The 72,089-nt window shown below is 40.3% G+C and overlaps 2 protein-coding genes and 1 long non-coding RNA gene across 6 annotated transcripts; 1 reads left to right on the top strand and 2 right to left on the bottom strand.

Annotated features, from left to right (window-relative positions):
* Positions 1 to 45,462: 45,462 nt before the first annotated feature.
* LOC147425203 (uncharacterized) lies at positions 45,463 to 46,352 on the bottom strand. The gene is made up of 2 exons (XR_015186474.1): positions 46,198 to 46,352; positions 45,463 to 45,746 (listed from the first exon to the last, which is right to left on the bottom strand). It is a non-coding gene; the product is annotated as an uncharacterized LOC147425203 (long non-coding RNA).
* A 711-nt stretch (positions 46,353 to 47,063) lies between these two features.
* LOC147425202 (uncharacterized) lies at positions 47,064 to 53,733 on the top strand. 3 transcript variants are annotated; one of them, XM_086499547.1, is made up of 3 exons: positions 47,064 to 47,313; positions 52,217 to 52,301; positions 52,674 to 53,733. In XM_086499547.1, the coding sequence occupies exons 1-3, from the start codon at positions 47,292 to 47,294 to the stop codon at positions 52,825 to 52,827; spliced, it is 261 nt and encodes an 86-aa protein (XP_086355673.1). In that variant the 5' UTR covers positions 47,064 to 47,291; the 3' UTR covers positions 52,828 to 53,733. The 3 variants fall into 3 exon arrangements, 1 of the variants encoding a protein (XP_086355673.1); XR_015186349.1 differs by having other exon boundaries at positions 47,064 to 47,665; positions 52,217 to 52,687; XR_015186350.1 differs by lacking the exons at positions 52,217 to 52,301; positions 52,674 to 53,733 and adding an exon at positions 50,168 to 52,210 and having other exon boundaries at positions 47,273 to 47,313.
* A 4,606-nt stretch (positions 53,734 to 58,339) lies between these two features.
* LOC147425201 (IAA-amino acid hydrolase ILR1-like 4) lies at positions 58,340 to 62,077 on the bottom strand. 2 transcript variants are annotated; one of them, XM_086499545.1, is made up of 7 exons: positions 61,019 to 62,077; positions 60,686 to 60,811; positions 60,293 to 60,607; positions 59,751 to 59,879; positions 58,932 to 59,189; positions 58,808 to 58,858; positions 58,340 to 58,712 (listed from the first exon to the last, which is right to left on the bottom strand). In XM_086499545.1, the coding sequence occupies exons 1-7, from the start codon at positions 61,475 to 61,477 to the stop codon at positions 58,650 to 58,652; spliced, it is 1,401 nt and encodes a 466-aa protein (XP_086355671.1). In that variant the 5' UTR covers positions 61,478 to 62,077; the 3' UTR covers positions 58,340 to 58,649. The 2 variants fall into 2 exon arrangements, with proteins under 2 accessions (XP_086355671.1, XP_086355670.1); XM_086499544.1 differs by having other exon boundaries at positions 58,808 to 59,189; positions 61,019 to 62,068.
* Between the last annotated feature and the right edge of the window lie 10,012 nt (positions 62,078 to 72,089).

Raw genomic sequence — 72,089 nt, 5'->3', positions numbered from 1 at the left:
GCTGGTGTGGGTTAGGGTGCATCTGGTATTTTGAATACATGGGCTAACTCACCAGGTGTGAGATCTAGTAATCTGCCATTGACCAGTGCTGGCTAGTGTTGTGCTCTTCTCTACCTAGTATGTGGAAAGTACGTGCTGGGTAATCCCTGCATCAAAGGGCAATGTTGTAGCCTCTACCACCACTTCTAGGTGCCATAACATTAACATATTTTTCTCTTTCTCTTAAAAAACATATTTGGCTATCTTGTTGTGGGCTACTACTCCTATGTCTTTTGTTATAAATGCTTTCAATCTCTCGGCTTTTGCTATCATGTTGTCTAGCATTTCTTGCATTTTCTTTGAGGTTGTGTTTTTGCCAATGCACAACTCAAACAAACAGGTTTGGGTAGAAGAAGACTTACTTTCTGTGGTGAAAGGTCCGTAGAGAGAGTATTGTGGGGTCTCAAATAACATAACTACAATTATTGAGGGTGTTTGCTACTATTATTGTGAGCTTGAAGAGGTTGCTTCAGCTCGTGACGCAAATGGAACAAGAGGGTGTGAATAAAGTGAAGATGGGCAAACCCTTCACATAGTCATATGCAGATGTACCATGAATGCACCACTCCTTGGCCTTCTCGAAATGATGCGCACTGTTTATGATGTGTCACACATGCATTGATCCATTATAATTGTTATTACTGACAAGATCCTTTTGATGATGGTGGCATTTATTTTTTGTTGGTGACCGTTAGGTGATGTGACAAGATTGCATGTCCCACTGGTCCTGAAGTGGCTTATCAATTCTGGGACTGGTCTAAGGTTGAGTTTTCATTGGCTCTTTAATTGTCCCCACTATCCTGATATGAAACAAATTCAAAGGTTCATCATTTGATTCACGTGATACCTCTGGTAATGGTTCTAATGGAATTTTCAATGTTCTCGCATAGTATAGCTTGATCTTGGCCCCATTGTATACTCTTGGTAGCAGTAGCCCTGGGAAATCTCTAAGTCTTACAGTACCATTGGAGAACATGCAATCCACCTCACAGGGTCTTGGCCAAGCTATTTTCAAATTTGATTTCTTAGGTTCCAACTTGGACTAATAAAGCAGTACTAGATCACCTTTCTTGAATCCTTTGAACTCAATCTTATTGTCATGCCAGTGCTTCCTCCTTTGCTGGACTACTTCTTGTTCTAACATGGCCCTCTATCTAATTTCATCCACTCATAAAAGCTTTTCTAGTCTCTGCTTTAGATTTTGATTAAAGTCCATTCCATATTCAACTGCAATTCTTAAATTGGGAATAGAAAATACCATTGGTACTATTGCCTTTGTGCCACACACCATCCTAAAAGCTTCCATGCCAGTAGTGACCTTGTAGGCAGTTCTATAGGCCCATAATGCTAAGTGAAACTTAGTGTCCCACTTATGCGATTCCTTCTAAACTATCTTGGCAAGGATACTCTTAATGGTTTTATTACTTCTTTTTGCTTGGCCATTGCACCTCGGATAATACGATGTGGATTTTTGGTGCTTTATTAAAAACATCTCAGTCAGTATCTAAATAGTTTCATTGATAAAGTGCGTTCCTTGATCTAAAATTATTTCTACTGGACATCCATATCTGCATATGATTTTTTCATACAAAAATGTAGCTGTTGATTTAGCATTGTTGTCCGCCAACAAGGCCTTTGCTTCGATCCACTTGCTGACATAACAGATGGCCATAACAATATATTTATTCTTTCTTGGGGTTACTTTCTTGAATGGCCCCATAAAATCCAGACCCCATTTCATGAAAATTCCTAGTGGATATATTGGAGTTAGTGGTGTCACATCGGTTGTCATTGGCCTTCCCAACCTTTGGTAAATATCACATGTTTTGCAGAAAGCTATGACATCAACCATCATAGTTTTCCACCATAAATCTACCTAAAGGATCTTCTTGTTTGTGATATCAATTAGAAAGTTCCCTCCAGCATCTCCATTATGAGCTTCATTGAGATCTCATATTCTTCCTTTCATTGGTACACATCTCCAAAGCACACCGTCAATGCATAGTTTGTAGAATGCTCCAACAATGATAGTGAATTTCAATCTTTTTATGATTAGTGCTTTCCTTTTATTCTAGGACGAGTCATCTGGAAACTTCCCCAGCTAAAGAAAACCATAAACTTCCTACCATTCTGGGTGTGGATCTTCTTCAGCTGTTGTTGTCTAGAATAATTCAACATCTACTAGCTCATCCCTTAATGAAATTTCTAAACAGCCTTTTGTGCTTCTGGAAAGGAAGTCTGCAACACAATGTGTTTTCCCTGGCTTATGGAAGATCTTAAATTTAAACTCCATTAGAGACATCAACCACCTGATTAGTTGTCCTTGTATAATAACCTTGTTGATTAGAAACAAAAGATTTGATGATCTACATAGAAGTGAAATAGCTTGCCTAGTAGATAATGTTTAAATTTGGTAGCATCGAATACCATCTTCAGTACTTCTCTTTAATAGCCAAGTACCCATGTTCAACTGTGTTGAATAGGGGTTGAATACCATCCCCAATACTTCTCTTCCAATAGCTGAGTACCCCTGTTCAGTTGTGTTGAACCTGCGACGACTGGCAAAGTAGACCGGGTAGTATGTCTTCTCATCAGGTTGGCCAGTTTGGCTCCCATAGCCATGCTAGAAGCATTCTACATGATCATATAATTTAAGTATTGGAAACTTTGTTCACATTCTTCAGTCCAAATGAATTTATTCTCTTTCTTGGGTAGTTCATATAAAGGTAATGCCTTGGCTACAAACATATGAACAAACCTCGTATAGAAGTTCATGTATCCCAAAAGCAAACTCAACTTAGCACCGTGGTTGGTGATCTACCATACATAATGCACTTCTCATTTGCCATTTCCATCCCATTCTTGGACACTATATGTCCCAGAAGTTGTCCCTTCCATTATTTGAATCTTTTTGGTCTCATACTTCTTACACAACTCCTCAAGCCTTAGAGCCTTCTTCCAACTTCTTGTATTATGAGCTTTGATTTGAATTATTTTGCTAGAGCCTTGAATGGTTAAAGTCTGGTTTGCATAATCATGGATGGGTCCAATAGTTCTGAGCCATGGTCTTCCTAAAAATATTCCATAAGCTCCTTGCACATCTAATACCAAAAAACTAGTTTTGAAATTCTCCTTTCCTACCCTAATCTGCATGTTCTCAATGAGTCCAATAGCTTGGACTACTCTATGGTCATTCACCTTACATTAAATGGGGCTAGTTTCATCTGAGTTATCCCTAGCTTCTGCCTCAGATTCTTACCAATGATGTACTCCATCTTCCCCATCCAGGATTACTCCAGACAATGGTACCCATTTCTTCTTGAGCTTGTAGTGTATCTAAATCACTAGAACCTTGTCATCCCAAATGGCTACCAAGTCCACTGTTCTGGATTCAACTTCAGCTTTTCTCTTTTGTTTGATGAATTTTGCAGCCACTGGTAATGTTTGTCTGATATCATTTAACTCGACTGTCAACATCTGTATTCTTTCGTAGTTGATAAATATGGTCTTGATCATTACCAAAAATGTTGTCTAAACTATAAGATTTGTCTTTAGAATCTTCACAATTCCATTATGCTTCTTTGCTAGTGGTTGGATGGTTGAACCTAAGACAAACCCTCTAATTGGCCCTCCTTCAGTTCAATTGACCCAGCTTTAGTCAAATTTGTTTTGACTTCATGTACCTCATTGTCCAGGCTTTGCATTGTAGCTATCATGGACTCGTTGGAGAGGGGGAATGGGAACACATCCAGAAACACAGCACAGATGCCTCTCTATAGCCCAAGGTACTCACGACACCCTTGTCCACTAGAAATTGCCATCAAAACCACACATATTGGCAAGAACACCATTGTTTGCATGCATATCAATGCATGCATGCTTCCCACCATCAGTAGACAAAATCCACACCAATTTTTCCCGTTTACAACAATCAAACAACACACACCTCTCTCTCTCTCTTTCTCTCTCACACACACAGATAGCCCGGAACGGACACACAATTCACACAATTGGTACCAAGCACTTAGAGCAGAGCAAAGACGAGAAAGAGGGAAAAGGGAAGGAATGGCACAAGATTTGTTGTTCCTGTTATGAGACGAATACACCATCTACAACAACCATGAAAACCTGCTACTATTGGCTCCATTGACACGACCTTGATGAGCACAAAAACACTTTGTAAGCCCTGAGCTTCACCTCTCATTTTTAGAGTGTGAGAAATCCTCTTCCTGTTGGTATCCTTGTTGGCCCCAAATTTGTCCAAGAGTTCCTCCCTAAGAGCTCCCTTTGAAAAGAACCCTAAAATTTCAAAAAATTGGCCCCTACATGGGTGTGTGAGCCACCGTTCTATTTTTGTCACCTTTTTTTTTTCTTTTACTTTTGCATGTGGAGCACCTCTTGCTAATCTCAGCTTTCCTTTCCCTCCATATTCACCATCTCTTAGTTGGATCCCTAATGGCGTTGTCAGTACTCCCAAGTTTCCCTTCAAAAACGTTTGGCCCTTAGGGCCTTTAACCAGTCCCTTGCGGGCATGCCACATCATCACTATCTCACGATGCTGCCAACGAAACACGATCACCCAAAATCATTGTCTACTACACTCGGAAGCACCCAAGTGCGCCAAACCACCGCCAACGCAACGCTTCAGGAGGCTACACCACGGCTCACCACTGGAGAGCTCCCAGGGATCCCTCTCTCTCCACTTCATTGCTTCAAGTGGCTCCAATGGTGCACCCCATTTACCCTTCCTTCTTTCTTTGCACCTGTGCATGTGGGATTGTTCGACCCCATGTGCTAGGCCGTGATGCACTGGCCCTCAAGGGCTCCCTTAAACCACCAAAAATACTCCCAAAAGAATCATAAAAATTTTGCTTTTCTCCTTTGTTTCAGTTCCGTGCCATTCTCTACCTGGTAATCCAATTGCCGAGCTACAAATTCCAACCTACGAACCAAGTCTTCAACTTCAAAATTTTAGAATCCCGGTGCATCCCAACTTTGGAAAGCCCTCCGACCAAGCTGGCCAAAATTGAGAAAATTCATCTGGCACTCCCGACTGGTGCCGTCAACTTTGAACTTCAGTATCTTGTTGATCTGGACTTCGATCTGGACTTCAGTATCTTGTTGATCTGGACTTCGATTGACATGTCGTCAACTCCTGTGGGCTTCATCTATTGCATACTTCACATACGAATCTTGGCAAGGCTATAAATACCTTAGATGGCACACCAGCCAAGGCAACAAAATTGGGCATAGAACTAGCCCCCTGAAAACTTGAACTGGCAATATCTTGGCAACCAGGACTCTGATTATAGATCTGTAAAGACCAACATGCACCACTCTTCAAGCACTTTGGCCATACACTTTAAAATATTCTTTGCTAAGCTTTCACTTCATACCTGCTTCATTTCCCATGCATGCACCTACTAGCCCATACATACTTGCTTGTGCCCTTTGCTATGGTCGAGACACTTTGGCTACACCATCGTCTACTCTAGTTTCTAGCTTCTCCTTCTAGACCTTTGAAGACTTGGGTGGTAGTTTTTGAATCATGTGCACTTCAAAACAGTCTGGCTATTCTGACAGCTTCTTAGCCAGGTTTTCAATGATTTTTGCTACGAGCTCCCTTTGCTCGTGCCATTCATCTACTACCTTCTCCTTGCCCTTAGCCTTCCAGACTACTCTCTGGCTCCCACTTCTTGGTCTTAGCAGTCTATTTGTTCTCCTCCTCTAGGATATATTCAATGATTACCCCTCTACTTCTGGTTATGACCCTGACTGACATTGGTTCTAGTGCTTCTCGTTAGTGGTTCTTGGCTTCGAACCTTTTGAGCATTGGGCAACCAAGTGTCCATACTTGTCGAAACCATAGCAATCTAGGTTTTTTTCCATAATTTATCCATCCCCTACCCCTACCACTGCCTCCCTGACATCTCCCTCTACCAGCACTAGTGCTTGTACTAGCTTCATTATCCTTGGACCCACTGGTACCATTTGCCTTGGGTGTTTTAGGGTTGGTGAACACAATCATCAATAAGGCTTTATCCTTCTTGAAGTGGTGAATTCTAGTTCCACAAATGTTCCAAACATGACCAAAGGATTTATAGCAAGTGCATTGAGAACATTCATTAGACATATGGTCCTTTGATCTACATTTGGAACACCAGATCTTTGTCTTCTTGATTGAGGGTCTCATCCTCGCAATTTGAACTATCTATTTGGACATCTCCTCTATCTTTTTGGTCCAGGACCCCTTTTTCTTCCCCTTACCCTTATAATCTGACTCACTTTTAGATGAATTGGAGCTAGAACTAGAACTGGAACTCTCTTCAGTGGAAGACCCACTCGATTGTTTCTTCTTATACCCCTTCTCCTTCTTTTCCAGTTGCTCTAATTTCAGAGCTCTTTCCACCAAATCATTGAACTTTTTTTGTCGATGTTGGAACCTCTTGTTCTCGTAGTTTCTTGCTTTTGAACCCATTCAAAAACCAGGCTCTCATCCTTTTTTTCAAATGAGGTTCTTACAATTGTTTGGTCAGTGCTTTGACTTTCTCAGCATAGCTTTTGATCGATAACTTCCCTTGCTTAACCTTGTCTAGTTCGCCCAAGATGTCGTCATCACACCTATTATATGAATGTTCCAGCTTGAAGGCCTTAATAAGCTTACTCTATGATTTGGATCGGCAAGCTGGGTACTGGTAGTACCATTTTCGTGCTGCCTCCCTCAATGTTTGTGGAAAATACTCCCCCCATTCATCTTCATCAATGTCTTTAATTTTTGCATATTGTTCAAAGGCCTAAATATGCACATTGAGATCATCTCTTTTCCCACCTTTGAACATTGGGAAAGAAATCTTCAAAAACAAGCTAACACACTTTGTGATTATTCAGAGATGCTAGCTAGCATATTGGGTATGCTTGTTAACATACCTGGTATTCTAATTAGCATTCTGGGTATGCTAGTTGGAACACTATCTATGCTAATTAGCATACTGAGTATGCTAGCTAGCATACCTACTATGCTAGTTAGCATATTGGGTATGCAAGCTAATACACTTTTTGTGCTAGTGATCATTCAAAGATGCTCACTAGCATATTGGATATGCTTGTTAACATATTGGGTATGCAAGCTAACACACTTTGAGTGCTAGTGATCATTCAAAAATGCTCACTAGCATACTGGGTATGCTTGTTAACATACTTGGTATGCTAGCTAGCATTCTGGGTATGCTGGTCAGAGCACTATCTATGTTAGTTAGCATACTGAGTATGCTAGTTAGCATACCCTGTATGCTACTTAGCATATTGGGTATGCAAGCTAACACACTTTGTATGCTAGTGATCATTCAAAGATGCTCACTAGCATACTGGGTATGCTTGTTAACATACCTTGTATGCTAGTTAGCATTTTGGGTATGGTGGTTAGCACACTATCTATGCTAGTTAGCATACTCAGTATGCTAGTTAGCATATTGGGTATGCAAGCTAACACATCTTGTATATTGCAGCTAGCATTCTGGGAGCATAAGTTGACCATTTATGGATATTGCAAGTTGAGTTGTTTTACAGGTTCAAAGAGAAGCATCCACATTGCAAGATTGGCACAAGAATGTTTGAGATGTTGAAGCCATTCTTTTGTAGGTGGCTGAAGGATTGATACACATGCTATTGCGAATACCACGTGCATATGTCCTTACTAAGGGACGTATTGAACCACAAACTCTCTCCTTCTTTTGGGATGCATGAAGTAGGTTGCAACCGTGTATGCAATTCATATGCAATTGGTGACAACATTAGCATGGGTTGCGAGGCATCACATCTCAATTCAAAGGTGTCACACAGCTGTGGGAGTCAATTCTATGTCCAAAGCAACCAGATACAGGTTTCCATAGAAGGGAATGTCTGATGCGAGATTGTAAGATATGTGGAGTGAAGAGGATGAAATTATGATCTTGGAGATAGCAAAGCTAGGTAAGAGTATTATTGTGAAAGTATTTTTATATATAGAAGCAAAAGACAAGCATGGAAACAATAAAAACAAGAAAAGATCTTTTGCATAAATAAATGTACTGCAGGGAGTTCCATCAACTCTTGAAGACCAAGTTGAAGACCTTTATCACTCATAACTATATAGCTTGATGGCAAGCACAAAAATTCAAGGATAGTCTACTCAGATTTTTCGAATGTTGTGGTTGTTTCAGTTGTTGACTCTTGCAGAGAATTATGCTTTCAAGGAGCAAAATGAGATTCGGTCAATGCATTGGCACTCTAGTCACGTAACCATTTTTGTACACATAACATACTACCGCAAGGAAAGGGAGGTAGTCAAAACAATCCACTTTTTCATATCGGATGACAAGGTGCATGACACATTGTTTGTGCAACATTGCTTTATGCTACACCGTTATTGGTTACAACAAGAGGGTGTGACTCCCAAACAGCACTGCGTGTGGTCTTATGGTGCGGCCTAGCAGATCAAGGGCGCCAGGTCTTTCTATTTTGTTGCAAGATATGGTGGACTGACAGGGATCGGGATGAGCTGGTTCTTCTTTGGATCAAGGAATGGCAAGGGAGAGAATGATTGTGCAAGAGCAGTTGTGAAAAGAACTCTGACCCATGAAGAGCTAAAGCCTAATGGAGCTATTCTAAAGTGTGCATGGTTTCTTATTGCCAAGTAAATCTATCAAAGGGAGCACCATCTGCATCATATCCTACAAAAGATAGGGAATGTGTCCGTGTGTTCTGGGAGGTCAAATTAGGGGATGTGAATAGGGAAGTCAAGTGGAATTGTGCCAATGTTAAAGAAACTCTCTCTTTGCATGCCTTCCATGGTCACAACTTGCAAGATCCAACTGCCCTTGCAACAAGACCATTGGCATGCTTCTGTGATGCATGCATGCACTCAAGTTGGAATTGCTGCATAAACATACCTCACGTGAAACCTTGAGAGTATCACCTTTTGACAGCATTACCTAATGAGGTTGAGGCTGATTCTGAGCCTACAGATGACATTCGAGTAGTTGAATTCATTGGCTATGATGACTTCACAAACAAAGGCCACCATGATTCGTTAAGTAGTGCTCTATGTGTTGGTGACACATTTGCGATAAATCTAGATTCTTCAACCAATGCTGAGGATGTGGATTTCTACTTAGTCCAGTGCATTAAATCAAGGGAGAAGGTGGAGAAGGGGTACAACGATGAATGGAGGAAAGTAATTGACAGAGGCTTGTATGTTGTGCAAGGATTGTATTACAAGCAATTGGATGCATACACATTCAATCTAGACCACAACAGCCCATCTCCACCTACTTTCACACCTAGTATGATGTATCAAAATACCTATGCAACACATCCCAAAAAGAAGGCAATTGTACACAATCACCCCAAAAATCCATGAAGAAAATCTATAATAGCATGCCCTTTAGTTTTTAAGTTGTAACGTAAGGATTTTCAATAAACTTTTTGCTATGGCAATGTAACGATATCTTTTTGAAATATAACGAGTCATGGCTTTTTCAAATATAACGAGTCGTGTATATTTGTGTTTTAATTGATATAAGTAAAACTAAGTAGAGAGAGAGAGAGAGAGAGAGAGAGAGAGAGAGAGAGAGAGAGAGAGAGAGAGAGAGAGAGAGAGAGAGAGAGAGAGAGAGATGTGGATAGAAGAGCTGTCAACCAAGTGTGGTTGATTGAATAACCAAAAAAGGCATAATATCATTGTATTCTTATAATTTAGCCTAAAGAAGGTTTAAAAAGGCTGTCTAGGGGCTTGCCGCAAAGGCGCGCGAGAAGGCAAAAGTAAATGTTACTTTTGCCTTCTCGCGCGGCAGGCCCCTAGACAGCCTTTTTAAACTTTCTTTAGGTTAAGTTTACAATAATATAATGATATTATGTTCTTTTTGGTGTTATTTATATGAAAAAAACTCTTTATTTTGATTCAGAGAATTGCACAATCGTATCACAAGATAGAACCAATCACGTACTATTTATCGTACCATAAACTCAATACAGAAGATGTAAAGTACCAGTTAAAATCAATTCCCATTTGAAATTTGAAATAACAAAGTACAAAGATGTGATATATCTCATCACAAATTTGAAGGAGTTAATTACAAGATTTATGCAGCTATTGAGTGCTTGAGCCATCTAAGATATGGCGAGCAATGTTTTCTCGGCGCTCTTGGGCGCATGGAAGCTGTTTGTGCAGCACATCCCAAGCAATTTGTTCCACATTGCTTAGACCTACAGCTTGGCTTAAGGCCACGTTACAAAGCACATGACCATGAATGTGTGTCGCAAATGCAGCACTAGCCAGAGATTTATTTACAAGATATATAACTTGGGAGGCTTGAGATATGGTTGACAGGCATAGGATGCGGCTCATTGCTTTCATCATTGACACCCAAAATTGACCACAAGGGGTGTACTCCTTGTGGATTATCGCAAAGCCGTCCTGGGGGAGCTTGCCAAGGTAATGCGCAAGAGACGACTGCCATCCAAAAGCTTGGCGCCTACCATCTCCTCCCCGACCTGCATGCTCATCCAGCTCCACAACATTCTACAAAGAAATCAATAGGTAAATAAGATTTCAGAATGCAACAATGAAAATTAACGTAATCACAAAACAAAATATAATTAATACCTCTTGTTTTTCATCATCCTCATCGTTTATGCCTTTGCTGTCAAGAGAAATAGATGAATTGGGAGCCATAGCGACACTCTCAAGTTCATCTATATGAACAGGCATAGGAGTGCGTTGGGCTTCAAGCAATGCGCGTGTAGCTACAAACTCATCCTCCGACACAGATGAGTGCGGTGCATCTGTCACCGCCACCATTGCCAACTCCACTGTATCTACCACACTCTCTCCAAGGGGAAGGAGGCTTCGATCCAAAGGATCGGAGGAGGGGTCAATGGCAGAGGACTCTACAGTGGCACAGAGGATGGGCAGACACTCATCCATGCGGATGTCAAAAGTCTTTTCAAGATCATGTAAAAACAAATATTCCCCCCCATTTATGACAATTGGGGAGAGGTGTTCAAAAAAAATCTCCGGAGTTAATGTCTTCTCCGGCGCATCTGTAGCGGGCTTAAAGGATGCTTCTGCACCCTCATCACCCATGGATTTGGCGGCATCCATGACACCTCCTGGGTAGGTTAGGGCAAGAATATTGCCCTCTTTGCTTGCATCCCAGGGCCCTGTAATGGGATCCTTTGTGTCCTTGACGACACCCCCAAGGCGCAAATGAGGCAAACTCACCTCAGATCTTTCAGGCTCCTCCGCAAAAAGAAACTCAAAAGTCGCCAAGCGACTTAGAAACTGGGTGCCGACCTTCTTCTTTCCAAACGTGAATCTTCAATGTACTGACCTGCCTCACCCGCAATTACACAAAATCGTTGAAGCCGCTGGGTGAAAGGCCGATCGCCTTTGTGTATGTAGCGAAGCAAATCGCATGGAATCCACAATTCCCCTTGTCCGACAATTGGTACAACATACTTGTCGATGTAGAATTCAAAAAATTCCAAGATTGGCTGTTTAGGTGAATAGTTGCGTTCACATCAGGGAATTGGGTGAAGAAATTGTGAAGATCATCACGATCTTGCCACTCGGTTTTTTGTAAAAACGCTTGGAAGCGTTGTAACGCCGTGACTTTTGGAGGGGTGGAGGAGGATGCCATAATGCTAGCTCTTAAGGTAGGAATGCAAAGAGTGCTAGAGCTCAAATGAGAGTGTGAACATGCTATGTAGGTGAATTGTGAAAATGGTAGGGTTTAGGAGGCTTTATATAGCCCCCCCCCCCCCCCCCCCCCCCCCCCAAAAAAAGAAATAAAATAAAATAATAACAATAATTAAAATATTAAACAATTTTCATAAAGTAACACAAATAACAAGAGGTTATAAAAAACTTTCAAATTAAATTACAATCATTTAACTCTAAAAACACATCACTACGACTTTAAGATAATGTGCATTGCCAAAATTTGATACAACCATCTGCTTGAACTTACAATTGTGATATTATAAGAAATTTAAGTACAAAACATAACTACTCTAATGATAAAATCAAACTCTCTTCCATCGTCCATGCCTTTTCAATTTGAATCGTGCTCTCCATGCGGCTACCAATCTAGCAAAAAAAAAAGAAATAGCATACCTACCTTAGAGCAGGGAATAATCCAAAGAACATAAATATAACATAATTAAGAGAGAAAAATCATTCACCTTACGTCGTCCGATGCAAAATTTTGTATCTTCTCCATGCTCTAAACCCATTATCACTAAGTGCTCCCGCACATTGGCCAATGTCCAATGCATGTTCACTTGGACGGTCTCAACGACACCACTCGACAATTTGATTGCAATATCAAATACCTCAATTGTAGCATCGGTGGATTGCAATGGAATCCATTCACCAAGCTTGCACATCCATCTTTCATAGAAGTACCGCATGTAAAGGGTGGAGCGCACCTTGATGAAACGGATAGCAATGCCAAAACTTCCAACCTGACACCGAAAGCAATCTATGTTGTGAAGTCCTTCAAGATACCACCACTTCTCGCCAAGGATGGCTTCCAATGTATCATACTGTAGATCTTTGCAAACATACATAGTATTTGTATGATGGAAAGGCAAAGATCCAAAGATGCTAGCGAAGACATGAGCAGGACAACACCATCCAAGCCCAATGGAACGCGAGGCTTTTTCAAATTTTAATGATGCTCTCACATCAGCTACAATCTTGGCTTTCAAAGACATTACAGTGAATGCATCTGGCTTTGGCCATTCCATGCTACGTAAGGTTGTAGCCTCCAAAGGTTGTAGCTCTTCGTAGCCTTCCTCATCTGTAGGTACAATGTACTTGTGGGTGTAGATGAACACCCTTTGTCGTGCAAGGTTTGATGAAGTTGTGTTGGAGAAGAGCATATCCCCAAGACTTGCATGCATGGCCGTAAATGTGCCTGAAAGGCACGAGAGTGGTTGCTCCTCCACAAGGCTAGAAGGGAAAACATCTACATAGAAACAAAACAGTCCGTGAGATGTAAAAAGTCCATTTTTTTGTTACCACCAAAACCATTGAAGTGCAAGGGACATACAATTACAAGGAAAATCCCTTGGGTTGGTGATCCCTCGTAGACGCATGTGTCCAAACATGAAGACATGTTGAACGATTGCCACCGTACCCTTGTGTCTTACTTTCTTGAAGCCTATTAGTCTTCCCTTCCAATGGAGATCAACGTTTGTTCTTTCACGAACACGATGGGGACCGATTGCGGAAGGTTGCATGTAGACCCATGCACCTTCTTGAAAAACCTGAGGTTCCCATTGCTGTTCCTCATTCTTCGAGTTGTGGAGAACCATACTTTGAATGATGGGTTTGGGGCGTCTATTTTGACCATTGCTTGCCATGGATGCTTAAGTGGGAGCTTGAAATTGCAATAGAGAGCTTGGGGAAGGAGGAGGAAGACAGAGTTTAGAGAGAAAGTGGGAGCTTAAAGTTGCAATGGAGAGCTTGAGGAAGGAGGAGGGAGACAGAGTTTAAAGAGAGAGTGGGAGCTTAAAGTTTCAATGGAGAGCTTGAGGAAGGAGGAGGGAGACAGAGTTTAGAGAGAGAGTGGGAGCTTAAAGTTGCAATGGAGAGCTTGAAGAAGGAGGAAGGTGTAAGAGTTTAGAGAGAGAGTGAGAGCTTTGTGTTATGGAAAGGGGCTATGGAGGAAGGGAGTCTTGGGAAAAATGTTCTAGAGTGAGAAAATGACTTTTTGATCATAGGGTAGGTTTGGGGGGAGTTTTGGATAGAATATTTTGATTTTTTTTTTGAAAATTTTAGGGTTTTTGCAAAAACGTATCTGTGGACCCACCACTCCCCCCCCCCCCCTTTTTCCCCCTCCCTCTTTTACCCATCCACCTCCCTCTAGGATACAAAGCAATAAATGAGTGGACAACCCTATTATTCTCTCTACTTTCTTAGGTTCTAAACTTATATACATTGCTCTCTTCCTATTGGCTGGAGCCTAATTAACCTTAATCCTATATGACCCAAGGAAAGTCCACATTTTTCCTAATGGGCAAGACCATTCTACTGGAATGCGACTATGCATATCACCATAATCATTCTAATGAGCTACTAACACTAAACAAGAGCCTACGAATGCAAATATACCTATAGATCTAGAAGTATTTAGAGGATGACTTAGTTTATTGAGATCAGGAGAGGTTTAAGATGTTGTATGTGGGGGCGAGATAGATTGGAAATTGGTTAGCTATCATAATTAGACTGTCTACCAGCTTCCACCACATCCGAGCTACATCCAAGTACTGGACAAGGTCTCGGAATGGTGCCTGGTGAATGATGACAAAACTATAACCCAACTGTAAAGGAATTAACACTATGGATCTCAAGTCTGTGGGATACATGTAGAGTTGTTATCGGGCACCAAACCGATCTACTATTGTATGAAAGATATTCATCTGCAGATCAAAGAAATGATGATACATATGCAAAGTGCCATGGGAGTTCTAGATATAAGGGTCAAAAGCTTACTAGAGAACAATGCGACTAGCAGTCAAGGACCCAAGGCCAGAATGACTCTCAGTGATCAGGAGAAGCACTTGAAAAGTTTATTTCATCTGGTTTGGATCTCCAAAAAGAGGTTGTAGCAGGAGAACCAGATGATCATGAATTTTTTAGAGTTTGTACATAATTCCTCGAAAATTCTCTATGCCATTCCAGCCAAAGAAGCAGAGTTACCTCGCTTCTTTTGAGAACTATATTTGCCTCACACTGAGCCTGTAGATCAACAACGATATAGTCAGATAGCAGATGGGCTCAGGGTCTGGTATGAGGAAGCTTCCACGGAGACGCTCTCATAGAATCAAGTGTTGCAAGGGGTGTTGAAGAAGACAATGTCTTTTGAGCTTATTGCCAATTTACAAAAGTTTCAACTCTCAATGAGTCAATGGAAAGTTCAAATCAGAAGGCTCATTAAGATCACAAACTAGCTTCTTCAGCTAACGATCAAAGATTCCTAAATTGCAAAAAAAGAATTAGCTAATAAGGCAAGCTTTGAATCCCAGTTCAAAGAAATGGCTGAGATTTTATTTGAGGCTCGTATCAAATGCAACTAGTCATTGCCTCAACGGTGGATGTACACTGCATCATATTGCCATATGCTATCAAGGGTCGAGCTAACAAGAGGAAACACAACATGTACAACCCCGATACCAAGACGTGGAATCCACAAATGCCATATGAACTGGAAATGAAGACAAAACGAAAAGAGAAGCTGGAGTAAGAGGCCCTATTCAGGCTGATTCAGAAGGACAACACGGCTCCAAGTGCTCCTAAACCCTTCAAAGTGCTTCACAAACCCCCGAAAAAGAAGGCACCTGACAAGAAGAAAGTTAGATGGATAGAAACTGGGTAAAATCAGAGTGCTACTAGAAATTTTGGTATTTATACCAAAATTCAAGAAAGGAGAGGAGAAATGTAAAAGGTGGGAACATCCCTTAGTAGATGGCTGGCGGGTGACAACACCAAAGGCTTCTAGAAGCACTAATCCACAGAGAATTACCATGGTAACCGACAATACATAGTCAGTCAGACGCCAATCGGAGGCTATATATGAGACCCACTATTTCATTTTGAGTCACTGAATCTTCCTTCCCGCTTACTCTGAGTTGTAATCCAAAGCCCAATACTTGTATCTTGAGTCTTAGGCTAATGTACTGTGTATTTTCATTCAGTACTAATCCTCAGTTGTACTCTTGTATCATCTGAATAATACAACTCCAATTCTAGTGTCATTTCCAACGTCTTTATAATTCCAGTTCCAGTTATCTTTTCCAGTATTTTGTCATTTTAGTTACAGTCTTGTCTTCCAGTGCACTAAAGTCTAATATAAAGTCTGAATTTGAATTGAACTCTAACTACCCACCTAGAATAGTTGTCTGAACACATTTAGCTCATCCCAGCGTTCTTAGGAAGAGATTTTCTACTTTTTTCTAATGGATGAAAACTCTTCAAATTGGGGGGAGTAATGCCAAGATAGGGGCCCTAGAGATTATGACTCTAAGACTAAGAGTCTTGATGGCATGCATGGGAGCCCTATGTATAGGAGGCCTATATGAAGGAGTTGATTGGGAGGAGTGTATGAGCCATCAATCTTCTTTTGGATCTCAAGGTTGTGGTTGTATGCATGCAAGGTGTATGCTCTCTTCTATGGATCCTACATATGAATGTACACACACACACACACACACACACACACACACACACACACACACACACACACACACACACACACACACACGAGAGAGAGAGAGAGAGAGAGAGAGAGAGAGAGAGAGAGAGAGAGAGAGAGAGAGAGAGAGAGAGAGAGAGAGAGAGAGAGAGAGAGATCCCATTATAATCCTCAAAGGTCAAATATGACCTATGGGACCAAAAGAAACATATCATGGGGTACATGTGGTGGATTGATAAGTGACTCTACATGTTCAACAATTATGGAACTGAGGGTGGAAATTGAGATTCCACAAGAGGACTGTGTGTCAGGAGAGATCATGGCTGAAAATGTGGGGTAAGAAGCTCTACAGTGATCAAAATGTGAGCACTCAAGTAGGGGGTGATATTGAGACTTGAAAACTTGCTAAAGGCAAAAAATGCATAGTCAATGAGACTCCTTGTGTGAAAATATATGAGGGAGAAGAGAGGGATCTTTGTGCCAAGATATATGTGAAAGAGGGAGGAGAAGAATACTAGTCAAATATGACAAAGACAATGATATAATGTAATGAAAAGATTTATTCATCAATGAGATACTATGAGATACAATATGAGTACTTAAACTACACAAACACGTTGTCGAGAAATCTGCGGTCTTGCCGGGAAAGAACCGGGCTTATGGCTGTGAGAGTTTGTGAGAGAACTAAAAAAAAAACTATATGAAGGAGTTAAACCATAGATGCCATGAAGACTAGGGTTTGGAAGGAAGTGCAATCAAAGAAGCCCCACTCTTTCTCTCTTGCACTCACACACACAAAGAAAGAACACAAAAGAGAGTGTCAAAACAACACAAAGATGAAAACATCAAGGCTATGGTCATATCGTATCATGGGTAGTATGAAAGGGTTAATAGATGAGTTAATGGCATTCAATCTTGGCTGACCAAATAGGCTACGAATTGTTCTTTGGAATTGTAGTTTTGTGCTCACCATAATATATATATTTTGTCTAGTGATTGGGATTAATTGTGTATACAAATCCTCTTGGTTCAGAGCAAGATAACTACGATTACGTCAAAAGAAAAGTTATAGTATATGAGAGGTAGTATAATGGGATCCGGTGATAGAAGTATTTCATTGAGCCTTTCTGGGCCAAAGAGAAACACTATACGTTGTTGAAAGCGTATTTTACAGCTAATCCATACGTTAATTCTAATAGATCGTACAGAGTGAAAGCGATAGAAATTATCATCATGTGGATTATTCATCTAGGATAACTCTAGTATGTGTAAAATGTAGATATGAGAGAAGAGAAGAGAAGAGAAGAGATGAGAAGTTTCCCTCCCAAGCCCTATTCTTGCCTGTAGGCAATAAGGATACTGCGGGGAGAGATGTACTTGTAGCAAAGAGAACCTAGAATTTGTAGAGAGGATGAATTACTAAGAATGAGAGAGATAGTTTTGGTTAAGGAGATGAGATTAGATACATATATATATATATATATATGTAGGATTAGAGATGAAAAAGAAAACAACAGGAAATCAAGAAAACATCAATGTAGAACACATCTTACTTGACAAACCCTTTGGCACCATTATTGATGGAGAGAGAAGAAGAGTGGATAATACCACTTTGATTGATACACCAAGTGCAAGACCTTCTTTGATTAGAGTTGATCTTCCAAGGTTAGCTTGTTGCAAGAATGGCTAGTCTTCTTCTAGGAGAAAGTGTAGGCTTAGGCTTATGTTAATGACTAAGTACAATTTGGCATTACTACTCTCTCCCTCATGAATTCCGCTCATCAATGGCTTGAATGCTTGAGATCCTTTTCAAGGAAGAAGAGGTCCCCTTTTATAGGTGAAGGGAACCCCCAAGGGTTTACACAAGAAGAGAGGAGCCAGTGTGAATAGAAACTGGAAAAGTTGGAAATGAGCTGTCCCTGCAGGATGCGGGCAGAGTGGGGTCCAGTATTTTGATCATATCTCCTCAACGATGGCTCCAAATAAAAAAGTAAAAATATGGGCAGAAACTTCAGCTCATTAGCTACGATTTCTATTTTAAAATTGTTTTCCAATTCGGATTGGAACCTTGTGTAAAAAATTCATCAAAATAGGGTCCATTTCTGGCAGCAAAAGTCTTCCTGTGGTCCCCTTAGCCTAGACTTTCATTTGATTCCAAAGGACACCTCATGCCATATGAAAGCATGACATTGCTCCTTGACAAAGTTTTGTAATCATGCTTGCACTAATGCATTAAAATAAGTGTATCTTTGAAATCATGCCACCTAGTGTCCCACTAGGATTATATTCCCTCCTAGTAGCTATTTAAAAAGAAATATAAGAAAAATACATAGAATATATATATATATATATATATATATATATATTGGAGTTTACCCTAGATATAAGATCTAGCTAGGGTATGAGATGATAATGAGATAGTAGAAATAAAGAATCAATGCTTTTTGCCCCAAGTTAAAGAGACGGAGCTATTGACGCTTTTTCCATAGTATTTTCTGAAAGTAAAGTAAGAATAGGTTACCCTTGAGATAAATAATAGGATGAGATAGAAGGCTTATTACTTAAATATGCATATGAAATTATAGGAAAGATAATTATGTATCTAAAAAGTTACAAGATAACTCTTGTAGGATGCGTTCCCACTATGTACGTGTCACATCACGACATCCACCCCCTCTAAACCTGCATATCCTCCGGCATGTGCCAACCTCATGGTAACTTGTGAAAGCAATTGTATCCCCTGTCATCCCATGACCTCCTCCAGGATCATATGGGTAACTGAAGAACTTGTATGTACTAATCATTGAGATTCTCCGCATCTTTTAATTCGTCTCGGATCAAAAGGAATTGTTATATACATCTGTCTCCAAAACATCTCTAACAAATCTCCATTATGCGCAAAATCTCTATGACGTAGAGACATAAGTTCCTCATCCTCCTCTTCAAAAAACACTTCCAGGCTTCCTGTAATATACTTGAAAGATTTTTGAAACTGCACTTCAACCTTCTCATCAACCTCTAAATCCATATGTACCTCTTTCGCATAGAAGTCTGAATCTGCATCTTCATTCTCAAAAGAATCCTCTAGATAGCCTTTCTCAACATCGAGAGAAACCTCAGAAATATGCATGGTAAATCTCTCATCAATTCTCTCACCTTTTACCAAATACCTCTCCAGCTATACATCATAAAACTTTGCATACCTCTCAAATATGGTGTCTAATTCCCTTCCCAAATCATCTTGGTAGGTATGCTCCTGGTCACTTGTAACTGACTGCTCAAAAACCTCTTTGGAGTTAGTCTCTGACACAATATCTTCACCCCTTCTTCCTTTTTGACCCATCTCTAAATTATCTTCAACTGAATCATGTCTCCACTCATCTAGGGAGAACCCTTCTTCATTACATGACTCTGGTGTCAGCATAGAGCTAGCATCCTCTTCTTGCTTCAAGGCATCACCATGTATACCCTTCCTATCCATAGCAGATAGATGCTCACAAACTTGCTTGCAATTTATACCCTGTGACACAATACCTAAATCCCTTTTATGCCTCAGATATTGTTTGCATACCTGCAGGCAACCGAAATTCTTAGAACCCTGTATAGTAGGCACTTTATGGCAAGCATCTTTATTTGCATCTTCACACAGATAAGAAATATCACCCCAATTACAGACCATATCCGAAGAGGTTTCTTGCTCTTCTACTCTATCCTTTGATGTCACTTCAACCTGTATAGCATAACCAAACACTTCTCTATCTTTGATTTGTGAATCTTCAAGATTCATAGCTTCATCCGCAGAACCCCAATCCTCATGCAGAGAATCTGCATCTGTCATTCCTTCCTCTACCATGGAATTGTGAAAGCTTGCTGCATCTAGCTCTAAATAAGGCACAATTTCATGAGTCATCTACATCACATCTGCTACCCCATATATACAAGACATACATATTACTCAGTCAATGCACTCATCTTCTTCCACCTCGTCTAGCTGAGGTACTTCACAATCCGCAATGCTACTAGCAGAGCTATACTCACAAAGGAAGAGATTTTCAGTCACCCCCTTTAAATTAGCACTTTTGCAGCTAGGTATATCCATTTGGGTAGTACCACATGCATCAAACTCGCATAGGAAAGCATTGATAATGAATTCTTCATCCTGGTATATGTCTTCAGGATAGGCGTCCGGCTCTTCTAAACTTGGTAAAAGTTCCTGGATCTGCTCAAAAGTAGATTGTAGCACATCACTAATATAGCCGTCTTCCACCTGTTTTCCCTTCACATCCTCTGTCAAAACCATAGCATCCTCATCCTTGTATATACACTCATGTGCATCTTCAAACGAATCAAAAGGAGTGTCCAAATCATCTATCATAGCCGACGAGTTTGCATCATCCTCTAAGTCGCTTTGAGCCGTTTCAGGCGCTTGGATAGCATCATGAGAGTCATTATCTTGAGATACAAAGGTTACAAGACCCAAACCTGCATAAATAGCTTCCACTATGTCTGCTTCATCTGCATACAATAAATTTGCATCTTGCAAAAGATATGCATCTATTACTGCTTCTAAATTAGCCTGTATGAATGTGTTGACACTTGCATGGCGTACAGGAGACACCAACTCTAGCTGGTCACATCCACTTCCACTCTGCTCCATCTCTTGGTCTTGATGTTCCAAGCATACTTGTGTTATAGCTGTAGAAAACTCACCGCAATTGCTTGCATATACACTTGCATAGTCTTGAACTTGGTGCTTGAAATCATCACTCACAAGTTCAACAAATGCTGCAATCATCCGAGCTTTTGGAATTGCTTGAAGTCTCATCTCTGTCACATAGCACTCAAGATATCCTTCTGGATCATAGCCTTCGAATATATTATGCTCATTATATACGTATTGCCTAGCGCTTTCAATCGCTTTTTGAATCCGGTCTTCTTCTTCAAGCCATTTGCATCTGTCTGCAAGCTCTTTCATTTCAGTCTATAGCTGCTCCACTTTGCTAGCCATCTTTATGTACTGTCACCCCGGCTTGTTCGCGTCGGGTTCACAAAAAATATGTCGAGAAATTTGCGGTCTTACTGGGAAAGCACTGGGCTTATGGCTGTGAGAGTTTGTGAGAGAACTCAAAAAAAACTATATGAAGGAGTTAAACCATAGATGCCATGAAGACTAGGGTTTGGAAGGAAGTGCAATCAAAGAAGCCCCACTCTTTCTCTCTTGCACTCACACACACAAATAAAGAACACAACAGAGAGTGTCAAAACAACACAAAGATGAAAATATCAAGGCTATGGTCATATCGTATCATGGGTAGTATGAAAGGGTTAATAGATGAGTTATAGGCATTCAATCTTGGCTGACCAAATAGGCTAAGAATTGTTCTTTGGAATTGTAGTTTTGTGCTTACCATAATATATATATTTTGTCTAGTGATTGGGATTAATTGTGTATACAAATCCTCTTGGTTCATAGCAAGATAACTACGCTTACGTCAAAAGAAAAGTTATAGTCTATGAGAGGTAGTATAATGGGATCCGGTGATAGAAGTATTTCATTGAGCCTTTCTGGGCCAAAGAGAAACACTATACGTTGTTGAAAGTGTATTTTACGGCCAATCCATACGTTAATTCTAATAGATCGTACAGAGTGAAAGCGATAGAAATTATCATCATGTGGATTATTCATCTAGGATAACTCTAGTATGTGTAAAATGTAGATATGAGAGAAGAGAAGAGAAGAGAAGAGATGAGAAGTTTCCCTCCCAAGCCCTATTCTTGCCTGTAGGCAATAAGGATACTGCGGGGAGAGATGTACTTGTAGCAAAGAGAACCTAGAATTTGTAGAGAGGATGAATTACTAAGAATGAGAGAGATAGTTTTGGTTAAGGAGATGAGATTAGATACATATATATATATATATATATGTAGGATTAGAGATGAAAAAGAAAACAACAGGAAATCAAGAAAACATCAATGTAGAACACATCTTACTTGACAAACCCTTTGGCACCATTATTGATGGAGAGAGAAGAAGAGTGGATAATACCACTTTGATTGATACACCAAGTGCAAGACCTTCTTTGATTAGAGTTGATCTTCCAAGGTTAGCTTGTTGCAAGAATGGCTAGTCTTCTTCTAGGAGAAAGTGTAGGCTTAGGCTTATGTTAATGACTAAGTACAATTTGGCATTACTACTCTCTCCCTCATGAATTCCGCTCATCAATGGCTTGAATGCTTGAGATCCTTTTCAAGGAAGAAGAGGTCCCCTTTTATAGGTGAAGGGAACCCCCAAGGGTTTACACAAGGAGAGAGGAGCCAGTGTGAATAGAAACTGGAAAAGTTGGAAATGAGCTGTCCCTGCAGGATGCGGACAGAGTGGGGTCCAGTATTTTGATCATATCTCCTCAACGATGGCTCCAAATAAAAAAGTAAAAATATGGGCAGAAACTTCAGCTCATTAGCTACGATTTCATTTTAAAATTGTTTTCCAATTCGGATTGGAACCTTGTGTAAAAAATTCATCAAAATAGGGTCCAGTTCTGGCAGCAAAAGTCTTCCTGTGGTCCCGTTAGCCTAGACTTTCATTTGATTCCAAAGGATACCTCATGCCATATGAAAGCGTGACATTGCTCATTGACAAAGTTTTGTAATCATGCTTGCAATAATGCATTAAAATAAGTGTATCTTTGAAATCATGCCACCTAGTGTCCCACTAGGATTTGATTCCCTCCTAGTAGCTATTTAAAAAGAAATATAAGAAAAATACATATAATATATATATATATATTGGAGTTTACCTTAGATATAGGATCTAGCTAGGGTGTGAGATGATAATGAGATAGTAGAAATAAAGAATCAATGATTTTTGCCCCAAGTTAAAGAGGCGGAGCTATTGAGGCTTTTTCCATAGTATTTTCTGAAAGTAAAGTAAGAATAGGTTACCCTTGAGATAAATAATAGGATGAGATAGAAGGCTTATTACTTAAATATGCATATGTACATTATAGGAAAGATAATTATGTATCTAAAAAGTTACAAGATAACTCTTGTAGGATGCGTTCCTACTATGTACGTGTCACAGCACGACAACGTACTTCAAAGTACTCTTACTATCTACAAAAGGTACTCTAGGTAGCTTGACTAGTACTCTAGAGTACCTTCTATGTATCATAGGTACTATGAAAGTACCTATGATACACATCACAAGTATTTTTGAGAGATTCAATGTTTGATCCCCAAACCTAAGCGAGAGGCTATAGTCCCAAGTATAATGAGTGTGTTTTCTTAGCTAACAACACTCTATACAAAATGAAATGCCTCACAATGTTTCTCAGTTTTCCCTGTCTGTGCTCTCTATAGTCTCCATGCCAACTATTGTATGGACACATCTTTATATAGCATAGCTATCAAGTTTGAGCATAAGTATTAGTGGGTCACCGCAACGGACATTTGTAGCATAGCTATTTGGCACTAATATAATATATCAATACTCAGGGAAGTGACTCGGATGGGGCAAGAGACTCTTTGAGGTTGTTAGCACTCAAGCAGTGAACCTAGCAAACAAACATGTCAACACATTGAGAAAAATATGAACCCTCTAGGGACCCTTTGGGATTAAGGTTAATTAGAGCACATCCAATACGAAGAGGGTGGTGGAAACACTCTATATCCTCAAAAAGTAGGGGGACAAGGTAGTCTTACGCCTCTTAATTGCCTCTTACCTAGCACTTGAGAAGGTAAGGGAGGTAGCTAGGGGAAAGGGGGGGAAGCACTTTGACTTGTTTTCCCTCATTTTTTGGCTCGAATTAAAAAATATACTAAAATTTTGAAATTCTCAAAAAAAATTGAAAGCTCGTATTTTCCCTCCTTAAAAGCCTCCCAAACCTATTTTATGGTCAAAAAAGCATTTTTGACCTTTAAAAGTAAAAACGTGCACTTAAAAATAAAAAAAATAAAACATTACTTTCCACCCTCCAAATCCCCCCCAAACCTGTCCTATAGCTAAAAAGCGATTTTCTCTCTCTACAAAACTTTTTCCAAGCTCTCCATTGTTGCAACAACCACATGCACCCTATTGTCACACATTCTCTCTCTACTAGCTTTCTTCCACCTCCATTGTAGCACCAAGTAAGCTCCTCCCCCTTCTCTTCCCCCTATCCACCACATTTTTTCACACCAAGCTAGTTCCTCCCTCTTCTCCCACCTCCATTGCAACATGAAACAAGATCCTCCTCCTACTTTCATTGACTCACACTACATGCAAACCTCTACTCTTGAAGGCAACAAAAGAATGGGCTCAAAGGACATGTACGCCACAACAACAGGAGGTGTAAGTGGTGAGTGGGTGTTGCAAGGGTTCACCTCCAACATAAGAATAAAATGGAAATGAAACTGTCCTTGTAGCTTACATTCAGAGCTTGATAACATCTCCATCTCTAACTTTATCATGCTAGAGACAAAGGGGAGACGAACAACCTCTTTATGGCTTTGAATCTGGGGCTTCGCACCTCTATCAACAAAGGTAAGCAAAGTTCATCATACCATTAGAGTGTGATATTTTGTTGGTGGCTTTGGTGCACTATCTAGGGTCACATAGCATGCGATTGAGTCTTACAGTGCAAGTAAGACTCATTATGTATGGAGAGTTGTCCAAGCTTCTCCTTCTAGTCTCTTCTTTGTATAATTGTCACTAGATTATTAGAACGATATCGTTTTATACTTTATCCCTTTGTACTCACAAAATTTGGTGTTTAATATAGAGTCAACTTGTTTTGAGTTTAGAGATGAAAGCAACCATGTGCAAAGATGGAAAACACTCTAATCTTGGTTTGTGAGGAACCTTACAATCCCTCCATTGCAATACTAAGGAGCCACATCCCCTTATTCCATCTCCATTGCAATACCAAGTAGCCACATCCCCTTATGCCACAATAGTAAAGGCGTAGATAGTGAGTGGTTACCACAAGAGTACCTTAAAGGTGCTTCAGTTTTCAAGTTGGAGGATGAGCAAAACTTGCCAAGAATATCATTTCCTTGTATAACTATCCTTATCTTGCTATCACACAAGTACCACATGCCTCTGAAGAATGCCTTGTTATTCCTAATGTCCCCCAACCCATTCAATTGAAGAATTTACATCATGTTGATGATGATGCTATGTAAAATGTGTAGCACTATAATCAATTTCTTATTTCTAAGCCCATCTTGTCTTTATTGTGAAGATCATTTCTATGTTTGACACTTTGGTTTGTAACAAGGTATGCACACTATTGGTGTAGATCTTTTCAAATACAAAATTCTCCCTTGCTTCAACTTTCAACAATAGAATTTTGGTAGACAAATTAGAGACATTACAATAATCAGCACTATCTTGGATAATTTTACTTAATACTATAGTATCTTCATTAAGCTCATTAGTGCTCAATAGTTGGGTATAGCAAACTATACCATTATGGTAGGAGATGGAACATGGTTCCTTTTCTATCACATGTTTACCTTGGATCCCATATCTTGACTACTGTCGCCATGGGAATCCAAGGGGGGGCAACGATAGCTATCTAGGCCCCCCTTGGCGGGGGAGTTCGGGGGTAGCACCCCCAAAGGATGGAAATAGATGCATTTTGGGATATGGTTTTGTATGTAGTTTTAGTCAAATTGGATGATATTCACCGTATGATTAGGAATGTCGTGATACTCACTTTTGTATGAAGGATTCACACACATTGAGTCTGTGTGGTAAAAAATAAGCACTCTACTTTAGCAAGATTTCTCCATAAACATAGCTTTCTTTTTTAACAAGAAGGATTCTTCTTTAACCACCATGGACCAATTCATTTACCAACTTGTAAGAGATTATAGTATAGAAATAAAAAGAAAACATTCTTTCACACAATAAATTCATGATAGATATGGGAGCCAATTCTATGGATTTAAAAAAAGAGACCTAGGACCATGCTAGGGCCCTAGGGCCCCTCAAAAAGAGTGTCCACAAGGGCGCACGAAACTACCAAACACGAGGTTCTGATTGGCAGTTTCATGCATCCTTGTGGCATTAGAATATTTTTGAGGTCTTTTGGAGGGCCATTAAGTGGAGAGAGAAAAAACACACATCCAATGAGAACACTTCAAACAGGATGTTCAAAAATTCCAAAAATGCAGAGTTACTACTTTCTCCTTCATCCTTCTCTATTATGGATGAACCTCATATGTAAAGTACTAGTCGATGCTTCACAACTCTCAGCTCCACCAATAGTACATGTCTAACTCCGAGGAGGTTAAAGTCTTTTGTTTTCTCAATCCTCATCTGCAACTCAATCAATGATGCTAATAAATGGATAGAGATATAGATATGTAAGTGATCTTGGGTGCTTATGCAGCCTCGTAGAAGGAAGAGACCTTAGCAGTCCAATGCGTACAAGTCTTCTTGAAAGGGTTGAGTAATGGATTTCAAAATTGATGTTGGGAGAAATATTATCAAAGAGGTCCTTCTCCAACATGTCTAGACTCATGGTGATGTTATGCAGCATCTCTCTCTCTCTCTCTCTCTCTCTCTCTCTCTCTCTCTCTCTCTCTCTCTCTCTCTCTCTCTCTCTCTCTCTCTCTCTCCCCCCCCCACATACTTTCTTAATAAATAGCACTATGGCACGTGGGTGGCTTCTTGCCATCGATAGAGTTTTCCCCCCGTGCCATAGTTCTACTTCCCCGCCTCCCCCTTGCAAACTCTGCATCTCCTCCCCTAGATTATTTACACGTCTCTCTCTCTCTCTCTCTCTCTCTCTCTCTCTCTCTCTCTCTCTCTCTCTCTCCTCTCCCCCCCCCCCCCCCCCCCCGAGGTTTTCTTGAGAAGTAGCACTATGGCGCGCGGGCGGCTTCCTACCATAGATGGAGTTTTCCTTGTGCACCATAGTGCTACTTCCCACCCTCCCCCTTCCAGACTTTGATTCTCCTCCCCTAGAATATCCACATCTCTCTCTCTCTCTCTCTCTCTCTCTCTCTCTCTCTCTCTCTCTCTCTCTCTCTCATGGTGAACGATAGTCTGGGTCTCCCTCTCTGTTGTGGTACACTAAGCATGCCACCCAAATATAGTACATGCATTAAAGTAAAAAAATAATTTATCTATTAAAATCGTACGACACATTAAATGCCCACTATATATAATTAGACTCTTCACACGTGTGAAAAATGTATTCAAGGGAGAAAGAGAGAGATGCTTGATTGGTGGTACTTCCTGCAGGGAAGATATTTAAATACCAGTCTAGAAGTATGCTCCATGTACCATTGAAGTGGTCATCTTTGCAAGATAGCCTTGCCAGGACCAGGAAAAGGTAACAAAAATGTATCTTCTGCTGCACAATTTTGCATGAGTATTATTGCTTTTATATATATATATAAATATATGTATATGAGCTTTATATTTTGTCCCATGGTGCATGTGGACGCACAAAGTGTTGCTATATTCTACTGCACGCATCATGGGACAAAATATTGAGAGATAGAGGAAGTTCTTTTTTTCTTGTCATGGCACGCATCAATGGGTTTACAAACCTTCAGTTGTCTTGCAGGCACTGTAGAGCATAGTAGAGGGAGAGAAAGAAGTAGAGAGTGACTTAGAAGCTACAAACACACACACACACACACACACACACACACACACACACACACACACACACACACACACACACACACACACACACACACACACACACACACGTGCACACATATGGCTAGTTCTGGCATGTTGCTATTTCATTGGTATAATTTGCTAGGAGTGTTGGCCGAGGATGTCCTTGGTGTATAACCGGCTTGAATTCACTAGGTAACTTCTTTTTAGTAAGTGGTACCTTAATGGTATCTAACCCTTGGTTGTTAATTGGGTTAAGTGGGGTGGGCGCATTACCTTGCTATATCCTCGGTATAATTGGCTACGTTTGGAAACCTTGGGTGAATAATGGCTTGAATTCACTGAATAAATCTAAAAGGATACTAGAGGGTGGTACCTTAATGGTACCTAACCCTTGTAGTTAAAAGGGGTTATGATTATTTGGTGGGTTTCCTACTCTGTAAACCCTGTATTTTTTTGCTTAACTTCATGGTGGCTCCCTCCTGATGGGTCTGAGCTACAACACCACTAAGTGCTCTCTCTCTCTCTCTCTCTCTCTCTCTCTCTCTCTCTCTCTCTCTCTCTCTCTCTCTCTCTCTCTCTCTCTCTCTCTCTCTGTAGTAGGCGGCACTGCTATATACCTTTACCTCTTGATGATGGGCCCACCATATTGCGCTGGAGGAATGTGGCCACTAGCTCCAAACACTATAAAAGGTGAGCTCCCTTGCTCACTTAGCATTGGTACTGTATGCTTTTGTGGTGTATATGTGTACTTGAGAGTTGTTGTCTGTACATTGGGATTGTGAGGGTGTTTCCCGCAAGAAGTGTAGTGTTAAAGTTGTCGGCTCTATGGAAAAAGGCAAGGATAAGTAGGCTATTGTGGAGCTGGCTGCTCCGACTCAATCTTAGGTGACCTATGGCATTGATATGGACTACTGTCCAAACTGGTTGGATGTGATATGATTCACTTGTTGTTATGGTTATATTCTTCATGCATATGCCGGAATATACATGAATGGCAACTTCTACTGTAACATTTACGGCACTGGTTTTTTTCACCTTACGGGTTTAAGAAAGGCTTTCAATTTATGATTAACTTATCATTGGCATATATATGTGCATCCTTTTGTCTTCGACTTTGAAATTCCTTTTGAGGTTAGGGATACCTTGTAATGCATATCTACGGGCCTTTTCATAGGAATGGTCTTATAATAACTTTAAAAGGTGGTATCCTCTCGCATACATTGGATAAATGTTTCCTTGATTTGCTATTGTAGCTAAAATATAATGATAGAAGCTCTTCCTGAATGGCCCTATATAATAGGGTTGCCTTTTTTGGGGGTAAACATATGACCTGGTATACTCTGTTATGGCTGGTGCGGCTGGTATGATACTGATGGTGTGCCTCTGAGTTTGTTATCGAGCTTACCATTACTGCTCGATTTTGGTCTATACTGCTTTAGAGTTATAGAGCTTTCACATTTGCTCACTTAGTCATGAATGGATGGTTGTGTACACGGTTATGATTGATTGTGGCCACAATGGTTATTCTATTGATCCTATATAGTGGGGTTGATTGGTGTATGACCCTATATAGTGGGGTTGACCCACTTGTGGGATGTAAGATAGCGGCCTGTATGGTTTGGTAAGTTGCCGTGGTGGATATACTACGGTTGATGTGACTCTGGTTGGTTATCGAGCGTACTACTCTTGTTCAGATACGGTCCATGTTGTTGTGTTTATGGATCTTGGGCAAAATTGCTTAAATGAGCCGAATGAATGGTTGGTGGCCACATATGGTTATGATGGGTTATGAATGATAACACCATATTAGAGATTTTGAGACTTTAGAGAAAATTTGGGAATCACCAGTGTCTTAAAGATTTGGCAATATTGACAAATCTCAAACGATTTTTTAAGGCCAATTCCCAAGGTAGTACTTGAAAATATCTTTCAAGCCATAATCTCAAAAATTTGGCTAAGATTTGGCCATGCGATCAAAGATTAGGCTCATTTTGAACTTGTGGGAATGGGAAAATTTCCAAATTCACTAATATGGTGTTTTATGGTTGTAAATTGGGTTGCTCATAAGGCCATATGTGGTCACTTATTACATGATTGATGTTATGGGCAATTGTGGCACACGTCCCCGGATTTTTGAACAAATAATGAAATATGGAATACCCCATCTATATGGGGTTTAATACTTATACTTACTACTTTACATATGGTCTTTGACTCCGACTAAATGGACGTAGGGCTTATTTACTAATGTCTTTTTATGTTACAGGTGACTCCAAAGTATAGATTGACTGTACGTATGAGTACTGTCACTGACCCATAAAAAATAGCGGCAATTAATGCCAAACTCTGTAAAGTCAAGAAACAGGAATATGTGGTCCACTTTGAGGATAAATTACCTCATAAAACTCGTCTCCGACCTTATCTCATGAGAGCTTGTAAAGCACAAGGGGCTCCACATGGTTTTCCACCTTGTAAATGAAACCATCTCTAAATATATAATTAGCTTTACCTTTCTTATTATTTCACTTTGAAAACTTATGTTCTATCTCTACTCTAAACGAACTTGGATCATCACAAAATTGTAAAAGAAGCTATATCGTGTCTAAGAGACAAGTCTACAAAGTCTTGCGTCCATTCGACAAGGTACCAAAATCAAGATCCATCATGTACTAGGTCATAAAACCTACAACAAAATAGGTCACCCTAAGGTCTAATAACACTCTCTTGTGGTCAAAATGTCAAAAAATGGTGATTTAAGCACTCAAATTTGTAGATAAGACTCATAGATGTGTAGTCGCAAACCACATCAAAACTTGAAATGCTTACAATTAATTGAAAGTGCAAGAGACAAGGAACACAATGCAATTCTTGGAACTAAATTACATACAAAATGGAGCTTGGATAAGGTGTGACCGACAAGGAGGGTGTCCATCAACTGCACCAGCCAAACACTTCCTCTTCTTAGCTATTGCACATCCTTGTGCAAGTTGTGGAAGGTTCTTAGTAGTGAAATTGCCAGTTCTCCAGTTTTTTGAAAAATTTCTTAAACTTGGTGGTTCAAGAAATGATGTCTACCTTGATGGATAGGTCTCTTAGAGGGTTGTGGAATATCGTGCTTTATTAAGACACATGCTTGAGTTGTAGATCTTTCATGAGCATGTTGAAGATTATGGAGTCCATTTCAAAGAATCTAGTCATGAAAGCTTCTTCAAACGTCTACATATAGTGTGAAGGTAGAAACATTAAGCACCCATATATGCCCATGATGATGTTCTTTGAGGAATATTTGGTCTCAAGACTCTAGATGATCTTGTTTGTCCTTCCAGAAACACCTTCCAAGGGTGTTCTACTTTGTTGATGTCTTTAAATGCCTTGATACAGGTGAGTATCATCTTGGCAATCTTGCATGTCTTTTGGCTGCTTAAATTGGGAACATCTCTCATCAATGTGATGACAGCCTTGAGTGTATGTATCATATAACCTTTTGTTGGCTTATGGTTGTGTGCAGGCTTTGCAATGATTGGGTAATCAAGCACTGATGGTCTCTTGCTGTTCCATATTGCGTAGGTCTCCGAGGAGTGCCTTCTTGGTATTGGGCAGTATGTTGGGTGAATTTGTTTATAGGGAGCATTCCTGTAGGTTGTCTCATCCTAGCGCCCCTTTTCAAACCATTTTTTGTGCCATAGAGGTTGGCTTTCTAGGATGAGAAATACTTGCTTTGTGGTTATTGGGAATCCTTGATAGTCTCCTTTAGCATTTGGTTCTAGTGTGAAAGTGGCTTTTTCTTCCACAAAATGGCATCTTGCTTCATCAACGATAGTGCGATCATCTTGTGGCCAAAATTCTTAACAGATTTATCTGGTTTAACTATTAAAAGAGCATTTGACTCTAGGACCTTGAGCTCATACAACATGTATTCTTTGTGTGTACCTTCGAGCATATCTTCAATCCATTTCTTGAGCTCATCTCTTGCATCCATTATGATTCCTTTTCCTCTTCAAGATCTTGCATTCCTCCCCTAGATGATGTGCTTGGTAGGTCCAGTGGGGGTGGATTGGTACTTTGAAACTCTATAAGTTGGCTTTGGGTGATCAAAGCTTGAGTTTGTGTTCATAGAGAAGTGAATTCTTCAGCTTTAGCTTGTAAATCCTTGACATGTATCTCTGCTTGGGCAGTCAGGTCCACTTTAGCCTTTTCTAGCTACTCTTGTAACTCTTTAATATGTTTCTCTATTTGTGAATTCATTTTGTGAGCATTCTGGCCATCAGAAGTTGCCTCTACAATTTCTCTTGTTCTAACTACGCCTTTGAAGCTTTAATCTCTTCAAAATTGGTTGTAGACGATTGTGATGTAGAGGCAAGTACACTTATCTCCTAATTTTCTAGAGGGTGGAGAAGATGTGCTTGCTGCGACATCGTATGATTTGCACAGCTTGGAGTATCATTTCTTTCCCCCTCTAGAGCCTCTCTAGATCTTGCTTCTCCACATGGATGTTTGTGTTTGCATCAATTTGTTTCTCTAGATCTTGATGGATACTTGCAGCATATTCTTTCTTTTTTGTGAGGGCCATATGGAGGTGCTCTTCCTTGTTCTTTAAGCTGTTGACTTGTTAGATACTTGTAGTGTCTTATTTCTCTTTTGCAAGGGTCGTTTGGAGATATTCTTACTCTTTCTGTAAACTATTGACTTATTGTTTTAGCTGATCTATCTCTTGTTGTCCTTTTTGAGTGTCTCCTTTAGCATCTCTACATCTTGGATCCATAGTTGTGTGATCACCTTCTGACATGTGAATTGTAGTTCAATCATCTCAAGATGCTATTTTAGATCAAATTCTTCTAAAATCCTCTTTATTGTTTCCACATTTTCTTGGTTTAGAGGTGGAACATCCATCTTTGCTTGGTTCTCTCTTTTCTTGGAGGTCTCCACTTGTGTTTGTGTTGTGTGTTGCTCTTCACAATCTTGTTGTTCTTCCCTCAAGTAGTCTTGTTCTTCTCTTTTAGCCTAAGTTTTTGTTTTGTTTGTATTAGTAGGAGGTGGAGATTGTTGCTTTGGAGAGATGATTTGCTCTATTTCTTCAACATATTTTGTTGTTGTCACGTCTTTAACAGTCTCCTCATGTGATGAGATTTATGACTTCGAGCAGATCCCATCGATGGATCCAAGTTTATTGTTCTTTGTCTTTTAGACTCTTCATCTGCTTTCACTTCAGCTTTCCTCTTCAATACTGCATGGACTTTTTGTAGTGCAAAGCCGGCCAATCAGACTTCTACATGGGCTTTTTGTCTCCTTTCTTCCTTCATTTTCTTGAGCCTTGCATCCAACTCATCATCATCGGCATTGGAGAAAGGTGAGTCGTGTTGTGTTTCTTCCATTTTCTTCTTCTCCTCCACTTTCTTTGCTTTTAGCTCCTCTCTGAGCCATTGAGCTTCCTCCATTGATCATTGTGCTTGAGACTTGGGGATTTGTTCAATCTCTTGTGGTCTCTTTTTGATCAAAGGAGCTTCTATTTCCTCCTATTCTCATGAATGATACTCTGATGGAGCATCCTCTTTCTTCTTTATTTCTCTCTGAAGCTCAAAATTAGACTCTGTAGCTTCACTATTAGTAGTCAGTTCTCAGGAGCTTTGGCTGCGTGTTCTTCTCTTTGTTGGTTTTGTCAAAGAGCTTCCCACAGCCTTGACTGCATGCTTTGCTTTGTTTAGGATGTTCAATTGAGATTCTGCCTCTAGTAAATCCTCTATCGTGCCCAGGACCTGTAGGCAATGTGTGTGAGAATTGGCCTGGCATTCATGTAGCCTTTTTTCATGTCATTGCTCTTTGTATTAGCTTCTATTGTCAAGTATTTATCCACCAAGGTTTCACTTGATGAGCCTTCTCTCTGCTAACCCAATAGCCATGACCACAACTACATGTAGTAAGGGCTCTATGTAGCAAGTGGCTTTTGTACTTTTAGGTGATGGGAGATCAACCTTAATGGGAACTCTGTCTTCGAATATATCAAATCCATATAGGTTAACTTGTGCCCTTGCTGCTTGATAAAATCTTTATCATTATCTAAATGTCTTTGGTCTTCAACAGCAGCAGGTTGTGGTTGCCTACAGGTAGATGGAGTGCTTGATAGATGAGGTCACTGGTGACTTTGACCCAAACAAGGCTCTATCTTTATCGATCAATGTGGATTCTATATTATATTGGATGGTGCTAATTAGATCATGGGCTCTTGAACGTCTATCCCTCATGGTGAGAGTTCAAAAAAACTCTCTAATTGTAGACATCTTGAAGTATCTAGCACCTCTACTTTTTGGTGCATTGTCCAAAGTTCTTTTGGAAAAATGGTGTCTTTTATTTTAGTGCCATCAACCGCTTAGAATTTGTTGATGAAGATGTTGGCCAAAATTTTCTCCAGGTCCTCATCCATGACATGAGCCTTCTCGTTTGCTAAGATGTAGATAATCTCGTAGGGGTTTGCTTTTTAAAATTTTTAGGTCTAGAATTTGATCAAAATGTTGTCAAAAAAATTGATATAACGCAAATTTGACCATAAAATGAAAAATGAGCATAACTGAGCAAAATAGTTCCAAATTTGGAAAAACTTCACTAGTGTATTTAGGGCAACTACAGGCACTAGGTCAAAGTGGTTCAAGTCAATTTTGGGTCAAAGGTACATGGATCATGATCCATGTTGAAACACATTTTGGAGTGATCCTTGCACCATCTAGTTTAGCATGATCAAGGGATGTTACAGGTGAAAACTTTTGTGATTTGGATCATTGATTGGGATTTTGAGCCAAATTTTGACTTAAAGAATTTTGGAATTTTCACAATGGTTTTGATGTTTGAATGGCTTGAAAACTTTGGGTAGGCTTTAAACAACATGTGGGTCATGATGGCTTGGTCCTGGTCTTGAATTCTAAAAAAGGTACATGGATTGCGATCCATGTTGGGTCACAGTTTGGGTTAAGACTTTGTGGGCATGTCCCTATAGCTTATCCTAGCACATTGGTGGAATCTTTTCAAATTCAAATCTATATTCACTAAATCTACCCAATTTTTCAATTTATGACCCTATTTTCTTGACATTGACCATATCTTTTATTTGGATCCCACTTTGATTGATTCTTGTGGCTAATAAGTATTGGTTTTTGTGATTATGGTGCTTGGATACTGATTAACACCTTCATGACTACCTGTTAACTGCCATATAACTCTGATTGACCTTCTTGGGCTTGCTATCAAATTTTACACTTTTTCCAGACAATGTTTAGTTAGAGTCCGACCTTTAAAGAATACCATATGTTTAATCTCCAATTTAAGACTTTTCTTTCCCAAAGCCCTTTAACACTTTGAAGTTGCAAATCTCTTGGAAGTTAAACAATTTTGCACCATTTCCCTCGACACTTGATGATTTTGGGTCCTAAGGTCATGGATCGTGATACATGTTTGGAGCCCAATTTTTATCAACTTGTGGGGAAGCATCTAGACATGTTTCCTAAGCCTTTGGTCATCAACATTTGGGGTTTGTATCAAGTTTTCATATCATGTGTCAAAATGATATGCCCAACAAAATACTAAGAATTCATGGTTTTTGGATCTAATGATATCCATTTTGGTCCAAACTTGAGGGTTGACTTCCATAAACCTTGATCTAGCTAAGGGCAACTCCTAGTCCGATTCTAGCATATTGAGGGACATGGATCACGATCCATGTTTGACAAGATTTTTGAACTGTTTTTGCAAAATTGAATAGGCGCTATGTTGGGCAAGCTCCATGAGAAAACTTTTTGAATTTTGAGGTTGAGAAACATGGATCACGATCCATGTTTTAGCACCAAACTTGACTGTGTTTTCATGTATGAAAAGATCCTAGTTTGAGGAGTCCTTGGGCCAAAGTTTTTTGAATTTGGACTAGGTTTACCCCCTTTGCCAACCTTTGATAGTTTGCACAAATCTCGTTTTTAATTCAATTGGTGTGTCTAATATGGTGCTTTTTGTGCTATGTGGCGCACATACACTTCTTCAGAGAGGTTAGTAGATCATACCTATGAAATCTAGTGCCTTGTGGTGACTTTGAGTGCCTATAGCAAGCAAAAACGTGCTTATATGCCTTAGGTCATGACAACAAAGCTCTCTCCCCCCCCCCCCCCCCCCCAGCTCGAGCAAGTGCAAAGGAGGTCTAATTTGCTCTATTTTGCCTATAAATGCCCCACTTACTCGGAGCCTCAAGTGCACACTTACCTTCCTTGCGTTGATTTCTCATGGCATATCTCCCACGGCTCAAACAGTTCGTCATTTGGACATTTGATTGTTGATTGCCCTCGATTTTGCAAATTTGATCCGTCGTAAGTTGGCCTAAATTTAGAAATCAATTTTGGCTCTCTTGGTTAATTTTATTAATTTTTTAATCCTTGTTAGAAACAATTAAAGAATTTTACAAAAAGTTATTATTATTTGGCCAAAAATTAGTTAAAATTATCTTGCACACTCATATATACATGCTCTCTCTTGAGTCATCATGCTTGTCAATAATCTGTCAATATGGGTCATTATTATGCCTGATAAGAGGTAAAACTAAATTAAAAGGACATAAAAAGAAAAATTTAAGCAAAAAAATATACTTTATACACTATACACATGAATTCTCATCATCTTGTAGCTCATGCTCTTGCAATTGGTTGTTACTCTTGCCTTCCCAGTCTGAGTCATCCCGGATGAAGGTTTGTGCAATGTGTGTGGACACGAACACCATATCTATGCAAGGCCATGTAATGTGGCCCTATTATGCCAACTGAAGAGAAGCATGGAGTAACAACATGATGTGAAAGATGTGGTTACTGAATGGATTGTTTAGTGGTTTTTGCTAGCAAGGCTCCATCAATATGCGTGGTCCAAATAAAAGGTTTTGAAGATGGCGCGCTCTTTGTTTGATTATTGGTGTTTAGATTACCATTGCATTGATTTCCATGTTGGTGGTGCACTTATATTTTGTTGGTGGAGATTGTTGAGCTGGTTTGAGTTGGTTGCTTCAGTCTCCATTTCGAGGTTGTCTTGGTTGGTCGGGGTTGATTGGATTGTTTGTTCTTCAAAATTCCTTGATACTTGGGTTGACTAGCTGTAGGTTTTGGCTACACTATATTGGTTGCCACTGCCAAGTATAACTACGTGGCGGTTGTCGAAATTTTGTTGGTGGATGCGATTGCTTTTGTTTGGTAGTTACTTGTGGAAATTTTGGCTTTGAATCCATAATTTCTTAGGTAGGTTTTCCATGATGGATTTGTTCACCCATACATGCCTTATGGTTTTTCTGTGAAATTGTCGTGCAGATGCATGCTTCATCACTGGTTGTGGTTCAAGAACAATAGGCTGTACTCCCACATGTGATCACTTTGTGCCAATGGAGTGACATAAAAGGTGTTGTTAAGGTTAAACTTTAAAATATCCTCCTATTAATCTAAAACTGCTTTGTAAGTCCGCATCCAAGGAACACCTAGGATGATTGCTTCAATAAGATTTGTATCTACCATGACATGAAATTGATGTGGGCATCGATGGTTGTCAATGTTGATTGACAAATTGGCTTGACCTAAGCTGATCATCTTGCCGCAATTTTGTTGCTTTGAGATATTTGATTTTTTGTTACAAGTATATCTTATATCTTCACATATCTAGAGTACTTGATGGCATTGGCTCGCGCTCTAGTGTCTACAAATGATCTCTCCATTTGGAAGCCGTTTTCAAATGTGTACATCCATACCTCCAAGTGAATTGTGCTCTGTTTGAATTACTTCTATTGGAGGAGATGTTGTTGTAATTTGTGGCATAACTTGCAAATTGTTGTTGCATTCTTTTCGATTTAAAATCTGCAACTTAGCTTCCTCTTGATCCTGAGCTTGATTAGCTTTATCTTGCTTTCTTCATTCTGCTACATCATGGATCTTCTCCAGCATCAATGTGGTTAGTGGCAAATGATACTTCTTCAATCTGTGGCCACTAATCTGGTTGGGCATCTCTCCTTCCTCTAATGTTGCAAGTTTTATGGCTCCGTTTGATGATATGTCATGAATTATGAATGGGCCATTTTCTCATTTTTTAAACTATTTGGAGTGTTGTTTTAAGGTGTAGACTAATAATACATAATCACCCTTTTTGAAATCCTTTTGTTCATTACAAGCTATAAAAGTTTACAAACATATGATAGCCCATAGCTTGTAAAAGATATTCTCATACAAGGATTGCTCGGTTGTTTTTGCATCATTTTTCTGTGTAGCTTTGGCTTCAACACATTTGGTCAGATAGTCTATGGCCACTATAATATTCTGAGCATGCGTACGATACGTGGGAGGTGCTATCAGTCCTATAAAGTCTATACCCCGATTGTCAAAGGCCCTTGCCTCTATCATTCGTCGTAAAGGCATTTTGTCTCTTCCCATAGGTACTTTGATTTGTCACATCTCTTCACATATGCTTCAACATCCATGAACAAAGTTGACCACCAAATTCATGGAACAAGAATTTCTTTCTTCGTTTTGTCACTAGAAAAATATATGTGTAAACCTCAAACAGGTAAGCACGGCTACTATTTAAGATAACTATCCTCGCCCAATTACTGATCATGTGAAGCAAAGTGTTCATGACTACATTAGTTCATGTGACATTTGTGTAATTAAGGCACCGGTAGAACATGTGACAATGTTCATAGTCATGGTTGCACCTAAGTGGAGCTCATACCTTATGGATTACCTGACGAAAGGAACCTTACTAGAGGGGTTGAGCAAAGCTAGGATAAAATCCATTCAGATCAAGAAAAAAGTTATGTGTTGATTAAGGTTCCCCCTACAAGAGAGGAAAGGACAATTAGTTGCAGACAATGCCACAGATGGTGATTACATTCTGATTCTTGAGCAAGGAGTGTTCTCAACCCAAGGGCCACGAAGCGAAATCGAAGAAATCCGCTAAGCATAAACCTAATATGTAGGTTTTCTTCACCCGTTTTCCATCCAAACTTTTGTTATATCCAAGGCTGCTAGCATTTCCTGGTAAAAGCTTCTTTCTTTAATACAGTTTTAATAATAAGGCTTGTTAAGAGCGAACAAAAGTGCTATTCTCTAGCAAGGGCTTGCTGCGGGTTGGGCCTGCGAGGTCGATCCTAGGGTTGGGGGGCCCATTGAGGACGCTAAGATAGGGCGAGGCCCGGGGTTTTAAGCCACAAGCAGCCCATATTTTTGGAGCTCCAGGGGACGAATGTCCTCCCACCTCGTCTTAGGGAGGGGAATGGCCTCCAAGTGTGGTGCGGGCTCATTTCTGGGATGCAGAGCACGGGGTCCATTCTCAATGGCCTCCAAGTGCCGGGCCGGCTCATTACTAATATGCAGAGCACGGGAACGGTTCGCTGAGTTGTAGAAACTTCTGTGAGGGTTTGGTTCGGTGCCGGATGTATTTCTGCATGCGTATAGTTGAGCGGTTCCACTGCCTTTGTGGGATGGTTTAGGATGCTCTCCGGCATGTCTGGCAAAGGGTGGCATGCTTGGTCTGACATGGTGGCAACGGTCGGCGGTGTTTCTTCGAAGGTGCTTGGCTCTTTTTGCATAAGATTTTTTTGTTGGTGGCCTGGGTTGGTGAGATCTTGTCGTATGTTCCTGTTCTTTCGGCTTCGGTGATGGAGACTATCGGGCAACCCGTGTTTTGGCTCTATGTTCAAGCTCATGTTATTTCCCCTTGGTGGCAATGGCGGTGTTTCTTCGAAGGTGCTTGGCTCTTTCTACACAAGCTTGTTTTGTTGGTGGCCCGGCTTGGTGAGATCTTGTCGTATGTTCTTCTTCTTTCGGCTTCGGTGATGGAGACTATTGGTCAACCCGTCTTTTGGCTCTATGTTCAAGCTCGGGTGATTTCCCCTTGGTGGATTTCAAGCATGTGGTAGATGCTTGCCATCTGGTGGCAACTGAGGTGTGAGCATGGTTGATGATGTATTCTTTTTGGTTATGATAATCCATCTACCACTCACAATTGTGAGTTCTCCTAAAAAAACAAATGAAAGGGTCCTAGTGGCTTTCTAAAACAATAAGAAAATGATAAAATCATTAGGTTGAGTTTAACTAGAATTAATATAAGGTAAAGCATTGTTCAAGCATATCTCTTTTATTAAGGGACTGAGTTTTCTCCTTGCAAAGAAGCAAACCAGAAATAATAGTCGATTTTTTGAATTTGCACGATTTTTGAACTAAGTTCTCACATATTTCACCATTTTTTCTTCCCTTTATCATGATTTTTCATTTACTATATATATATATATATATATATATATATATATATATGTGTGTGTGTGTGTGTGTGTGTATATATGTATATGTGTGTATGTGTAAAATAAATAAATATATGTATGCACGTATATGCATAGAATTTACTAGAATTATGCAAGGTGAAGCTTCGCTTTCGCATTCTAAAAGAATAGAATGCAAGTGAAGTCAAACCGTGTAAGGATGTGAAATGAAAGGTGAAATAGAAAGATTCATTTAATATTTTAAAATGGAAATAACATTTAACGTAAGTCTCCATCATGGCACTGAAAACAATGAAAGTATGCCTAACCCAATTCAACACTAATGCTTTTTTTAGAAAGCCAAAAAGAGCGAGTAGTAGAAGTAGAGAAATTTCACATGAAATTTTGGATTATCACCTTCATTCAAAAGCATTGTGTTTGGATATGAAAATGATTTTTCCCAATCCCTCCTTGACACCAACACCCTGCATTAAATGAGGGGGAGGAGGGATTGACAACAAGGACGAGCGGGTAGAATCTCTAGGTGTGGTAAACTTGATCTATGCTAAAAACGAGGGTGTATGAAGGCGCCTTCAACCCCTGCGACTTGGGTTCCAAAGCCACAACCCCACAGTTCAGGTTGCAAATCATGTGGGATAATCACTCCATCTACGCACTTGTTGTGTACCCTAACCCGTCTTTATAATCTTATATTGTGGGCCAACATGCACTGCCCGGGGTTTTCGGACTTGATTTGTGTCCGTGTTCAATTTTGACATGACATTTACATTTGTGATTGCCCCGACTTTCATGCGTGGACCTCCAAGTTGTGGATCCCGCGACCCCCTTTCATTAAATGCCGAGTGTTACTGAGTCATGTGGGCTGTGGCCAATCCCTCAAGGCTCAACCAGTGTTCGGGAAAAGTGTGCCTCAGCTTAGCCTTGAGCCGGTTGCAAAATCAAAGTAGCTGGTTGAGGGGAGGGCAAGAAGGAGAATATTCTGTTTAAAATACATGGAAAATAGTGTAATTTTGCAAAAATACTGGGTAGTATTGTGGTGTGTGGTCGTGCAAGTAGAGTCCGGCCACCTAGTGTGGTCGGACATGTTATGGTTGTAACTACCTCTCAAGTCAATATAAGGAGCTGCCTCACTCGTTGAGGGCAAGCTTAGTTTGGTCCAGTCTCTCTCTCAAGTGTCTTGTAGTGAGCACACTACATTGGTGGAGTTGACGGGCATAGGCATATGCATAGGTAGTTAGAGTCTTCTTGATCTTGGAGCTTCTTGGTTCATTCAATTATGGAGTACCCCATAGAGCCCGATTAGTAGCTACTGGAGTCTCTCGAAATTCTGCAACAATCGGGAAGCCGTCCCTCAGCTCGCTAAGCATCAGAAACAAAGGAGGCGTCCAAGCCATCCCTGCTAGATTCTAGCAGATCAAGAAGTTCAGTGGGACTTCCTGCTTCCTTCAACAACAGCAGTGTAGCCCTTTCTTTTAGCCAGCGGGTCATTCCTTTTCTATGGATCCCTTCAATATTGCTGATTGCCGACGCAAGAGACCCTAGCTGCAACCCATTGCAGCAATATTGCCGTCACTTCAGCTCTGGTCCATAGTAGGGCTCTCGTACTATCGAGCCTACCAACATCGCTTCTCTCCATCAGGAGCATTCGCGACTTGTGGACTCTTCGCCCCACATGGGCCCTTCCCCTGCAGCCACTGCACAGGTTTTTGCCTATCTATTTCGAGCCGCCTACGAGCCTTGCATGCCTGCGTAGAGTTGCACCCTTCAGTATCACAGAAGAAAGGAAAGAAGCCTGCCGCCGCTGCTGTCAAGAAGGATTCCCCTGCTCCTAAGAAGCAGCCGCAGGTCGAGCAAGAGGAAGTCGTCATGAAAGAGGCAGAAGAGCAAAAGCCAGACGATGCTGCTGCTACTCAAGAAGCATCTGATGTTGCTGCTTTCGCCCCCGATGATGCGGGCAAATATGTAGTTGCAGAAGCAGCGTCGAAGGACGAGGAAACCCCCTCAGTCGAGCTCGACACCTCTAAGGCTGAGGACCAGGTGGCTATTGTGGAAGAAGCCAAACCTGATCAGGAGGAGGCTGCTGCAGACGATTTGGAAGGAGACGAAACAAGAGATGTTGATGAAGAAGTTGAGAAAGTCGAAGAAGTGGATGAGGAGAAATTCAATCTTAAAGCTGGACTAATTCTTCCTACTGCTTCCGTCTGCAAAGGAGTGGCTAACTGGTTATCATGCCTTGAATTTCGTCAATGTTTTGTACAACAATGTACTGTCAAAGTCCGCTATGCATCCCACTCTCTTGGGATATTATGATGTCTTGGTTTGCGGATGGTTTTCAATTGTTCTTGTTTTCAACATGCTCGAATCGTCGGGAGTTGCTGCAGCTTTGTTGAAGAGGTGCCCAACCTTCTAGTCTTGCTGGACATCAAGCAGTGCTACAATCGTGAAGCTCAACTTTTCATTGTGTTTAGTGGTAGTCTTTTAATCTTTGGTTCCTTTCGCAATCTAGTTTTTGTTGAATAACCGTTACCATCACACTAAGCTCCTACGGGAAGGGATGCATGTTGCAAAAATTTCGCACCCAATCTTCAGTCAGTCCTTCCTCGTCTTGTCCATTTCATTGAGATAGCGACCTAATGTTTGCATGAGCGAGATGTATGAAATCCATGCCTTGATGTCGGCATGATGATAAGTCTAGCCCCCAAGTTCAGTTTCTAGCCCCTAAGCTGTTGTATGATCACTCCCCCCAGATGAGGCGTTGGAGTTGATCCCTTCCTGTCGAGTCCATTCTCAGCCCAAATTGTAAAAAAGATGTCCATCTTTTTTCTCCCTAAGGGGGGAGGTGTGGTGTGTGATCGTGCAAGTAGAGTCCGGCCACCTAGTGTGGTCGGACATGTTATGGTTGTAACTACCTCTCAAGTCAATATAAGGAGCTGCCTCACTCGTTGAGGGCAAGCTTAGTTTGGTCCAGTCTCTCTCTCAAGTGTCTTGTAGTGAGCACACTACACTATTATAAAATTTCCGGTTCAGATTTGTCTTGGAGGGATTTTTGTATGTTTCTGAAAATGATATTTCCCGAACACTGGGCTCAACCTTATTTAGATTTTGCACTTTTGAGCTAGGCAGCAAGGACGAAAGCACCTTCAATAATAGTTTGGCAGCCCCAAGGACACTCATTTGTCATTTCACCATCTTGCCTTCAAAGTTGCGTCAAATTTCGAAGTACAAGATAGCAACATCAACAATAATTCGCAAAAAGTGGTCGGCTAACTTATATGTTATATGAAACCTCTTGCTTACGTGGCAAGTGGCAAAAGCTTATTGGCTATTGTAGCACCCTTAGCCTACCACGACTCCTCATTTGAGGATGTGCATGTGCCAACCAAAAGAAAAGGGTTCATTTTAGTGACGTAATCTTGAAGAGGACTCGTGAATCTTTTAGCCTACCAAGGGTGTTTTAGCCTCCCTTTCTCTCTTTCCCTCCTCTCTATTTGACACGCCCCAATATTGAAGGGATGAGAGTGGGGATGCATCCTCTGATGGACGAAATCAGGCCGTCGCATGCATGTGTAGTAAATTCAAAATATTTGGTAAATTTGGGGTAGGCAAAATGTAAATTCGGGTGTGAGTCCCTCCTCCTTCACCCTAAGCCTTGAACCCATGACACCTTGCTTGGCATCTCAAAGCCCTAACCACTCACCCATGCGTAATTCTTGAATATAATGGAAGTCCGAATGGTTTTGTAAATGCAGACAAAATGTAAATTCGCGTGCTCAGGTAGCATTTGTAATTTCGAGTCTCAAGATCCACAACTTCAATTTTGCTCGCGATTGTCGAATGCACCATGATCCACTCAATCATGGTGGTGTGTCATATAGAGAGAAGTCTCTCTCTCTCTCTCTCTCTCTCTCTCTCTCACACACACACACACACACACACACACACACACACACACACACCTCAAAATGCATTATATAGATCTTCTTTTGAGAAAAATGGGTTTAAATTTAAAAAAATGCAAAATGTACAAAAACGGTGTCGAAGACAAGGAATGTACCAATCCTAAAGGTGGCACCAAAAAAAGTTTACAACCAAGCCTCGAGTTAATGGCAATTGTATCATGAAGAGAAGTGAGTATAATGTGCAACAATCAGTACACAAATCTTGCATTAAGCACTCATGCAAGATTTGCCTAGTGAGTCACCGCAAGCACTCATGCATGCAATGACGCTGTTTAAGCACTCATTCCTACAAGTTGGGACGTCCATTAGGTCTTGATTGTTGGCCTTAGTCAACCAAGCATCCAACTCTTGGGAGCAATTGTGGACCATTGGATAAACCTTGTCATTAGTTCCTCGATTAGCATCACACGGTAAGTTAACGATTCTTGCAAGAGAAGCATTAACTTACCATTGGCTTTTTGTATATGTAGACCAATGTAAGACAAGGTGACATATGTTCTCCTATTTCTATAAAGAGGGGCATTGAGTATTGGTCGCTGACACTCTTACTCATTCTCTCAAGAGGAAAACTCCTAGTGTGGTAGTTTGGTGATGTGTGTGTTTGTGTTTGTGCACTCTAGTAAGAAGAGGAAATTTCCCTAGTGTGGTAGATTGGTGATCATGTTTCCATCTTGAGTATAGGCCTTGTGTTTGGGACTTGTGGGTTAGATTTTTGAGTTCTCTTGGGATTGTTCCTACAATGTTAAACAAGTCTCTTCTCCTCTCTCTCTCTCTCTCTCTCTCTCTCTCAAAACAACACCTGCACACACACACACACACACACACACACACACACACACACACACACAAATTGATAACAAGTGGGGTACTCTTGTTTAAGAAAAGGAAAAACGTTGTTGATAAGTGTCAGGTATGTTTATCCCAAGTTTTGAGAAAAGTGTCTCTCTGCTTGCAATCGTGCCGCTTAAAATCTTACTAATTCTTCTTGGGAGCAAGGGTAAAAGGAGATGGTCCACCTAAATTGTTAAAGAAAGAAAATAGCTCAACTTTTTACGATTTTGTCTTTGGAAAAACATAGAAAGGAATTGTATATATTTGGGTGAATGATTTTCACAAAACTGGTTTATCCACTATGAAAATTAAAAATCTTAGCCAATATGCATAGCAATCTCTGGAGAAAAAAAGCACGGCCTTTATTGTATCCTTAACAACTAAAATTGCAAAATCTTGGCTATATATTGAGCTTGCTTTGAGAAGAAAACACGTAAAATTTTACAAAATTTGATATAAAAACCTACAAATCCTTCAAATTTTGCCTAAAATTTGGGAGAATGTTAAGTGTGCCCTTTTTTTCCTCTGACTAGAAACAAGTTTTTGGCGAGCCTTGACACATCGGCAATCCAACAAAAGTTAGAAGGCCATTGAATATGGATATGTTTTTGGAGACAAGTACTATAACATGAGTAAGGAACTACTATACTAGGTGATAGTCACAAACCCATGCACCTCCAATAAGTTTCTATAAATATCACCTATAGAGTAACATCTTGGTTCTCAATATTGGAAAATTATAGAGCCAATCCTCAGAAAATATGCATATTGTTCTCCTATACCTACAAATACACAAGGAAAATTCAGACTATTAATCAATATTTACACCAACATTAGGCTTTTTCAAAGCTCTATAAAGCTTTCCAACTTGCCCATCAGTCAGAAAGTTCAAAACTTTCTTTGAACATTTCAACACTCCCATTGTGATAAATGCTTGATGTTGGAAAGATCATCGTTTCATACGTTGTTGTTCTCGTGAAAATAACCGCCTCAGGCTTTTTCAATAATTGAGCAAAGGCCCTTAATAATACAATCTCTCTTTCCCTCAATCGATTTCTCTATTTTAATCCCCATCTCCTTGTTATTTTCCCTTGCGTGGAATAAATTTAATAAAGTCTACCTAAATTCAATGTTAACCCCACCTACAAATTAGTAGATGTACCTTTAGTGTTTGAATTTGAAGGTGAGAACAAAAAATTAGAGAAATTTACTCTTCAAATATAGCCAATTTACCTCTAAAATTAATCATATGTAGGTTTTCCAATTTTTTGGAAAATGGTAGGTTTTGAGCATAACGACGACTGACGCTCTTTTAAAAGTATTGTTTCCAATATGGTATGCATTAGGTGGGACCATGCTCCAAACAATCTTAAAAGTACAAGTGTAAGCTTTCAAGTAAAAGTACATGTTAGGTATGGCCAAAGATGATCGAATGTAACCTTCCATCTAAAAGTACATTTGAAGTCCAAAAAGGTGTACTCATACTTTTAGCATGAAAGCTCAGAGAATGCAAGATTCGTGTAAAAGTTCCCAACCTCCCATCCTTTTGAAAGGTCACACCTATTGTTACATTCACCTCCCTCGTCAAAAGATGATGGAAGAAGACCTTGAAAGCCTTGATCAAAGTTGAACTGAAAGGAACCCTTATACTTTAGTTTAAATAATATTTACTTTATGATCCTAGATTTAATGTCCCAATAAACACTTTAATTTTTGTGATCCAATAAAGTCTTTCCAAAGTAAATCAATTTACCCACTTTATCCTTGTTGCACATTGTTTTTGGCTTTCTAAAAGCAACCCATTGTATCTTGTATGATGTATCTTTTTTGGCTTTCTAAAAAGAAGCCTTCGTGTTGAGATGGTTAGCATACTTTCATTGTTTTCATTTTCGTGATGGAGACTTATTTTTTATGTTATTTTTATTTTAAAATATTAAATGAATCTTTCTATTTCATATTTTGACACGGCTTGACTTCACTTGCATAATTTTAGTAAATTTTATACGTATATATACATACATAAATACATGTATTTATTTATTTTACACATACACATACACACACACACACACACACACACACACACAAAATCTTGCAAATTCAAAAATTCAACTATTATTTTCGGTTGCCTTCTTTGCAAGGAGGAAACTCAGTCCCTTAATAAAAAAGATATTCTTGAACAATCCTTAATTTATGTTTAGACTAATTATTTTGAATATTTTCTAGATGGACAACTCGTTTGAAGCCCTAGGTATAAAAGTCAACTTTTAGAATGTAAGACCTAATCTCTAAGAAAGAGCTATTAGGAATAAAACCTTCCCCATCTGATGGATGTTTTAAACCATACAGGTTATGCACCACATGTTGAGTGTTTGCTAGTTTGTATGGTTAATTTTGGTTGTTGCATGATCTTACAAGGCTTCAAAAAGACATTGTATGCATCTTTTTTTAATAGAGAACTTAGTTTTTGAATCTCTGTGTGTGTGCGCGCGCATGCTCTCATGGTCTCCTCCATCTCCACCCTCTCTTCACTAATCTCCATCCTCCCCTCTATTCACCAATATGGTATCAAAGCAAGGTGTTGATCATGAAAAATTCTATAGAGATCGGTTCTCAAAAAATGTTCCATAAATAGGAAGCAAAATAGTGCTTGGCACTTTTTTGTCTCATGTGTAGAGTCCAATATTGCACCTTTTGAGAGGTATTTGAGAGTTTTGTTTCTTCTTTTCCAAGTGTCAAAAGTACTTGATTCATCGGCATCACAAATTCAAACTTCTACGGAGCTTCACGAAGTTTTTTATCTGATCAAAGTAGATAGAGTTGTCTTGTATGTAAAATTGTTCCTTTTTTAATGTTGCAAACTTCTTTTTTGACATACAAACCGCTTGTGCTTTTGCTACAAAGCTAAAGACAAGAACGAGGATGAGTTTTATGACAATGAAGCTCTCCAATAACTTCATACTCTATGGTGATGAAATTTTGCAAACCGGCATATGAAAACTATTCGATCAAATTATTTGGGGTGTATTCTAAATCTTTTTTCAAACATTCATGTGGTGGTTTTGAGCTATGCATTAGCAATTATATACTAAGTAAATTTGTAAGAGTTTCATATAGTGCCCTGATATTATGTTTAGTTAGTGGTAAGACCATCAAGTTTGTCTTGGTTGATTTTAATGCCTTGTTTATTGAGCTTGTGTTGTCCATCAATCCTGATTCTTGTTGGATAAGAACACACAAACTATGTTATGGTCTAGGGGGGCTGAAGTCTATGTAATTAGATGGATCAAAATTACTCTAAATTCTCATTTTAGTTATCAAGCCTTACCTGGTAGATAGGCTTGAAGGGGGATTGTTAGGAATAAAATGTTCCTCTTTGTGATGGATCTCTTAAATGATGCATGTTATGCACCATAGGTTAGAGTGGTTGATAGTTACACAAGCTTAGAAGACTTTAAAAAGACATTGTATACATATTTTTTTTAATAGAGAGTTTAGTTTTTGTACAAATATTTGTTAGCTCTTTCTTTATCTGCTCGCGTGGTCACCTCCATGTTCACCCTCTCCATCTTGCCCTCTGTTGACTAGCAAGAGCTCTCCTCTCCATGGCAACAAGCTCAAGCTTTGATCACTTCTAGATAGCTTCTATAAGCGTGTGTTCTCTTTCTTGCCCACATGGAAAGCGTGCTTGTGACACTTTCTACATGCTTTTGAGTGTTTATAGAGAATTAATCTCTCCATTGCTTGTATGATTGAGAGAAGTTGAGAAGAGCTTATCTACGTCTCTCAATCTCTTCTATTCTCATTGAGCGTGTGTTCTCTTTCTTGCCCACATGTGTGCTTTCTTGAGTGCTTCATACACATTCCATGTTTGATTGATGTGTCAGTGTAGTTGCTTTGTTGAATGTAGTTTGAAGATTGAGTATTCCATCGAGTAAGTGGATTGAGAAAGGACATTTTCACCAAATCATCGTGAGTTGTCTAGCTCGATGAGGTAGGTTGAGCATGTTCCATGACATGTATACCATCCCATACACAAGTACGGTAGCCAACAAATGCTAGCCAGGTGAAGAGCTTCTAGACTTGGCACAATGGTCACACAATTATTAGTACCATTGACTAGGAATGCTAACAAACAGAAGCTAGAGATCCTACATGATTACTCATTAGATTATGCTTAGGTAGCTAATAATCAATCAATTTAGATCAGGATTTTATGTTTTCTAGCACATTTGAGTAAAAAGAGAGTGAAAGATCTTAAAATTATGCAATTTGGCCTTTTCTCAACACATGAAGACACAAAAAGAAAGTCTTGCTCAACATGGTATTTTTTATTTTGGACTTCCTTGTGAATTTTAGGTGGGATAATGGCCCTATATACTTTTGGGTTAATTGATAATATTTCTTGGTAGCTTTGAGCAGTTTAAAGTACCAAAATTTAGTTTTCTATTGCCTAGATTGTTTCTACCAAAGAGGATACATTTTGGATACAAGGTGGGCTGCGGACACCTAGAGGGCCAGGGGACACACAAGTAACCCTAAATTCTCAAAACGGTTACTGAATTGAAAGTGATTTGAGATTAGAATGTTTCTAATATAGGCTCAGAGTCTCTCTTAGAACTTGAGACCCATAGATTCCCCAAAGTAAAGATTGACTGTAGGTTCAAAAATGACATGTTCAGATTTTAAGAGCAAAGTCCTAAATTTTTTTGCCATTTTTTACCTTGAGGCCCCTAAGGCTACTCTAGAACCAATTGTGGATCAAAACTCTACTCCTTTTAGAAACAATCTTAGCTCAAATCATTTCTAAGTTATCTAAGTTTTCTATAATTTTGTAAATTCATCAAGCATAACCCGAACCCACCTCTAGGCTTAATATCTTATCCTTGGTGAAATTTTATCCAAGGCTGTTGTTGTGAAACTCAAAGGGTATTCTAGAAAAACAAACCATCAACCCTCGCATCCCTGCTCAAGCATTTCTTGTTGACCAATTCATTCGGGTTAGTTCTTTAGGTGTTTGAATCTCACTCCCTGCCTCAACTTCACCCATGCAGGGTTTCTCAAGCAGTAGCGATGGTAGTCATTAGTTCCATTGTAAAAATTCAATCTGTGAAGGAAGATGTCTTGAAGAAGGGGAGTACTCTTCTTGATGTCCTTAATCCCATAATCAACCCTCACGCCCTCATGAACTTTGTGCACACAGGTATTGAGAGATCTCTTTTCCTTTGTGCAAGTTGAACAAATGGGACCAAAGATCTCGATGGTCGAAGGCTCTCCTGGTCATTTTCTTCTGGATGAGGGGAGATCCCATCTCATCACAAAGGCAATGATTATTGATTCCCACTCCAAAGAAATAGCTACTTGGTTATCACATCTCGATTTCTCAGAGTGTTTCCTGCAGCAATCGACATTCAACGTGCTCCACGCAACCCATTGTCTGGGAATATTATGTTGCCCTGGTTTGCAAATAGTTTTCAAATGTTCTTGTTTTGAGTACGTTCAAAGAGACGGGAGTTACTGTAGCTTTGTGCAGAGGTACCCGATCCCTACGCTTTCATAGTTGTGCTACAGAGCCTCAACCCCACAATTTATCCTTTTATGTGTTTAGTGATAATCTTTTCACCTTTATCTCATTTTGCAATTTAAATTTTGTTGAATAATCATTATCATCACATTGAGCCCTTACAAAGATGGATGTATGTCCCAAAAAATAATATTGTGCCCAGTCCTTAATTAATCTTTCCTCGTCTTGTTCATTACATTGGGATAGAGACCTAATGTTTGCATAAGCGAGATGTACGAGTTACATGCCTTGATGATGATCAACATGATGACAAGTCTAGCCCCCAAGTTCATTCCCTTAGCCCCTAAGCCATTGTACGATCACTCCCCCCAGATGAGTCATTGGAGTTGATCCCTTCTAGGCGAGTCCATTCCTAGCCCACAAAATTCTAAAAAGATGTCCATTTTTTTCTCCCTAAGGGGGGAGGTGTGGTGTGTGGGTGTCTGACCAGTGTGGGAGGACACTAGTTGTCTAGTTGTGTTCTTGGCATAAGCCTATCTTGGCATGTACTCAATACCTTTAATATAAGGAGATGCCTATCGATGTGGAGGGAATGCTCAGTTTGGGCCGAATCCCATGTACACCTCAATATCTATGTCTAATTTTTGAGGGGTACAAGAACCCATAGAAGTGTGCAAGGCTTGAACACATGAGGATCAAGCTCAAAGACCAGCCTTATGTAGCAAATTTTTTCTATAGTGGAAAAATTACCAGCTCTTCCATTGTCATCATAATTTGCATTATATATAAAATATGCCACTCAATGAATTATATACCAAATGATAAACCTGAAATTGTGTCTTCTATAATTTCACCAAACCACCCTCTATAGCTTAAGGAAACTTCAATCTGGCAAGTAAAGGTAAGGGTTTTGCACTAGTGTCTACCCAATTCTACTTTCAAGAGGAAAAGCTTAGCATTAGCACTTGCACAAGTAGTGATGTAGCAGCTAGATAACTAATTTATATGCTAGCGGGCATGCTAGTTTCAAAGTTAGAATTCCACATTTGTTTTTTTCCATGCTTAATCTTCTAGCTAGAATATTTAAATACTAATTAGCATTTTTGCATACTAATGTATCTCCTAGCATGCTTAATCTTCTAATTAGCATCTTTGCACACTAATTACCATCTAGATTACCTTGTATGTTGTCTATGAAGCCTTCTAGCATTATGCCAAATTTCCTACTAGATATGTTTACTAGCATATCTAATTTTAGCATCCTTTAGTATGGTGATAGAAACAAACCGCTATACTAAATTGTATAACAAATATGGTAGTAAGCATGGCTTACATGCCTTTTAGCCTCGGGGGGTTCACCTCTTAGACATGTAAGCTACCACGTGAGTTCAAATAAATGGGTTTTTTAATTACCAAAATTTTAAAATTTTAACAGAATTATATTAACAGAAGAAGTTTTTTTTAATGATTTGAGAGAAATAAACATAAGTTTTTGAAAAAAAGGGGTCATTTTATTACCTTAATCATGTGAGTAAACGTGTTTTTTTTAATACCCTTTGAACGCACGTTATATGAACAGTTTTTAGAAGGTGCAACCCCCGAGATTTTAGCATATATAAACTTAACATACAAAATGATGCTAGTTAGCTTATAAGATGCTTTTAGCTAGCATTATTCTTTTTATTGAACACAACTAATGTAGTATGTCTGCTCAATTTTGGTAAGCAGGTGAATTAAGGGGCATCTTTGGAGATCCCTTGGATTGCTTGGGAGTGAAAAAGCAGGGAGCTGCCGTGTGGAGGACAGAGAAAAAGTAATGCGCTGAATATGCCATGTGCAAGCGGGCCTTGATATTTTTTTCTCTCTCTCCCTCTCTCTCTCTCTCTCTGAGGCAATGGATGCGCATACCTGTCTCTGAAGCAATGGAGGCGTAGGTCTCTCTGAGGCAATAGAGGCGGAAGTCTCTCTCTATCTCTCTCTCTGTGAGGCTAGATCAGCACCACGGGATTTGTACTGCTGCAAGTGATTAATGGATGAGTTTTGCGCGCTCCTGCAAGTGATTGAAAGAGTTTTGCGCTCTTTTAATGAAGTCGAGAATGTACTGGAGTGCAGTAAGACAGTGATCAGTGTAATCAGTAAGATAGTGATCCTGGAACTGATTCGTGGTGTTGTACGTATTTTTCAGAACGTGTGTGTTAGGAATGGTTGGGGGAGATGGACGTGGAGCAGCAGAGCCGGTACGGGGCAGGGGAAGCACTTCGGAACGCAAGTTCTGCCATTGTCTGAAAGGCGGCAGAAAAGGGATGCTCGGCGCATGGTTGAGTAGCACCGAGGGCTGATGCATGCAATGCAAGCGTGGGGAGCTTGAGGGTGGTGGGGAGCTTCCTTGCGGAGCACGACAAGGGCGGCCTGTGCAACGGCTCCAATGCTTAAACTTAAGAAGTCCAAGGAATCTTGGGCAGAAATTAATTAACGAATGTGCAGAAGGCCCAGATGACCCAGTATTGGAAACTAATTAAAGCATGACAACCAAATTGATGAATTTGATGTGACTAGAAATTCTTGTCCATAAAGAATACTAGACTAGTTTCTACGTAACTTTGCTCAATGATTTGGAGCACTATATTGATGACCAAGATAATATGCTATAACAAAATTAAAAAAGTGGTACATATGCTTGCAAGGAAGACTCATAGTTGGATTAAGCTCTTCATATCAATATCAGGATCAAGAACCCCAAATGTGCTAGTGAGCCCAGACCATTGCCAATCGACACAAAGATGAGGCAGCTTTTGTAGCTGGTAGATGTCTCTCCGACTGTCTCGTGAGATGAAACTGAGACATTTGGACATGGATCTCTTTATGTCTCATGAGATGCAACTCGTGTTCTCCATCATGAGCAACACTTCAAGTTGTACAATCAACGTGAAGCTAATAAACTATATTCATGAATGATACATAGAGAAAAAAAAAAAAAAACATGTATGTAGACTCATCGTGGACGAGTCTAGTTTGCCACGATGAGTCTAGTTTGAGGATGCTTGGGCACTTGCTAGAAGTGGAAGATGATTTTTTGTAAGTTATTATTTGAAAAGATGATAAAAAATCACAAGGATTATCCAAAAATTCTAATTTTAAAAAACAATTCCGCAAGACACTTGCAAAAGAGAGCTCAGAGAGGGTCCTCACACAAAATGCTCCCCTCAAAGAATAGACACCAAAATAACAATGTAAGTGTCAAAATGTAGAGGACCAAAGCGCATCTCAAATGTCAAATTGTGCTCTACTCCCTTACAAGCGTAGGGGAAAAAGTAGACTATCTCACACAAAGAGTCTACAAGCACTTTTGATTTAAAGTCGTGACGGACAAGAAAAAACTTCTTCATCTATTGATATAAACATGTGCCTTGCCTCTGTCTTTGGATAACTATCCCAAGCTTCATTTGTATCCTTGAAGTAACAATGAGTAAAAGTGGAGGTAGAAGCAACAGTGAGGGTAGCAGAGACACATAGAGGATGGGGGAGGAGCTCAACAACAATGCGGCAACCTTGAAAAGGTCTTGGTCTTTATATATAAAAAAACTCCCACTTAAAGGCCAATGCGCCTTTATTAAGCAAGCTATGGACATATCTAAAAGATTTCTAGAGTCCATATCTATACCCAGAGTTCGCAAGCACTCAATAGTTTGAAAACTTCTTGGAGTGTATACAGTTTGTAAGAAAATTTGTAGGTTATCTGTGTGGTTCTTAACAAGCTCAATGCACTTGCCTAAAGCATCTCACAAAGGAAAGGGTAAATTCACATTATTGTGCTTTTTTTTTTTGCATGTAGCACTTTGACTATTCAATGAAAAATTAAACCCTTGTAGTAGCACCCAAGTCTCCCACTAGATGTGTAAGCATATAGCTTCATTTCTAGTCTTGAATGAAACAATGCACTCCACTTCTAGGGTAGATCGAAACATACAATCTTACAGATAAAATCACCGATTGAAGCTTTACCACACAAAAAATGTAAAGTCATAGCTTCACTTAGACCTTTTGATGTTTGTATTCCCTGCATATCAACATTCATGTAACAAACAACACTTGATGTTTTGCTTCCAAAGCAAATGCAGTGTTCCTTTGCATATATCTTCATACCTTTCAATTTCTTCCAATACTTCTTGCCAAGATTTTCCATAGATAGGGTAGCAACTCCCATTTTAATTGCACAAGTCCCAATCACAATGCACGTCAAGGAGCCAATAGCAAATACTTAAAAAACCTTGGCTTTCTCTGCAATTTCCTCATTTGATTTGGGACCATCCGTTTCACTAAGATTCACATATGGAGGCAATGGAGCACCAATCCTCTTTATCCCTTCCATATTAGAAAGTTTGAGCACTTTATATACCACCATTTGGAGACAAGTAAATAATTTTCTTGCTCATGTCTCGCAAAACCTGCACACCAAGAATATGAGCCAGTTCATGCAAATCCTTCGTGTCAAAGATTTTAAAAGACATTTTTTTAAATTATAAGTATATCATCCACATAAAAACTTAGGATCAAAAGAATAGCATCTATAGTTTTCTTTGTATAGAGACATTAAACAGTTTTGCTCCTTCTCTAACCTAATGCATCAGCTTGCGATATTATTCCCTTGGTGCCTCTACGTCAAACCATCTATGGTTCTCTTATGCTTACACACAATTTCATTTTTCCTTTCTCAACAAAATCCTTCAATACAAAGATAAGTAATGCCCTACAATGAAGGACGTTGATACAAACTAGAGACACAAGAAGTTTTGGACAAATTCTCGCAATCATTCCCACATTCTGACTTACCTGAACATCATGAGCTTCTGTGAGGTAGCTAGGTACGATTGGGGGCAGGGGACCGTCGGTCGGGTGGGGGGGGCTGGGGTCCCTTGCCCCCAATCGTACCTAGTTAGGTATGCGGTGCCTCTCGAGTAGAAATTCATGATGTAATTCATTGTATTAAAAACATGGAAAAGACTCCGTTTTCCTACATGAAAAGTTTTGTAAATCTTCTTGTGAGAGTTTTTGCTATGATGATTCTGAACTTCAAACTTGTTGGCGATTATCCTCAAACTTGTGAAATACTTTAGTCTACTTAAAATTGTGTCATATCCTTCTGAATTTCATTTTCATTTTAGCTTTCACAATATGCAATAAACCCTGATTTTTTTTATTTTTTTTTGTGAGCGCTCCTGAAAATGGTATCCCATTAATTCACACTACCATAACTTTCAAATCTCCAAAAAACAAAGTTCGTGTTACATGTTTCACAAGAAGATTTATAAATTTTCTCATGTAACAAATTTTAGCTTCTGCTCGGGAGGCACGGCATACCTAGCTAAGTACGATTGGGGGCAGGGAACCTCCGGCCAGTCGGCGTGGCCGGAGGTTCCCTGCCCCCAATCGTACCTAGCTAGGTATGCCGTGCCTCCCGAGTAGAAGCTCATGATGTTGAGCTAGGTACAATTGGGGGCAGGGAACCGCTGGCCCCCCCATCGGGCCGGCGGTCCCTTGCCCCCAATCGTACCTAGCTAGGTATACCGCGCCTCCCAAGCAGAAGCTCATGATGTTGAGCTAGGTACGATTGGGGGCAGGGAACCGCCAGCCCCCTCACTGGGACCGGCGTTCCCTTGCCCCCAATCGTACCTAGCTAGGTATGCCGTGCCTCCCTCATAGAAGCTCATGATGTTGAGATAAGTGACAATGTGGGAAGTATTGTGAGAATTTGTCCAAAACTTCTTGTGAATTTGTGCCTCTATTGACGAGAACACTTGTGCAACTCCCAATCCTAAATCATAAGTATGTCCATCTCCTTTGAGGACTTCCATTGGTAACCAACATATGGTATTGATGTAGGACTAGAAAATCATTCTGCTTCCTTGTGTAACGTTTGATGATGCTTTTATAGAACTGAAAATTTTGCCTGTATCTTTCCTATGTCTAAACCTAGCATCCCATAGCTCAAAATCAATCGAGGAAACAATTATTCTTTTTGTAATACATGCATTAACTTGTTTCTTTTGGTGATATAGTCCAGGCATAGCCTAAGGTTTTCCAAAGAACCCTCCCTTAAGCCTCAGGCTGTGAGCACCAAATTTAAGCACGTTTGGTTTTGCTTTATCTAGTCTAGATTTTCTTGTTGAAGAAAAACGGAAAGGAAATGTTACCGAATGTAACCAAGCCTTTAAATCCTATGGGAAAAATTCCAAAGATCAAAGAGCATACAACTTGTTGTCATACTAGTCACCTCTATGAGATTATTTGATGACATGTTAAGGAAACTCAAACTAAAAGACAAGGGCAAATTCCAAGAGAGAACCATAAGCAAAGACAAGAACAAAGAAGAACTTAATTATTTATTTTTATGCATCTAAATCCTTATTGGACCCCTTTAAAACCTATCCAAAATAGGATTCAAGCTCATCATCTCCTAGGTAGAATTTCTTACTAATTATGTCTCCCTTCTATTCTAAAGACTTTTCCTTAGTAACTGCCGTCCGACTCCACAAGAACTTGAGGCACTGCAAGGGAGTGGATAGGATATAGTGGGGCATTTTTACATATGTCATAACTCCCACAACTTGGAATACAATCATGCTCTTCTTTCATTCTTTGGTATATCTATTGGGTGATAAACTTGAACTATTTCTAGGTCTATTCATGCATACTTATAAAGAGGTGATCTTAACTAGTGATCTAGTAACGTGCTCTTACACCTTATAGGTTATGGTGCATGGACCTAGAATGTCTTATCCATCTCCAAAGTAGCTTCCATGAGGTTTAGGAGTCTAGTTGGATCATGAAGTCATTGAAATGAATCACACATTATTGTGCTTCATGATTATGAAGAAGCTCAAGGCTTTGATGAGACTTTTGCTCCCACTAGTTGCTTTAGCACTTTGTGCTTGCCCTTGTTGCTTATTATTCATGGCCTGTAGGTAAACTACCATAAGGATGCAAACTTCACTTTTTCGACAGGCGGTTTAGAAGGTGGAAGTTTATACAGAAACAAACCCATGAATTCGACAGGTTATGAGGATCATGTCTACTAGTTGAAGTTAATTTTTGGTCTTAAGTAGCCACCCAAACCCAGAGTTTGTTATCACAAGATGGGACACTTGTGTGTTTGTAATCTATTGAGCATCATCTTGCAAAATGACACACATTGCATGCATGCTCAACCACCTCTTTAATGCCACGGTGAATTCGTACCTGTGCTAGGTAATGGGAGATTCTTTGAATCCCTTTACTCCAGGATATGAATGCTATATAGGCATGCAAAGGCTTATTGTGGAGACCTGAGAGGGGGTTATCACCATCCACAATGTACAATTGTATCATTGTTTTCTTTACCTTCCCTCTAGCGTTTGGTTCTCTTTAGAGTTTCCTTGAACTATGTATGCACCGAAGTTATTTTATTCGAGCCGTTAGGAGTCAGGAGATTTAGATAGTATATCTATATTCGTCTCATCTACAAAGCAAATTCCATTGAGCATTTGTGTTTTGCCAAAAGAGTTTTGTTCATAAGGTCATTGAGTAGGACAGAATGGAACATGGTGTTCTTGTCTTGTGCTGTTACTTCAAAGTTCACCAGGAATTAAGAGATTGCTAAGATGGATGCCATGTGCTCCTTCTCTGGTACGTAGCTTTCCAAGTACTAGTTGGACACTAACCGTATCGAAGGTGACTCTCAATTATTATGCCTTTCTAATAGTTCTTTAAAAGAAGATAACCTAGTCTTTTGATATTATCCAATCTAATTTTTGCAAGTTTTAGGCTTTTAGAACAGCAACCCATTAACATTGAACAAAAGGAGTCAACGAAGTAGATGCAAAAATCATAGTGAACAAAGTTCTCCTCTTTGACCACCATACAAGAGATTTTTAGTGATTTGAGGATAACAATCAATGTGCCCCCAATTTGGGTGGCATCAGAATTTGACAACAGGGTCATCATGCTGATGTTTTGAGATCGCATTTACACGTGTTTCACATTGTGCATGTTTTCGACAGAAATTATTTTGTCAGGTGAATGGCAATGTACACCCCATCCTCTTGTCGATGCATTAAAAAATCAGTTTTGGCATTGCTCTTTCATTAGGCATGCTTGCTTTCTCTACTCTAGGGAGGCATGGGCTTCAATGTGAGAGAGAGAGCCTCCACATATCTGCTGGCTTACAGATAGCTTGCGCATCAAAAATCTGCCCACCAAAATCATGTAACAGAAATCAGTATAATGAGTTTAAGAGTATTTTAAAATGCACACACATCAGTATGATGATGCTTAACTACATACCTCAAGAGCTAGCAAATCTCGAGACCTGCTCAATATATCTCTCTGCAATGGCTGTGTGCAAAGTGGCACCAATAGGAAGGACATTTTCATCTATGAAGAAATGGGGTGAATGCCCAGAATGTACCGATCCGCATGTTTCGTTCCGAATTCCAATGAAGTAAAAGCCTCCCGGTATGGTCTGTGTGTAGAAGGAGAAATCCTCTGCACCCATGACAGGTGTCACCTTCACTACATGGTGATTGCCCACAACTTCGGCTGCTACGTTCTGTATATGCTCAATAAGATTTGCATCGTTAACAGTCGGCGGATAGAAGGGGAAGCTTTCTTCCAAAAAGTCGACCTTTGCGCTACATCTTTGAACTTCTGCCTGCTTCACTATGACCTGGAAGAGAAACAAGCATAAGAAATGTTGGAAGAATTTAAGATGGCCCGCGACAACTAAAAAATAGTATTATAAAGGATGTGTAAGTGAATGTGAGTGTTTGTGTGAGGGGGGTTTCAAGAAATGAGTGCAAAAATAAAGAGAATTGTCTTCCATTTTCAAATCTCAAGATTTAGCATCAATAATTGTAAGCCAAGACTGTCTTATTTCCAAACCCTAAACAACCAACCAAACACTAAGGCCTTTGCCACTCGCAGGGCAAAAACACTTTCAAAGGAGGCATCTAACAGAACCCATTAGATACAACACTATCCACGAGGCCAAGCTTTAAAGTGCGAAGCATTAATACTTCTAGCAATATAACAAATACATGGCCATGAGAGGAGTAGAGTGTCCAATAGATCACTACGCAAAGCTTCCCATAGCAATACACATAGTTCTCATGCTTACTCACTAGAAGCAAATTAACTGCCTATGCTTCTACTATCAACTTCGCACCTTAACAAGCATATACTTAATTTTTCCATACAGCACCATAGTAGGCCATATATGCCGGTATACCTCTTCAATTCTCGTCCTCAGCATTTCGAAGCTTTTGGCTGTGAAAGCTCTAAATGTCCCACCAATCACTACCGAATCAGGGATCACATTGAAAGCACTGCCACCCTCAAACATCGTGACAGACACCACCTGCAAAACAGCACCACAACCTATAAAGAAAGATACAAAGAAACTTCCAATTCAATTCATGGGAAGGTCACCTGATATTACAAGCCCCTATCACAGAGGTTCAACAGAAAGGTATTTTTAATTTCAAACATTGACGCATTTTTTTAACATTAAGGAACTCCAAGAAAATATAAAAATTTACAGATTGGTATCATTAAGGAACTCCAAAAGGAAAAAAAAATCAGGTTGTTATAATCTTAAAAAATTCACAAACAAGGGATTTTCATAGTACCCCTTGGATGCACGTGATAACAGATAGTGAACATCCCAAGAGTCAACTTAAATAAGTTCACTAATGACACCAAAGTTATTACACATAGACTTGATGTACCGACACCTTCCTATGACTACTCACAAACTCGATAACCACCCACCTGCGCATCCAAAGGGTTCGACTCTCGTGAAATAACATGTTGCAAACTCAGAACAATTGAAGATGCTGCAACAATTGGATCCACAGAATGTTGCGGAATCGCAGCATGACCCCCTCTTCCAGTAATGACTGCTCTGAAAAAACCGCAGCCTGCTAGAATAGGGCCGGGCCGAACACCCACAAAACCTGTGGGCTGTGTATCTGTCACATGTAATGCAAAAATGGCTTCTGCTCGTCCAAGCGCATTTTCTTCGAGCATGCGCTTGGCCCCCGCACCACCCTCTTCAGCTGGCTGAAAAAGTAAGAGAACTGTGCCCTGTGGAAGTTTCATAAGAAAGAAAGTTAGACAAATTCAGGGCTTCAGATAGGAACTTCCCAAATAGAAGACACATACTTGCAGCTTCTCTGCACGACTCTGTAGCAATTTCGCAGCTCCGAGCAGCATTGCCACATGCGCATCATGCCCACAAGCATGCATTTTGCCTGACCTTTTGCTCTTATGCTCCCATTCAACTGCTTCCTGTGCAAGCATTCTCTCTCTCTCTCTCTCTCTCTCTCTCTCTCTCTCACACACACACACACACACACACACACACACAAAGCACATGCATACGCAAATTCTTGTCCATTGGGTGGTGCTAGACGCACTCCTCTCAAAATTTCCAGCATGCACATGCACATATGTCCCTACCCCAAGTCAAAGCAAGCAATCATGATGGACATGTACCTGAATTGGAAGGGCATCCATGTCTGCTCGAAGTGCGACAAACGGTGGCTTTCCGGAGCCGATAGAGGCAACTACACCAGTCCCAGCAACAGGCCAGCGATAGCTCACTCCCAGCTTATCCAATTCCAATCTGATTAGGGCACTTGTTTCAAATTCCTCAAAAGCCAGTTCTGGGTTTTCATGCACAGACCTTCTCACATTCTTCAGCCAGTCTGCAAAAGAGGACTGCTTGGCCATAACCATTATCTCCTCAGTAGAATTTTGAGCTCCTCCGTGCGCTCCGGCAGCCCAGAAAGAGAATGTGTGGGATCCCAACTCTCGAAGAGGCAGAGAATCGAGCTCATTGAAAGAGTAGCTGAAAAGGCCGTTGTCTGTGTACATGGAGAAAGTACTCTGAGGCAGGAAAAGAGGCACCATGACAAGAAGCAAGGGAATCAAGAACAGAGCGGATGAGCCCATGTTGCAATAATTTGACAAGGCGTCGATGTGGGGTGGGGTTTGCTGCTGTTGCAGTCCCGTAGAAGGGTTTTGTAGTTCGATTTAGCACACGTGCTCGTTGACTCGCAGAGAGGAAACGGAATGCCCCGGCCTGGTAGCTGGTAGGTAGGGTGAGTTTTCAGGGGGAAAGGAAAAACCCGCTGCCCAAATGAGGTAATTGAGAGCCGAAATGTGGGTCGATGCCGATTGTGTGTGGTGTGTGTGTGCGTGAGAGAGAGAATATGGAGAGAGAGAGAGAGAGAGAGAGAGAGAGAGAGAATTTGCGGGGAATAGAAACCCTCCTTTCTATGCCGACTGATAGTATATGAAAGAGCCCAAACAAGGAAGTCGAGACAGGTGCGTCGATGCCGACTGCGTATTTTTGGGTTGGGGGGGGGGGGGGGAGAGAGAGACCATGACCAACTGCATGAGCAATGACTATTTTTTATAATATAGATTTGGGCGGTTGCTGATGAAACTACAACGCAACTGAGAGAAAGCTCAAGCTCACAACACTGTGCAGTTATGGCCTCATGCGCTATATTTGCGTGGAGAAGCTGGCTAATGCAGGGAAGGAGGCAATGCGAGAGAGCGAGAGACCAGGTGTATAGCCTACATAGCCTAGATGGCAAATTTTACAATGTCAACAAAAAGGAAGGCGGGCTCCCACCACTTGTAATGCACGTTGTTTTAGCATGAATCTACAGGCTTGAACTAATAAGTATATACTAAAATATCGAGTGAGGAACCCATCCTGTCCTTTAAATTGCCACATGGTTCATAATATAATTTATTATCTGTGGGATTCTAAAGCTGAGAGTGGAAATCTTTCCACCTTTTCAATCATGTCCCATAGGTAAACCTTATTGCCCCATCTTTGCATGTAGCCTACTTAACACATGACTAAGTTCCCCCTTCCTTGTATCTCATGTTCCAAGCACTTTCTCTCCAAAGCCACTAGTGCACCATCTTGAACTTCTCTGCTCACTTTTGTACTCAAGGGAGTAACAAGTCAAAAACCATAGAAACTTCTAAAGGAGACACATGTTTTTCACCTTTCTAGAAGTACTAGAATAGTATCCCGCGCCTGTAAATCCTTCATGTGGGAAATTTTAAAGGTAGCTTGCATTGCTTACATCTGGCAATTTTTCGCTTGCATAAAGCTTTATAGCTTTTAAGAGCAATTGTGGAACATTGGATAAAGCTTGTCAATTAGTGCGCCATCACAAAGCTAATGATGGATGTAATGTTAATGATGGCAAACCTTTTATCTTCCTATTTCTTTCAAGGGTAGCATCAACTACGCATCATCTTCAATAGGCCAATGTGACTAGATAGCCAACATTTGTTACACTATATTCCTCAAGCTTTAGGTTTTCTCACAAGCTTGCTTTTAAATATAAAGGTATCTTTTCAAATTTATAAACCTAGGTTTTCTTATAGAACTTCATGCATTTCTGGTGATTTTAACAATGTTGAATTTAAGTAAAAAGAAAGCAAGAGAAAACATTAGGGGAAGTTTGAGGTTAATTTTTTTTGCTATGTAAGCAATGATAGAGAGATAAAATGCTTTTCATTTTTGAAAATGTTTTAAAAAATATATATTCTCAAAAGTTGAAAAAAACTCTACCATTTGCACGGGATGTCACTTTACAGGAGCCCACATGAAGAGTTGCTTTCAAATCTCTTGTGAATGTATCCCTTTTTGAAAAAAATCCCCTCTCAAAGCATGGAATTTTTTTTCCTCAAAGTTTTAAATTAGTTCTATAAGGTACATTTCCTTTTTACCATATCCAGTCCCATCATCTTCTTCCCCATATCGAAGCTTTGACTTTGGTATTGTAGCCACGAATCTAGTTAAGAGAGGTATTTATCACCTCCATGTTGAGTTGGAAGATGAATATTTTCCTTAAAAAAAGACATAGGAATTTTGAAACTCCTCATTCTGCAATTGAAACAATGCAATCAGGGGGAAAGAATCACATTGACTTATGGATAAATGGTAGAGTATATCTCATAGATCCCATCACCAAAAGCACCTTAGCCTACTATTCAACTACTCGTCATTGATTAGGTTTGTAGGGGATGGCATAAAAGGGATGTCAACAAAATGGTGGCATCCAACAACCAAAACAATGAAAGAGGCCTAAATCTCAAGAACCTATGGAATTGGATTTCTGGCCTTGAACAGGTACGTCCAAGTTGCCATTAAAAATACATGGCATAAAAGTCAGAGTCGGGTAGCTAAGCCACTAAATGCGCAAGGCGTTAACCCCAAAGCTTCAAGTTATATTCTCTATGGTCTAAAAGTATTAGCTATTCTAGGTATTGCTCAACCTGGAAGAGTTGATCATATTTATGTTGTGTTGCTCATGGTGATATAGGTGAGCATAAGAGCTGAAGTCGCTGTATTTTAAGTCTGGTGAAGGGAAGGAGGAAGTCCAAAAGACACTCAAGCACTGAGCACAGTGAGGTATGAGTGGAGAAGCTTCTATATCAAAAACCCTTCCTGGAAACATGGAAGCTATTGTGACATCCTTTAGTGTTACATGTGCTACATTTGTTCCTTGAAGCACCCTGAACTCCATCTTTTGCATTGCATGCTTTTGTTTCACAGCTTTCTTGTATGCATATAGAGTGTCCCATGATTGACACTTGTATTCGACACTCTTCCTTTGTTTCTCCCAAGCACTCACCTTGCATGAATAGGTACTTGAAGTGCACCTGCTCAACCCCAATAAGAGCGTATACCAAAGGCACTTTTTCCCCACCGGCTTGTTTCCCTTTGGTCATCCAAGTTTCAGACCCTAGTCTAGAAACAGTGATCACTATCATCTTGTATATATTCCCTCTACATCTGCAATAAGGAAATTGCTACTTATATCAATTGTCAAAGAATCAGAGTAATAGCTACAGATCTCAACCATGCTTGTGTAGAGCAACTCTTACCCTCATGGGCAACAAAAACTCCTTCAAAAAATGTAAAGTCAAAAATGGCATACAATGACAAGCAATTACAAATTCAGCAAGAGAGCTATCAAAAACACTCATAATGCGCTTAGACACAGCTTCAAAGTTTGTGAAATCTTGCACAGGACTCGCATTCAAGTGGAGTCCATCATAAAGTCAACCTAAGACGCTCCGTTTCCAAAAATGCACGCAACATCACAAATCATCTTCCCTACCAAACGTGGCAACAAAAAGGAGAATGCGTAACAAACTGCAAAATTGCCTCAACAATAGAAGCCCAACTCATGTATCAACCAGAACATAGTATATATAACTTACTCGAGGAAGAGGGGAGCTTCATAAACTACAAAGAAATTTCAAAGCTAAAGACAACCCTAACGACCAGATTTCACATGGTCATGTCAAGGGGTGATACGAACTAGGAAGGGAAGAATGTTTGGCTGATATAGTCTACAAGGGCCCACCTAGTCGAACACCACATTTTGATATAATTTGTACTCTACTATTTGTCCGAGCTAGTGTAGCTACAGACACACACACACACGTGTGTGTGTGTGTGTGTAAACGTTTTTTTTTTTACGTTGAGAATTGGGAGCTCTAAACTCCCGCCCATTTCCTATTGTTGTTCTTTCATGATAATTGTAAAGGCCCATGTGAGCCGGCCACTGCCATTTAGAGATCCCTAGGTATAAAAGATAATAACCTTAATGTGAAAAGAAGGTTTATCTTTTGAGAAGAAGGGAGCTCTATGTACGTACGCGCAAGCGGGCAAGCTGCTCCAATGTGTAATCAACATATCTTGTGATGGGGTAATCAGATTTCAATTCTAAAACATATCTTGTGATGGGGTAATCAAATTGCATTGTGCTCCTCTTTCTTTGCTCTTTTAATGAAGTGTAAGCATTTCAAATTTCGTTGTGGTTTGTGACTACACGTTGTTGCACACATTTTGAGAACCCCAGTTTTTGAGACAGACTTTCATTAGAGTGTTTGGACATGTTCTTTTGGGTTTTATGATTGCTTTAGCAAGCACTTGTATATGTAGGGCAAGTCGTTAGGGTAGCGCTAGCTGTCCGGTTACCATGATTGTCCGTTAGTGAGTTTTTTTAAAGTGAGACTTGTATATAACTAAAACTCATGTAAAAACTTAAAAAAGTTCAAAAATTTTCAGGTTTTAGCTTGTTGTGAGTTCTTGGTGCTTTTGGATGTAGTTTTTGCCCTCGCCTTGTCTTCTCTGTGTGTAGTCGCGCCGGGAAAACTCTTTGTTCGCATCAATTTTTCATGTAGGGGCATGTAGAATCGATTTTAATCATCTTCAACTTTCTTGCTAGTCATTTTTTCAAGCTTTCTTCCGAGCTTTAAAGTGACCCAATTAGAGTTGTGATCTTCAAGTTACGACTAGTTCTCTGCAGTGTTATGGCTATGGCAGCCTATGGGCAAATTGTGTGTAGACAGATTGGGAGGGCATGTATCTATAAATTATGAAGTTGATGTTGAAATTGTAGGTTTGTGATATTAAATTGTGAAAGGGGAGGCCCTTGTCGTCATATGCATTGGTTGTCATGTGCTATCAATCCGTACTTTGACAGGGTTTTGCTCATATGTGCTATGATCCTTTGGGTGGACGTGTGCTTGTAAATTCCCAAGGGAGAAGCCTTTGGTTGGGGTTTACTAAGAATATTTTGGTATACTTTTTGTTGATGAGGTTTAAGTTTGAACGCTCTTGGGCTATAAATCTATAGAGGTGTCCCACTTTTTCTTTTGTCCAACAGTGTCTACGAGCCTAATCTTCAGATTTGAGTGCACAAATCATTGTTTTTTTATGTTTTGACCATATGAGAGTGTTATTAGACCTTATGGCGACTTGTTTGGGATGTTCTGTTGTAGTTTTTGTGACTTGGATCATGATGGATCGCAATCCATGTACCTTGTCAGAATGCAATGAGACTTGGTAGACTTGTCCCCTTAGACCTATTAGGTCTCCCCAATCTTAGAAAAGTAAAAAATTTTACAAAACATATTAAGTGCATGAGTGTAAGAACTAGGGAACTGAGACATAGGATCCTCCTCCCTACCGCCCTTTATATAGGCCTAGCTCCTAGCTCTTGCCCTAGCCGGATCCCCAGTCCACACTGGTCCAGTCCAGGCCTTTGGCCTAGGTCCCTGACCCCCTAGGTTGGGCCTTGCCCCATAGGACCCTTGTCCTAACATTACTCCCCCCTTAAGGAAGAGTTTTCTTCCTCGAAAACACAAGTAGTAATATCTTCTTAAGCATACTGATGTTTTCTTTATTGACGTCCCATACGTGAGCCAGTTGTCTGTATGACCGATAATTGGTGCAGTGAGGAGGTTCAATGAAACCAAGAGAAACATCTTGATTTTCAACATTGTTGTCCTTTTGGAACCACTTGGGTCTAAATGGTAACTCCCTTTATAACTCACTTGAGTACTTTAAAGGAGTAACCACAACTAAGAGTTGTCCAAAGGCATAACCAGCTTTCAGAGCTTTTGAAGGTACTGGAATAATGCAAGGAAACCTTGGCGTAACTTTCCATGTAGTTGTGAGCCAGATTTCCTACTCACGTGAGTATCTTGAAATGTTCATAGATAGGGAGTGTCCTCTTGTTAGAATTCAGAATAGTTTGGAACACAAAGAACTACATGTTCATCCCTAATGAAGGTTACTTGCCAACATACTTTGTCAACACACCTGGTAAGTCCTTGACGTATGAAACTATTGAAACAATCTCCAACCCCACCACAGCAGGTGTTCAAAGTTGAAATCCGTACTGAAGCAAATTCTAGAATAGGGAGAAAATCATCTATTCAGAAATACGTTGTGCTAATGTATGCTCTTAGCAGATTCTTTAGCAAAAGAAATATTTGTAAGTTGCCCATCCAACACGAGATGAAATAGCAGCAGTAAGAGTGAGGTGTTGTTCCCCAACCACTTACAGACAATCTTCTCTGACTGTCGATAAACTAGGACTCAATCATTGAGTATCCAGCCATATATTTTATATGGAGTGAAGACAACCAACTAGGTTGAAAGCGGGTGGACTGGAGTAAGCTCCTAGAGTTTAGACCATCCAACCCATAGACACCCATCCTGAGCCAGTGCCTTGTATGGCAGGGTGTAAACTCATAATAAATCTGCAAGAGAGATTGCACATGCAGTGCAAAAAGGTGCAGAGAGAATAAAAGTCCATGAATTGGCATGCCGCTCCAAATAAATCAGTGTTAAACACTAGGGCTCATAACACCTAGTGTGCATGCATTTAACACAAATTTATCCAAACCGCAATTCCATGACGAGACTTTCCACGGTACGTAAATGAAAGCCTTTCAACAAGAGTTGGACCATAACAGAATGTGAAAGATCAGTCACACCTAGGTACCAACCATGAGACATTCTCAATAATTTAGCATACTTGGCTATATGTAGAAACGACCCTCCGTTAAGGTGTTTTCACAGCACTTGTCATTGCAACAAATCTGTACTGAGTACCCGACAATTTCTGGCCACTGAAATTGTTCTTGATATGGTGTGCTCCAAATGGTCTAATAAACGGATGCGACCATCACGTAGGGACTTCGTCGTGACACATCATTAAGAATTAGGCGCCAATGTCAGTCCTAGAGACTCATATTCACCACATGTGGAATATGTCTCAAAGAAGGATGGTCGAAAAAGCGACATCAATCAAGTACAAGATGTACTTGTGTGTGGAGGAACTGCAAAACACTCCACAACAAGAGTGAGAGGGACCCTCATTATCTTGCTCCACACTGGCTAAACCGAACTCCTTGAGTTCCTAGACCATGTTGTATCCCATGTGACAACATGTGCCAAATTGAATCCTACAAGTAGGTTCGTAACAACATAAGACAGAAAGATAGATTGGACACTTGGCCCAAAATACTTTGTGCCAACATGCCCTTGGCATGGTTCTGTAACATTCAAGCGTACTTAGACGTCTTGAAAAACCAAGCAAAGCATACTGAAAATGGAATAACACCAAATTAATAGATGCGTACCTGGAGATTTGAACATAATGTACACTTACCTGTATTCAAATGGAGAGGAGCACGTCCCCTACTTGAAAAAACAAACAACATTGCACTGGGAACCCTGGGTGTTGCCTTTGCAATCCAAACCCTTGGATTAGAATATACGTAGTCAAACCCCTTTATAAGACTCTTTGTAGAAACTGCTCAACTAGCAGATAATGTTGTTGGTCGCCTTACTGAGATCAGTTGTCTTGAAATTCCAAAGGAAAAGTTTGCCCGAAATTGGCTCCTAGCCATATTTACTAGCAAGTGAGAGCATATTCTAAAATGCAAGAAACCCTTGGCCAATACGAAAGACCAAGATCGTAAGAGAATCCTTAAACATCCTCAAGTAAGTGTTTCTTTTCTCCGTGAGATCTTGGTCTTGGCATGATAATTTCCCTATCGCGAGTGCGGTTCGTAGCCACCGAGCGTCTTTGGCGAGTGAGAGAAAATTCCATAGTGCAAATATTATGAAAGCAGTAACACAACATTGGACTACACAAGCCTTGCTCATTAGCAGCCCTGTACGGAGCCTTGCTCCCTTAGAATACAAGGCACATGCCACCCGTATCTGGCCTTTACTGTCAATCTATATTAACAATGATTGAAAGCAACAGATGGAAAAATAAAAGAAGTTACCTGGATTCCGTTCTTGTTGGAGCTTGGTTCTTGCCCCAACTTTTCCAAAGTTTCTCTGACTAGCCTTGTCGTCGTACCAATACATCTATTGTTTGTCAAGAGATGTCCTACTTCATGGCGTCGAGAGCCTTGCCGCAGAGAGAGTTCCACTTTCTAGTGTCAAGCAAAGCGTCCAAATTTGACATGCTTCTACCTGCATACGGAAAGTGCTGCATACAAAAAGATATGGCTTTATCATCGACAGGTTGTCGGATGTCCTTGAGTTGGTGGGCAATCTGACACGCCTTGCAAGTTGTGCTTTGCATGTCGTTCCTGGATGTGGATACTCCGCATAGTCCTTGCTATTAGCCATGCTTGTCGTAGACCATGCCTTGCCGACCCTAGTCGTGGGCTTCAACCCTTAATTGGGTAGGGCACCCACCTTAAAGAATCAAAAAATACATGAGAGCGAAAGAGACAGAGCGTCGTCCCTTCCTTGATTCATGGTCGAGCAGTGACGAAAATTGTAGCCTTGCTCAGCGCCATGCTAACGAGCCCTTCTGTGCTCAATCTCGTGTTGGTCGACTGCCGGCCCAAGCCCTGACCAAGGGGTGGTTCTCACCCTGTTTAAGTTTCTTGAGCTCTCCATGAAACTCCCCATAGAAGGGGTGACTCCTGTGGCTCCACCCTCGGCTGGCCCCTCCATGCACGCCCTCAAGTTGGAACGAGAGAGAGAGAGAGAGAGAGAGAGAGAGAGAGAGAGAGAGAGAGAGAGAGAGAGAGAGAGAGAGAGAGAGAGAGAGAGAGAGAGAGAGAGAGAGAGAGAGATCTCATGCAGCTACCATGCAAAGCAAGCCGACCTTTCTCCTTCCCTCCTCCATGTCTTTCATCTCCCCTAGCTCTGATACCAATGTAAGACCTAGGGAACTGAGACATAGGATCCTCCTCTCTTCCACCCTTTATATAGGCCTAGCTCCTAGCTCTTGCCCTAAGCGGATCCTAGTCCACACTGGTCCAGTCCTGGCCTTCGGCCTAGGTCCCTGACCCCCTAGGTTGGGCCTTGCCCCGTAGGACCCTTGTCCTGACAATAAGTGAAGGGTGAGTTTAGTAAATGAAAAGACAGATGAAGGGGGAAAGTCAAAAGACATATGAAGGTGGAAAGTCAAAAGACATATGAAGGTGAAAAGTCAAAAGACCTTGTGTGTCCATATAAGAGGTGTTTCTCTTCTCCTTTATTTTTCCTTTAGAGTTTTCTTCTCTTTAAATGTTCCTCTCTCTCTCTCTCTCTCTAATGGAAATGGCCTATGAACTTTGAGAAAAGAGGAATTAGGAAATTAGATGAAGCACTTTTGTGAGATTACTTTGTCAGCATAGCGGGTGAACTTAATTGATGGTAGCAAGATAAACATGGTACTTAGTTAACTTGGCATGAACAATACTTTTGCAAGAGAGATAGTTTAGAGAACATGACAATAGTTGATGACCGGGTTCATATGGAGCCAGTCCCCCCTCCAATAGGCATTTGTACTATAGTTTCTCCCATCAAGAGAGACTTGGTACAACATAATCTTTGTGTTCCTTGTGACCTAGGTGATGCAATGAAGATGGAAAGCTTCATGCATCACAAGCATAACATAAACTTTGTAGAAAGTATTAACTATCCCAAGCCTCAGTGCCGAGTCCTCAAACACCTTCGAAGGTGGAGAGAGCTCACGGGGAATGAGGATAGGGAAGAGGAAGAAGAAACATTCCATAGGAGAAAGAAATAGTTCCTCAATTATCATCACTCTTCTTGCTAGCATGCATAATAGCATAGTAATGAAGATGGAGAAGATGACAAGCTTAAGCATTGAAGCATGGCTCTTGGTTGGATTTGCATTCCATAGCCAAGAGTGTTGGTGTAGGCTCTCAATTCTCACAAGCTTGGAGAAGGAGGTGGAGTTCCTCAACTTTCACCAAGTGAGAATGAATCCACCAAATGAGTGTGTGTGTGGTGTATATCCCCCCAACACCCCCCTTCCTTGCTTGGGGCGAGTTGTAGCTTTTACACATGTTTCAAGCTCATTGGACCCCTCTCCCCCCTAGCCAATCACATGCAGCATGCATTCAAGTACATGGGTAGTCTTTGGACAAGTGTCCTCCTTACCCCTTAGAGAGAGGGAGCGTGAAAATATCTAGATATTTGTTGGATGGAGCTAGAAGCTCATTGGATCCCTCTTTAGCTCAACCAATAGCATTCAAGCACACCATGTGGTTAAGCTTAGTGAGAGTCTGTCATGTGTCCCATGTGCCCTTTTAGAAAAGGGGTGCCTTTTGGGTGAGTGGAAAGTTAGGTCAAAGATTCCCCTAACTTTGGGACTTTCATGCATAGGAAGCTTCTCAAGAAACTTCCTTATTAATTTTGTAGGGTCTCTTTTTGACTCAAGCACCTTACCCCCCATGCATAGGAAACTTCTCAAGAAACTTCCTCATTAAGTTTGTAGGGTCTCTTTTTGACTCAATCACCTTACCCCCCCATGCATAGGAAGCTTCTCAAGAAACTTCGTCATTAAGTTTGTAGGGTCTCTTTTTGACTCAAGCACCTTACCCCCCATGCATAGGAAGCTTCTCGAGCACATTCCTCATTAAGTATGACAAGTAACTCAAGTACCTTAGTCATCAAACATGACAAGCACCTTAGGTGGAGTTCCCACCTCAAGCTTAACCCTAGCTTGCCTAAGGTCAAAGGAAAGTTTAGGTCGGGTTCCCACCTCAAGCTCAGCCCTAACTTGCCTAAGGTCAAAGGTAAGTTTAGGTTGGGTTCCCACCTCAAGCTTAGCCTTAGCTTGCCTAAGGTCAAAGGACTTTTAACACTAAGCATTGGAGGTATTTAATGAAGCTAGGTCTTTTAAGCTTCATTAGGTGCACATTTCGCTTTGATAGACTACCTCCTTTTGGACCCTTATTGAGATGT

Source organism: Adiantum capillus-veneris, chromosome 25, assembly GCF_014529385.1.
Source record: "Adiantum capillus-veneris isolate H3 chromosome 25, ASM1452938v2, whole genome shotgun sequence".
In the NCBI taxonomy this organism is placed as follows: Eukaryota; Viridiplantae; Streptophyta; class Polypodiopsida; order Polypodiales; family Pteridaceae; genus Adiantum; species Adiantum capillus-veneris.
Note: the sequence above shows the minus strand (reverse complement) of the source record. Positions and strands in the feature narration are given on the sequence as shown.

Excerpts from the sequence above, each read along its gene's own strand:
- LOC147425202 (XM_086499547.1), top strand. The coding sequence starts at position 47,292 with ATGGATGTTTTAAACCATACAG. Across the intron at positions 47,314-52,216 it reads GGATGTTTTAAACCATACAG|GTGAATTAAGGGGCATCTTT; the intron begins GTTATGCACCAC and ends TTTGGTAAGCAG. Across the intron at positions 52,302-52,673 it reads GTGTGGAGGACAGAGAAAAA|AACGTGTGTGTTAGGAATGG; the intron begins GTAATGCGCTGA and ends CGTATTTTTCAG.
- LOC147425201 (XM_086499544.1), bottom strand. The coding sequence starts at position 61,477 with ATGGGCTCATCCGCTCTGTTCTTGATTCCCTTGCTTCTTGTCATGGTG. Across the intron at positions 60,608-60,685 it reads GTCGTGCAGAGAAGCTGCAA|GGCACAGTTCTCTTACTTTT; the intron begins GTATGTGTCTTC and ends AAACTTCCACAG. Across the intron at positions 59,880-60,292 it reads CGAACCCTTTGGATGCGCAG|GTGGTGTCTGTCACGATGTT; the intron begins GTGGGTGGTTAT and ends GCTGTTTTGCAG.